At 45.8% G+C, this 72,089-nt stretch overlaps 1 protein-coding gene across 1 annotated transcript; it reads left to right on the plus strand.

Moving 5' to 3' along the window:
- Window positions 1-28,005: 28,005 nt before the first annotated feature.
- Window positions 28,006-42,094, plus strand: map1lc3b (microtubule-associated protein 1 light chain 3 beta). Its single transcript, XM_084317766.1, has 4 exons — window positions 28,006-28,252; window positions 30,922-30,977; window positions 39,022-39,128; window positions 39,384-42,094. Exons 1-4 carry the CDS (start codon window positions 28,213-28,215, stop codon window positions 39,559-39,561), a joined length of 381 nt encoding a protein of 126 aa, XP_084173892.1. The 5' UTR covers window positions 28,006-28,212; the 3' UTR covers window positions 39,562-42,094.
- Window positions 42,095-72,089: the final 29,995 nt, after the last annotated feature.

Here is a 72,089-nt window from a genome sequence, read left to right on the forward strand (position 1 = left end):
ACTACAATGTGGAGCTTACTGCCAGTGAGAAGCGGTTAAAAACGACTGCCTTGGGGACTTTGAGGGCTATACTCATTGAGGAGCAGGTGATTGTGGCAACGGTGGATGAGCTTCTTTTGTCTGAGGTGTCTCCACAACTCTCTGGCGTGGCGGAAGGTGTTGCCATCGATTGGGGGCCTAGGGAGTTGGCATTTAGGGAAAAGCAGCTACAACAAGAGCGTGAGTTTAAGGAAAAACAGCTACAACAAGAGGAGAGGAGAGATGAGAGAGAGCGGGAGCTTAAGGAAAAACAGCTACAACAAGAGGAGAGGAGAGAGGAGAGAGAGCACGATTGTGCAATGAAGGAGCTTGCATTTAAGCATGCTGCCTTGCAGGCGGGTTCTCTGCATCCAGAGTCACGTTCCGGGTTTGATGTAGGCAGGAATATTAGGATGGTGCCACCATTCTTTGAGAAAGACGTGGAAAGATATTTTCCCCTTTTTGAACGGGTGGCAACCACATTGAAGTGGCCTGATACCGCCTGGACACTGCTGCTGCAATGTGTTTTGGTTGGTAGGGCACAAGAAGCCTACACTGCTCTGTCCCTTGAACAAAGCGCTGATTATGAGCTGGTTAAAGCTTCCATATTGAGGGCTTATGAGTTGGTCCCCGAGGCCTATCGTCAGCGTTTTAGAGGTTATCGTAGGCAGGAGGGGCAGTCTTATGTTGAATTTGGAAAAGAGAAGGAGAACCTGTTTGACCGGTGGTGCACCTCACAAAAAGCAGAGTCAAGGGAGCAGCTCAGACAGTTGGTTCTCCTAGAGGAATTTAAGAGGTGTGTTCCTGATAACGTTTCCACACATCTAAATGAGCATAAGGTATCGAAGATAGCCGACGCTGCTGTCTTGGCTGATGAGTTTGTGTTAACACACAAATCTGTCTTTGTAGAGGAGGGCCGTGTGGAGTCCAGGGGTAGTAGGCGTCCTTCTCAGGGGAGCCGGTTCCCGGCACCCGTGTCTGCTGGTCGGTTTACTTCGACTCCTAGGCAAGGTGGCTCTGCTAGTGCATTCCCAGAGGGGGTTATCTGTTTTTACTGTAAGGAGCCTGGTCATATCGTTGCTGGATGCCCTGTGCTTAAGCAGAAAAATGTAAAAACGGTGGCTCTGGTAGAAATCATAGACAGGACACCTATGCCGTGCGAAGTATCAAAGGTGCAGACAGGGAGCTAGAGGGCTCCTCAACATTTAGGATGGATGGATTTGTTTCACTGGTTGGTGAATTAGGATCAAGGCAGGCTATTACAATATGGAGAGATACAGGAGCTTTCCAGTCTCTCATTCTGGATGGGATTTTGCCATTTTCGGAAGATTCTTCATTGCATTCCGGTGCCATTGTTCAGGGCTTTGGAGGAGGCTTTGTGAATACTCCTTTGCATGAGGTCTCGCTAAACTCTCCCTTAGTATCAGGCAATGTTGTCGTAGGAGTGTGTTCTCACATTCCCATAAAGGGGGTGTCCTTCATTCTAGGGAACAATTTGGCCGGTGGCAAAGTGCTGGCTACTCCAGTTGTAATTCCCGTCCCTGTAGTTTCTGAGGTTCCTGATGAGCTCGCACAGAAGCATCCAGGAGTGTTTCCTGTGTGTGCGGTAACATGCGCAATGTCAAAGGTCAAATGTGACACCCATGAGGTTGTTAACTTAGATGGTGATATGACACTTAGTGACACGTTCTTTGTTGAGTTGAAAAGTGGCCCTGATGAGGGGTTTGGTAAGGTGATTCCGTCTCATGAGCAGTTGGTACTAGAGCAAAACAAGGATGTCTCCTTGTCATCCCTCTTTGAAGAGGCGGTTTTAGAGGATGAAATGGTAGATACGTCTCAAGGATACTTTGTTAGCAATGACGTGCTCATGAGAAAGTGGACACCACCTAACCTGTCCAGTCTGGATGACTGGGGCAGTGTGTTTCAGATTGTTGTTCCAGCCGTGTATCGTCCTGATATACTGCATCTAGCACATGATCATGATCTTGCTGGTCACATGGGGGTCAGGAAGACGTATGACCGTGTGCTGAGACATTTTTGTTGGCCTGGTTTGAAGTCAGATGTGGCACAATATTGTCGCTCGTGCCATGTGTGTCAGGTGGTTGGTAAACCAAACCAGAAAATCCCTCAGGCTCCTCTGCAGCCTATCCCTGCCGTTGGGGAACCTTTTGAGCGGATCCTCATTGACTGTGTTGGTCCCCTCCCTCGAACTAAGACAGGGAACCAGTACCTTTTGACTATTATGTGTGCAGCGACCCGTTTTCCTGAAGCCATTCCTTTACGCAAGATCACAGCCCCAGCTATATCCAAAGCTCTGGTTAGGTTTTTTTCGACTTTTGGTCTACCAAAGGTCATTCAATCAGATCAAGGGTCTAACTTCATGTCCCGTCTCTTTGCTCAGGTCCTCCAGCAGTTGTCTATCCAGCATTGCCCTTCCTCTGCCTATCATCCAGAGTCCCAGGGGGCGCTGGAGAGATTTCACCAGACTATCAAAACAATGCTGCGGGCATATTGTACGGAGTTCGACAAAGACTGGGATGATGGAATTCCTTTGCTTCTGTTTGCTGCTAGGGAGGTAACCCAGGAGTCTCTTGGATTCAGCCCGGCTGAGCTGGTGTTCGGCCACACAGTGAGGGGTCCTTTGAAACTGCTGAAGGAAAAGTGGTTGGCTGACCAGACTCCTTCCTCTACTAATTTGTTGGACTATGTGTGTGACTTCAGGCTTAAGCTTAGTAGAGCATGTGAACTAGCGAAAGAGAACCTAAAGGTAGCCCAAGGAAAAATGAAGGTGTGGTATGATAGGCGGGCCCGACATAGGGTGTTCTCACCGGGAGACAAGGTGTTGGTTCTCTCGCCTATTCTTGGGTCTGCATTACAGGCTAAATACAGTGGGCCATACTCCATTGAGCGCAAAGTTGGTGAGGTCGACTACTTGATTAAAACTCCCGACCGCAGGCGCAAGAGTAGATTATGTCACGTCAATATGTTGAAGGCGTACAATGATAGGGCTCAGATTGACCAGTCAGGGGTCAAGCCTGTGGCTGTTCTAACAGTTTCTGCATCTCCTATTGTAGCCGACTGTTCTGTGTCGAAGGAGATTTCTCAGGGCCGGTTGCCAAACACCCAGATACTAGGTGACTTGGACTCACACCTGTCGTACTTACCACTTCCTGAGCGTACGGATGTGGTGCGCCTACTTAGACAGCATACACGTTTGTTTTCTGATGTCCCTAGTCGTACTAATGTACTCGAGCATGACATTGATGTTGGTAGTGCAGGGCCAATTAAGCAACATGCCTATAGGGTGAATCCGGAAAAACGAAGGATCTTGAGTAAGGAAGTAGACTATATGGTGAGACATGGCATTGCGGAGCCCAGTTCTAGTGCGTGGAGCTCCCCCTGCCTGCTTGTTGATAAGCCAGACTGCACTCATCGGTTCTGTACTGATTTCCGTAAAGTTAATGCAGTAACCAAGCCGGACTCGTACCCTCTGCCTCGGATGGACGACTGTATCGATCGGGTGGGTTCAGCAGCCTTTGTAAGTAAATTGGATTTGCTAAAGGGATACTGGCAGGTTCCGCTTACTCCGCGAGCACGTGAGATATCCGCTTTTGTCACACCAGAGAGTTTCTGCCAGTATACAGTGATGGCCTTTGGCATGCGAAATGCCCCAGCGACGTTTCAGCGGCTAGTGAACAAGGTCCTGGGCGGGGTAGCGTTCTGTGAGGCATATCTGGATGACCTGGTTATCCACAGTTCCTCTTGGTCACAACATGTGGAGCATCTGGCCGAAGTGTTCAAGCGGTTGGGTGATGCTAACTTGACAGTTAACCTTGCGAAATGTGAATTTGGACAGGCCACGGTTACCTACCTGGGTAAGGTGGTTGGACGTGGGCATGTGTGCCCCATTACAGCTAAGGTGGAGGCTATAGTGGGCTTCCCTGCTCCCATCACCAGGCGGGAGTTAAAGCGCTTCCTAGGTATGGCAGGGTACTATAGGAGTTTCTGTAGGAACTTTGCTTCTGTTGTTGCCCCTTTGACCAATCTGCTCAGTCCTAAGGTACCTTTCGTGTGGACTGAGACTTGTCAACAGTCTTTTGAGAGCATCAAGGGTATTCTGATTAGCGCTCCCGTTCTGTCAGCTCCCGATTTTCAACTGCCATTCAAGTTGGCAGTGGATGCTAGTGACCTTGGTGCTGGAGCCGTCCTCCTGCAAGAGGATGCATTAGAGGTGGAGCACCCAGTGTGCTACTTTTCTAAAAAGTTTGACAGGCATCAACTGCACTACTCTACTATAGAGAAGGAGGCGCTCGCTTTGGTTCTTGCCTTGAACCATTTTGATGTTTACGTGGGATCCTCCAGTTTACCCCTTGTTGTGTATACAGACCATAACCCTTTGGTTTTTCTTCGCAGCATGGTGAATTCGAATCATCGTTTGATGCGATGGAGTTTGTTCCTCCAGGCGTATAACTTGGATATTCGCCACATTCGTGGGAGGGACAACGTGCTAGCAGACGCCCTCTCACGATCGTAGTACCGGTGTTTGTGGTACCCGTTATCGCTGTTGTGGTAGAGGCCCTGACAACTAAGGGGTCACAGTTGTTTTTGTTTTGTTTATGGGTTGTTGTGTAGTGGTTGCCTCTTGGGCAACCAGTTTGGTGGGGGAGGTGTTATGTACTAGAGGCCTGGTCACTCCTGTGTCACCAGGGCAGGCAGGTGAGGGCTGCCAATTAGCCAATTAGTGCTGATTGGTTACCTGCTGGGGAGCTTCAAAGGCAGACCCAGAAACACACATGCACGGTCTGTGCCTAGTGAAAGAGCTGTCAGGTTCTTACAGTCCTTGTCCGTTGGGTTACCAGTACATTAGCTTATAGTTATATTAGTAGTTCCTTGGTTTAGTAGCATTTTTGAGTTAGAGCACAGGGTTTTGGTGTTGATTACACATAGGTTGCGTACCCATGAGCCAGGGTCGTAACAGTCGGTCAAACACGTATATAATCTTTGTTGGCGGCCATTGAGTTAAGGCTTAAAGGAAAAACAAGTGGAACAACATCTTTGTTCTCTCCATCCCAGTGCCCCACGGTACCGTTTGAGAACCACTGGAATAGAGGTTACATTCAGATACAAAATATACATACAACTAGTTCTGAATAACTTGGTAACATCACGTTAGCTAGCTAGAACAGGAAAAACTCTAGCGGTAATAACATAATCCATATCGAAACTGTCCTTCTGTAAACTGTAAGTTACATTGTTAATTTAGTTTGTATTTACTTTTCTAGTTTAAGTGAATTCAATTAAAGAAATTGTAACTACCCAGGACAGATTTCTGGAAATGTTTACAAATAAGGAGCTGTATTACGACAGCAAATAGGAAGAAAAATATTGCCCCTATCACTGATATTCAAGAATTATGGAGAGTTAACGGGAATCGTCCAGGGGGAACATCTAGGTTCTATGACATGCTTAGAAAGCACCAACTCCCAAATTATGAGGGGGCCAGGATAACATGGGAAAAGGATTGTGGAACGCCCATACCTAGAGCGATCTGGAAAACAACAGTACAGTCATGGTACTCTATAGCCCGAGACATGCAGACACGTTTAATTAGATTCAAGATAATGAATAGGAGTTACTGGACTCCATCGAAGATGTCAAGACTGGGTCTTAGGGGAGATGATATATGTTGAGGTGTAATAAAAATAGAGGTACATTGGTTCACATGCTATATGAATGTGAGATGGTTCAGGACTTCTGGTCAGATATTATTAAATATATCAACTACATATGGAAACGAGGTTCATTAAAGGTTGCATTATGTATATTGGGCATATTGCCGGTGGAGACTGAACTATCCTCGTATATGCTCTTGGATAAGGCTGGCCGTCATAACAGGATGTAGGATAGTATTGAGACACTGGAAATTAACAAAGAAAATCAGCTTTAGAGAGTGGAATGATGAGATTGCTATATTAGCCTTTTTTGAGCAACTTATACACAAAGTTAATAATAGTTATATGTTCAAAAAGACCTGGGGTCCATATTTGAGAAAGATATAGGTAAATAAAAGTCAGGATATCTTAGGTCCGATTTATACTCTCTGTACATTTTTTAATTATACAGTAGATAGGCCATAGATAACCGTAACATGTAACGACTGATTATATGATCAGGGTGAGGGATGTGCCAGCTAGACTGTAACTTTCTTTGTGTTTTTCTTTTTTCTTTTTTCCTTTTCTTTTGGGTTTTGTATTTTTATTTTTTATTGTTATTTATTATTATTTCATATATATATATATATATATATATATATATATATATATATATATATATATATATATATATATATATATATATATATATATATATATATATATATATATATATATATATATATATATATATATATATATATATATATATATATATATATATATATATATATATATATATATATATATATATATATATATATATATATATATTATTAAAAAAAAAATCAGGTTGGTTTTCCTATCCTTTTAGTTTTGAATCACAATGATGTGATATGGAAAACATATAAAAAGACGGTATGAATAATCCGTATAGTTTTGTTTTTGTATCTTGTATCATATGATGTGGAAAACATGTAAAAAGATTGTATGAATAATGGAAAATGCAATAAAAAATGTAACTACAATACTGTTGTAATTACATTGTAATTATTGTAATTACATTTAAAACATTGTTTGTTTTTCAACCATATCTGTTAACAATATAATTTCTTTATATATTGAAGGCTACATCCTGCTACCTTTTTCAGCTTCTCTATTTCAAGGCAATATTTACAAAAACTAAACTAAAACTAGTAATTTCCTATACAAACATGTTTCCTACTATTTGTGCATAATAATCATCTGTTCTGTGCGCACACAAGGGAACATGTATGCGCATGCGCGCGTGCACGTGGCGTAATTTAAACAGAGTACAGGCACTTCTGATATTACGACTGCACGACCAAGGTACCCATGTACATGTCAAAATACTTCCCAAAGGTCAGTGAATACCACGATCACAACACCAGAGGGAGCTCCACAAATCATGTTAAACCCAGATTCGGCTCAAACAATGGACTAAACACGTTTCGCAATTATGGCACATCAATGTGGAACGCCCTACCCAAAGCTGTAAAGGAATGTGAATCACTACCCACTTTCAAAAACACTCTCAAAAAACACCTACGGGAGACTGCAATTCTAAACTGGCCCCTGTAAATGTCCTAACACAACCCCCTCCAATGTACAGTAAAAATTACCAAGTATGGTCTTGTCAATATTCCAATGTACAGTTTTGCTTGTACAGTTGTACAGTGTCGACCACCCACCCCTCCTACCCAACCTCCCCCCCACTCCTACCCAACCTCCCCCCCCCCCACCCAACCACCTCCAATGTACAGTACCCCCCACCCCCCCCCCCCCCACCTACCCAACCTCCTCCAATGTACAGTTTCTACGTCAAATGTATATACTTTTTTTCTGGATTCTTTTCGTATCACAAACAGTACTGTATTTGCAAATATGGTATGTCATAAATGTATAGATGTAGCAGTACTGTCTATCTGTATGTCATATATGTTACGATGAATTGAAAATGGGGGACCCTGATGTAAACAAGACGAAAGTCTTTCTCTGGTCTGCATCCCCTTAACAATTGTATGTATTGAGCTGTACTATACTATACCCATTCTGCAATCTGTTAATAAAGTTTTCATTCAATCAATCAATCAAACCCCTGCGTCTTGTGTCTGACGAACTAACTAACAAGTCAGAACAAGACTAGCCTGCCCTCTAGTGGCAGTAGATAGTATAACTGTGCATTATAAAATGTACGTACCGGTATGTAAAAATTAAAACATGTGAATGGGGTATCTTATTCTCATATCTAACTCTAGTTCTCCACATATTTATTGTCTCATTTGTGTGAAATATCATATAAGATTATGCTCCAATCATGTTTATTTTTATTCAATTACTCATTCATGAAAACCTAGGAATACAGTTTTTCACAATTGCTAAAACATGAAACTGCCCTCCCTTTTCCCAAAACTCTGAACACAAAACACTGTTCTCAAGCTACGTGCACAAAACCTCACATTCTCTTTTCAAAACCAAACTATCACACCAAAACAGTTGCCCATATGCTCAAAAGCAAACGTTGACACCAAAATCCCTCTCAAAGCCTGCACAAATTTAAACATTAAGAATTATTACACACAACAACAAATCATTTAAAACACAATGTTCAGAGTGTGAGAATGTTCTTTTTACAGTTTCACAACTGCCAGGACACATTTCTTTAGAAACCGTCTTATCTGTTCTCAAAATATATGTATTGGGCATTTATAGATTTGTGTGGTTCATAGGAAATTAGGAATAGTATGTAATTACAGTTTTTTACGATTGCTTTGACGCATTTTGCACATCAGAGTTTCTGTGAGGATTGGTCCATTACCACACGCTTCCAGGTACCAATTACCTCCACACACCTGAAGGGAGTTTCGAATCAGCTCGAAGGGAGCCCTTATATACTCGGGGTTTCTGAAGGTTCATTGTCGGGTCGTTTTGCTTACCTCCGCCTGCAGCTTGTTCCTCCCGTGTTGTTCTCCATCTGTTTCTCCAGTACGCCTTGGAGTTCGCCGCTGTCGCCCCTCTCTGCTCCCGTGGACCCGCGCCCCGTATCTCACCTTGCCCCTTGGTGAGTTTTTGGAAGCGTATTTTTTGATGCTCTGTTTTTCCCCGTTTTCCCTGGACTCAAGATCTATCTGTTTTTTGTGTGTTTCGTTAACACTGAAGAGGTATCGCCTTTGTTATTTCTGGACTCAGCTTTATTACTGGACTGCCTCGTAATCCCTGCGTTCGGTTGTTGACATTCCTCTTTTTCTCTGTTCCTCTCAGAGTGGATTGACTGTAAGCTGCAGAGCCGCAGAGCCAGAGGCCGCAGCGCCACAGAGCCAACTCTGTTCTGGGTAAGCTGCAGAGCCGCAGAGCCAGAGGCCGCAGCGCCACAGAGCCAACTCTGCTCTGGGCCGAGCTGCAGAGCCGCAGAGCCTACTCTGCTCCAGGACATTCCCCCTGAATGCTTCATGTTGTTTTTTTGCTCTTTCTGTTTGAAAATAAATACGCCCTTAGTTTTTGGCTAATTCTGAACTACCTGTCTGTGTCGTGCTGTTGGGGTTGTTTACAAACCATAACATTACGACCCGACCATGTCGACCCCAGCCGACACAGACAGTGTTAGAGCAGCTTTGGCGGTCCAGATCCAGCTGACCAACGACCACACCCAGCAGTTAGGTGCGGCTGCGGCTGCTGTGCAGGACCTCCGGGCCCAGGTCCAGCCTATTCAGAATTCTCTTGACACTCTAACCACCCAGCAGACTAACCAGGGTAATCAGCAGGCTGAGATTCTGCACCAGCTACAGGCTCTCAGTGCAGCATTTAACGCCCTGCTTTTAACCCCATCTGTGGCAGGAGTCCCAGCCAGACCACCACCCGCCGCCGCGACAGACACTGCACCTCCCGACCTCGCTCCTCGGGAGCCCCATCTCTCCAACCCACGATTGTTCGACGGTAACTTCGAGGACTGTGCCACGTTCATCATGCAATGTGAGTTGGTTTTCATTCATCAACCCAGCCGATTTACGACAGAGGGAGCCCGAGTAGCTTACATGACTAACCTGCTCACAGGCCGAGCAGCACTGTGGGTTACTGCTTCCTGGTCAATGAGGGCTGATTTCTGTTTTTCATACCCAGACTTCGTGGCAGAGCTCCGAAGGGTTTTCCACCACCCAGCTCGTGGCCAGGACCCGGGAGCTCGGTTGGGCACCTTCCGGCAGGGCAGTGGCAGTGTCACCGACTACGCGCTGGAGTTCAGACTGGCCGCAACCGAGAGTGGTTGGAATGATCGGGCGCTTCATCTCACCTTTCTGAAGGGGCTCAACGACGCTGTAAGGGACCAGCTCGCGACCCGGGAGGAGCCCGATTCACTCGAGGCCCTAATCAGCCTCGCCATTCGCATCGACGGACGCCTCCAGGAGAGAAGGCATGAGAGAGCCCGACTGGGACCCCCAGACGTTCCCCAGACCCCCGTACTCGTGACTGGACTGCTGACCGTCCTGCCTCCTCCGCGACTGGTGGTCTCTTTCCCTCCCGATCTGTGACCAAGGAGGAACCCATGCAGCTGGGACGCACACACCTTAGCCCGGCCGAACGGGAGTCCAGGCTCAGGTCCGGCCTTTGTCTCTACTGCGGCCGGGATGGACACTGTATCTTCAATTGTCCTACCCGGCCAAAAGACTAGGCTTGCTGGGACCCCGGGAGATCCTGGTGAGCCGTTTTTCCTGTTCCCACACCCATGCACCTCCTAACCATCTGACGAGCGTCACCCTGGCCTGGGCGGACCAGCGGGCGACGGTGGGTGCACTCGTTGACTCGGGTGCTGATGAGAGTTTCCTGGACGTTGAGTTTGCCACCCAGGCCAACATTCCACTCGAGAACCTCGAGAGGCCCTTGGAGGTTTTCGCGTTGGATCAGCACCGCCTGGCTGACATCACTCAACGCACCTGTCCTGTCCTCCTCACCATTGCTGGTAACCACGTTGAGAGACTCCAGTTCTTTATTACCAGATCCCCTCTTGTCCCAGTAGTCCTGGGTCGGCCCTGGCTCGCGCTGCATGAGCCCCACATCGCCTGGTCCTCCGGCACCATCATGGGGTGGAGCTCCTCCTGTCATGCCCAGTGTCTTCAGGCGGCGTCCAGTCCTTTGCCCCAGAGTTCCCCTTGTGTGCCGCCCTCGGACCTCTCAACTATTCCCCCCGAGTACCACGACCTCAGGGAGGTTTTCAGCAAGTCCCGGGCTCAGGCCCTTCCTCCTCATCGGCCTTACGACTGTGCCATCGACCTCCGCTCTGGGGCTCCCCTTCCCGGCAGCCGCCTCTACAGTCTGACCGTCCCTGAGAAGGCAGCGATGGATAAGTACATCTCTGAGTCCTTGGCAGCAGGCCTCATTCGGCCCTCGTCCTCCCCGGTGGCGGTCGGCTTCTTTTTTGTTGGGAAGAAGGACGGAGATCTTCGGCCCTGCATTGACTATCGCCAACTCAACGAGATCACCATTAAGAACAAGTATCCTCTTCCTCTCATGAACTCCACCTTCGAGCCCCTCACCCAGGCTACCGTCTTCACCAAACTGGACCTCCGGAGTGCCTATCATCTGGTCCGTATCCGGGAGGGCGATGAATGGAAGACCGCCTTCAAGACTCCCAGGGGTCATTACGAGTATCTGGTGATGCCGTTCGGCCTCACCAACGCTCCGGCGGTATTCCAGGCGCTCATGAACGACGTCCTCCGTGACATGCTCGAGGAGTTTGTGGTGGTATACCTTGACGACATCCTCATCTTCTCCAAGACTCTCAAGGAACATGTCCAGCATGTCCGCCAAGTACTGGAGCGCCTCCTCCACAACCGGCTCTTCGTTAAGGCAGAGAAGTGCTGTTTCCACTCCGACTCCATCGATTACCTTGGCTTCATCGTGGAGAGCGGCCTGACCCGAGCCGACCCTCGCAAGATCCAGGCTGTGGAGGAGTGGCCGGAACCCTCCTCTCGGAAGGAGCTACAGAGCTTCCTCGGTTTCGCAAACCTTTACCGGAGGTTCATCCGGAACTACAGCCAAGTGGCGGAACCGCTTACCAGGCTGACCTCTCCCTCCCTGCCGTTTGACTGGTCTCCAGCAGCCTGCGCTGCGTTCCGTTCCCTCAAGAAGAGGTTCACCACCGCCCCGGTCTTGCTCCACCCAGACCCCAAGAAGCAGTTTATTGTGGAGGTGGACGCCTCGGATACTGGACTAGGGGCTATCTTGTCTCAGCGGTCGGCGACGGACCAGAAGGTCCATCCATGCGCCTTCTACTCTCGTCGTTTCCTTCCTGCTGAGAGGAACTATGACATTGGCAATCAGGAACTGCTGGCGGTAGTGGCTGCCTTAGAGGAGTGGCATCATTGGCTGGAGGGGGCTGAGGAACCGTTCACCATTTGGACGGACCATAAGAACTTGACGTGCATCCAAGCGCCTCAACGGCCGGCAAGCAAGGTGGGCCAGCTTCCTCAGTCGGTTCGACTTCTCGTTGACTTTTCGCCCTGGGTCCCGCAACACGAAGGCCGACTCTCTGTCCCGGTTACACTCCAAGGGGGCTCCAACCACTGAGGATCCGACTCCCATCCTCCCAGAGGTCAGGGTGGTGGGAGTGGTCACCTTGGGCATCGAGACCGTGGTCAGGCGTGCCCTACGTTTCCATCCCGCTCCCAGCAACGTACCTTTTCGTCGCCTCTTCGTCCCCGACTCAGTCCGGTACCGGGTTCTCCAATGGGGCCATACCAGCCGGTTTGCCTGCCACCCCGGCGTTCACCGCACCTTCTCCTTCCTGGCTCGTCGATTCTGGTGGCCCACCATGAGGAACGACGTCAAGGAGTTTGTTCTGGCCTGCACGGTCTGCGCCCGCAGCAAGGCCTCCCACCAGGCACCCTCCGGTCTATTACAGCCACTTCCCATTCCGAGCCGCCCTTGGTCCCATGTGGCGTTGGACTTCGTCACTGGTCTTCCACCATCCCAGGGAAACACAGTCCTTCTGACTGTGGTGGATCGTTTCAGCAAGGGGGTTCACCTCGTGGCCCTTCCCAAGCTTCCCTCAGCTTCCGAGACAGCGGACCTCCTGACAAGCCACGTGTTCCGCCTCCATGGTTTCCCCCAGGACGTCGTCTCGGACCGGGGTCCCCAGTTCACTTCCCAGGTATGGCGGGCCTTCTGCAAGGGATTGGGGGCTACTGTTAGTCTTTCGTCTGGTTACCATCCACAGACTAACGGACAAACAGAGAGAATGAACCAGAGTGTGGAGTCTGCTCTCCGTTGTGTTGCCGCCAAGAGACCTGCTTCCTGGAGCCGGTTCCTCCCCTGGGTCGAGTACGCCATCAACTCCCTGGTCAGTTCCGCCACCGGCCTCTCGCCGTTCGAGGTATCCTTGGGCTACCAACCCCCTCTTTTCTCTGCACAGGAGTCGGAAGTGGCAGTTCCCTCCGTGCAGGATCATCTCGACCGGTGTCGTCAAGTCTGGGAGATCACCAGGACTGCGCTGCTCCGGGCATCGGAGCGCGCCAGTCGGGAAGCTAACCGACGCCGGATCCCTGCGCCGACGTACCAACCTGGGCAGAGGGTATGGTTGTCCTCCAAGGATCTCCCGCTTCGATCCTCTGCCAAGAAGCTTAAACCCTGGTTCGTCTGCCCTTTTGAGATCCAGAAGGTGCTCAGTCCCACGGCGGTGAGTCTTAAGCTTCCTGCGTCCATGCGCATTCATCCTGTTTTTCATGTGTCCCGAGTGAAGCCTGTCTCTCTCAGTCCCCTGATGCCTCCTGCTCCAGATCCGCCTCCTCCCGAGATGGTGGACGGACACCCCCAGTGGAAGGTCCGCCAGCTCATGGAAGTCCGACGGCGAGGACGGGGGTTCCAGTATCTGGTGGACTGGGAGGGATACGGTCCGGAGGAACGGAGCTGGGTCTCCCGCCAGCTCATCATGGATCCCGCCCTGATCACCAACTTCCATCTGCCCCATCCGGGGAAGCCGAGGCCGGGCAGGTCGCCGGGTGGCTCCCGTGGTGGCTCCCGTGGAGGGGGGGGTACTGTGAGGATTGGTCCATTACCACACGCTTCCAGGTACCAATTACCTCCACACACCTGAAGGGAGTTTCGAATCCGCTCGAAGGGAGCCCTTATATACTCGGGGTTTCTGAAGGTTCATTGTCGGGTCGTTTTGCTCACCTCCGCCTGCAGCTTGTTCCTCCCGTGTTGTTCTCCATCTGTTTCTCCAGTACGCCTTGGAGTTCGCCGCTGTCGCCCCTCTCTGCTCCCGTGGACCCGCGCCCCGTATCTCACCTTGCCCCTTGGTGAGTTTTTGGAAGCGTATTTTTTGATGCTCTGTTTTTCCCCGTTTTCCCTGGACTCAAGATCTATCTGTTTTTTGTGTGTTTCGTTGACACTGAAGAGGTATCGCCTTTGTTATTTCTGGACTCAGCTTTATTACTGGACTGCCTCGTAATCCCTGCGTTCGGTTGTTGACATTCCTCTTTTTCTCTGTTCCTCTCCGAGTGGATTGACAGTAAGCTGCAGAGCCGCAGAGCCAGAGGCCGCAGCGCCACAGAGCCAGCTCTGCTCTGGGTAAGCTGCAGAGCCGCAGAGCCAGAGGCCGCAGCGCCACAGAGCCAACTCTGCTCTGGGCCGAACTGCAGAGCCGCAGAGCCTACTCTGCTCCAGGACATTCCCCCTGAATGCTTCATGTTGTTTTTTCGCTCTTTCTGTTTGAAAATAAATACGCCCTTAGTTTTTGGCTAACTCTGAACTACCTGTCTGTGTCGTGCTGTTGGGGTTGTTTACAAACCATAACAGTTTCAATGTGCAAAACTCCTACTGTACACACAGAATGCTATAGGCCTACTGCTAAAAATTTAATATAGCATGCAAAATAAAAATACCAGTGTCAAATCAGATAATAGTATATGCAAAAGTTGATCACAGTACCAGAACATTAGATATTTCAAACAATTACAGTAAGTTACAGTTTTTCACAATTGCTTACGTAAGTCATTGCTGCATTTTCAACAACAGTCATCATCAAATAATGCTGCCAAACTAAATCCTTCTGATCAAAAAAGAGATTGAAAGTGTTCTTTGGTCATAATGCAAAATACTATACTCCTAATCTTGGGCTCAAAATATGTAATACGTATACATATACCATGCAAAAGTGAAACAACTGAACCAAATTAGATTATATTTCATGCTCAACTTTATCATAGTGTCAAAACAGTGGATATGTTCATCGTTGAAGTTTACTGTAATAATTGGTGCATTTTCAAATACAACGGCCATTATCAAATAATGCGGTCAAACAGAAAATAAAAGAGACTATGCAATGGTAATTTCCTCATACTGTATGAAGAAAATTACTAAGAAAATACAGTTATCACAACTCAATGCAAAAATGTGTAAACACTACCGAGGATCCATTACACACAACAAATTTAAAACACAATGTGATGTTTTTCTTTACAGTAATTACATAACTCCACTATCCTTATCAATATGTCACAGTTTTTTTTATAAGCAATTTGAAATTCAGTAGCAGTATATATACATACTTCATTTGGAAACATGACCTATACATGTACGATATAGAAAGAGTAATGCATCTTGTACCGTCTTGCCCCCCACCCCCAAAGAAGAAAAGAAAAATCCTTTTGAACCTTCAGAAAACTGTGCACTTTTGCTGACTGGTTATCATTTTGCATCACATGAGCTTCAATGTGCACATTTGATCAGAGATTTTTGCAACATGTGTTTTAGCAAGACAAAATGTGTTTAGAGTTGTGAGAAAAGGGGATTGAGTTTTGCAAATTGTGACTACATGGTGAAATGTGTTTATGCGGATTTTCACGATGGCTCTCTCTTGTGCACAAAGCTCTGCTTAGGCTGGTTCCCTCGTACCTAAGCGTGTTTCTGTGCACTAAGCAAAACGTACGGTTATGTATATAACCATAGTTACATGAGTGTAGTGACGCTCAGCGTCTATTGCACATGCTTCACGTCAGTACTTGTGCACTGAATAAAAACTCTCAATGTACCTTTACATACCAACATCTGTCTGGCCACACCCCTATCCGCCACCTATATAAGCAGGGGTGTGGCCATACACTCACCTCCTTCTCAATCTTTCACCACAAGGCAAGATCAAGGGCCGCAGTGGCGTCCAGACGCTGAGCGTCACTAACCTCATGTAACTATGGTTATATACATAACCGTACGTTACATTACGTGTAGCTCTGCTCAGCATCTATTGCACCACAGGAGCTGAGCAGAGCTTACGCCCGACAAATGTACCCCACTGAGGCCCCCCACAACCATCAGAACCGGGGAGGACCCGAGCCCCCCCGACCCTCCCTATTGGAGGGAACTCTCCCTATTGGAGGACGGGAGGGAGACGAATCCAACTGCGCGAAGAGGAACTCAAGCAACTTAACGCACAGGGTGAGCAGACCGTGGGGTAGGTACCCACGACTACACACACGCACAACCCGCATGCAACCAGGGAACAAACGGAAGGAACAAACCTCGTTACCACCCCCAAAATCACGGGGTCAAGAGCAAAACTCAACCCCGTGGCAAGGCCGTAGCAGCGGAGCGCGAAGGAGGACCCAGACTCAAAAGGGACTGGATCCCCCCGGAAAAAGGGGGCCCGGAGAGGCCAATGACGCCACAGCATCGAGACCTCACCAGGCGGTCACTAGTGACACCGCCCCCCACATCGCCAGCGTATTCGGACAGGGCCCATCCAAGAGCAGGCCCTTCCCCCCAATAGCACACCGCCTGACTCACTGACCCTGGCATACTCAGGCAGTCAGTGTGATGCCCACTAGAAGTGGTATCACGTTAATATCTTTAGATTATGTGTCAAAACAGTGTGAACATATTGGTACAGGATTACCTCCATCAGAAACAAGGTAGAACAGTCATTTATATTTAATGGGAGACATTAACATAATTTGGTCAATAGGTGGCAGTATAGGACTTGTGTTTAGTGGCTTCGCCTTCCAGGGAACCGTACCTTGTTGTTTAGGGACACACGAGGCGAGCTTAGTCTCACAACCGGGAGGACCCAGAACCAATAACACCATGTCTGCGCCTTCCTTTGTCAAATGACTAACTACAACCTGTTTCATAGGTGGGTAATATACTACAAAACACACATAAAGGTTAACAAGGATACATGCAATGTCGAGGGTCCAATGAAGTGACTATTGTCGATGTTTGAGTCAAGTTTAAGAAGTTTAAGACGACAAGTAACGTGGTTTAGAAGTTGACCGTCTATTGATGGCGCCGTGTCTCGTGGTACATTGAAATATAGTGTTGAAATACAATTGCCCATTTAATCACTAACGTGTCGGAGTTAAGTATCTCCAAGGGGATTATAAAGGTTTATGTTTTGAAGTACATACTGTTTGGGTTGAACTGCTGTTTAGTAAATGTGTATATTGTGTACAAGTATTGAAGATGGTTAGAGGGAAATTACTTTAGCTCAATACCGGAGCTGTCCCACATGCTCTCTCTCTCTCTCTATCTCTATCCCGCTCGCCGTTAAATGTAAATATAAATCTATTCCCTTGAGTTGCACCATGGTCACGGTTTAGCAAATTCCTAGTAAGGTTGAGAACGACCAGATACATATATATATAAATGCACTTTCATTGCACATTTGAGTTACAGTTAGGGATGTCCGATATTATCGGCCGACCGATATTATCGGCCGATATCGGCAGTAAAATGTGATATCGGAAAATATCGGTATCGGTAAAAAAAAAAAAAAAAACAATATATATATATATATTTTTTTTTTTTTTTTTTTAACCTTTATTTACCCAGGCAAGCAAGTAAGAACCAATTCTTATTTTATTTATTGTCAAAAGTATGCATTTTGGTTTAATTCAACAACAAGAGATATGTAATGTTAATTTTTACTTTTTTAATTATCATATTTTGCACAGATAATGCTTACATTTAGAAAGCCTTTTGAATGCATCCAGTGAAATTATTAGTTACCTGAAATTATTCCGTTTTTTTGGGGGGAAACCCTGCATATATCGGTATCGGTTGATATCGGTATCGGTATCGGTATCGAAATTAAGAGTTGGACAATATCGGAATATCGGTATCGGTAAAAAAGCCAATATCGAGCATCCCTAGTTACAGTAGAACTTGAGCTGGAACACAAATATGAGTAACACTGAGGTGTTGAGGTATTTCTGTACACTAGAAAATAGTGGATATGACTGATGATAAACGAATGATGATAAAGGTAACAGTTATTGGTGATATAAGGAATTGTTTGACAGACAATGAGAATGACAGTGTTGTTAAAAGAAGACATACGATGGTCTCTTCCAACATGCCTAGACATGCCTAGACAGAGGTTAACAGGAGAATGTTTCCCTTCCCACGTGCTTATACTTAAGACACCAAATATGTATAAAGACATAAGTAATTACAATGTACAGTATATAATACTGGATAACTACATTTAAAAGGAAAATGCTATTGAAGTGAACCAGGGTATCCTAAAAGGGTAGAATGTGTGTTGCAATGATGAATATGCTTTTGAATTAATAACAAGAATGGAATTATAATTGAATGTATTAAAGTAATGTAACTAATTGAACTGAATGATGATACAATGATGATGATTGATTGATTGATTATTCTGTTGAATAGATAAACGTTGTTGAAAACACAACCGGGAGGACCCAGAACCAATAACACCATGTCTGCGCCTTCCTTTGTCAAATGACTAACTACAACCTGTTTCATAGGTTAAATATATCTCTGCTATCAGGTGCCATATCCTGGTACCTGTAACATCAGCATGGCTATAACTCGAAGCACTCAAGAGGCTACACCTACAGCGGGAGCAGGCAGCGCACCGGGGAGACGACCTCCAGAAGAGGCCGATCCCTCAATCCAGGCAACAGGAACTCACCTGAGCCTGGAGCACTGCGGACGAGACAGGCGCCAAAGGGGTCAGCTGAAACAGCACCCCGGCGGAAGGGGCATATGCTGGCATTGTTGTGCACCATGTCAAAGCCTCCACAAAAAAAAACCTGACTCTAGAGGGGCCGAGGCAGAGAAGGCTGACATGATTGGCAGACGTCATGAACGTGCAGGGGCACACTCAAACGGGTAACCCGGGAGTTGACTCCGCTCCAACACACCAGGGAGTCAACCACCCTCTTGGTTCAACATGAGGTGGTTGCTCCTATAACCCCTCAGGAAAAAACTCCAAAACACACCTGCGGGTATACACTGGCTATACCGCAGTACAGGTGTTTCAGTTTTCAAAAAGGGGTTATCCCAGGCCTACGGGACGACGAAACAACTTCGGACCGGGCCCGGCGGACCGGGACGTACACAGGGATGCCAGAGGAATTCCAAAGAATCACCTCAACAGCCCCCTCCCAGCCATGCTGAACAGGAGAAGAGAGGGGCGAAAAGAATGAAGAGAGATCAGGCCCCCTTAGCCTTAACAGTGAGGGGTAACACGCAGTAATACAACCACGAACATCTCCATAACGTCAAAACCCTGTGACACCTGGGCCGACCCGGTATTTTTCCCCCTGAAAAAAGCACAAATCCCTCAGGGTACCAGAACAGCAGATCTGCGTCCCCGGCGGACAACGGGTTAACTGACCTGGACCAGTCTCGTGCCCTAATCACGCCGACATCCCCAACTCTAGGAGGGGGGTAGGTACGCGTGTCGATCCAAAACATTATAGAGGGCGCCACCCAGACGGTCCCATTCGTACCGCGCTCAGTGGCCCACCCCAAGGCCGTGAGACCCCTCTACCTATGCTTTGATCTATTCCGTTAACATCCCCCAGATATGAACGAGAATTCGTCGAGACAAACCTAGTAAACTGGCGCTCGGAAGAGACAAACTCCATCCCAGTTGCCCCATAAAAACACTGTTTTAATGATGAGCAACCAAAGCGCGCCAGCCTCATGCGTGATTCCTATCAGAAACACCCAGGGCCAGCACTATGTACACGTCGAGACCCAAAACACATCAATGGATAGTCTAACAAGACACCAGATACCGTTCCTCCAAGCAGCCTGGGAGAACGACAAGAAGCTGCTTTTTAAATTAAAAATTTTCGACAGAAAAAAGAAAAAATAATACGGACATGGGTCCCATACGTCACGGCTGAGGGAAAACACCACCCCGTCAACCATGCTCCATAAAAGAGGGGACGGAGAGCGACGTACACCTATGACGGGGGGAAAACCATGACTCAACAGACCTTTAAGGCGAGGAGTCAGGGAAACCCTAAACAATACCCCGTCCACCTACTCCAAAAAGGAGAGGACGGGGAACCCCCAGAGAGACTTCCCACGTGAGCAATAGATTGAAAAGACATATTGCAACCACATACAACAGAGCAGAACTTCTTCTTAAGTTCTACTCACCTTGACAATCTGAGGAGGAGGCTCTGAAACTCTGAGGAGGCTCCCTCACTGGGAGGGAGGGTCTGAACTCACAGGAGGCTCTGAAACTCCCTGAGGAGGAGGCTCTGAACTCCCTGAGGAGGAGGCTCTGATACTCCCTGTAACAGAGGTCCATAACATGGAGCCTGAATAACCCACGGAAGTCTTACCAATAGAAACGCGTCCAGTGACGTACTCTATGGCGGGGGAATTTCCGCGGTCCGCACGCCCAATCTTTCATGGCGTGGGACCAGGAAACTCCCCCCCCCCCCCCACTACCCTGTAACGTGCTGATCCAGCAACGTGACAGGAAGCCCGAAGGACAGGGGTTTTTAACCCCTGACCAATCAGAAAAAGGGGAGGAAGGTTTACCAGTTCACCCCTTTATGACCCCTCACCCCTGATACGATGTAATGACAAAGTAGAGCCATGACACCAGTCATAGCATGCTACATGAAGCGTTTAACAGCTTCACATAGACCCATGTGCGAAACCTGCCATCTGAATTTTACAAAGAAAAAACACAGACCCAGAGAAAACAGCCATCTGATTTTTACAAAGAAAAAACACAGATCCAGAGAGGGCCCTTTAAGAGCCCCGGTACCAGACTTACACACGTACTTCTGTAAGCCAACACCTAAACCAGTTGTAGATCTTAACGACACACACAACCCTTCATCACAATAAAAAAGTCAAAGTACACTCTCACTACCGTAAGAGGAACGCCGTTTTTCATAACGAGAGAAGACACAAGTCCTCGATTATGTATTGGCCACAGGCCTTGCTAAGCACACATGACAGCGACCAAAACTATCTTTTCCCTAGGAAAAAATCTTTTCTCAAGCAGGAGCACAACCCCAGCAGTTTAAGCTGAGGGATTACACCGTATCCCCACAAACATAGTGACACAATATTGTAAACAAAACATGTTTGAGAGGAGGGGGGAAGCCCCAGGGAAACCGGGGGGATCACCCCTTCCACGTAGTAGAAAAGACTCACGCACATCCCAAATGTAGTCACGGGTGCTAGACTCGAATTAGATCTGTAATGTTTGTGGAAGAAACCTTACCAACCTTACCCTTGATACGACCAGGTTGAACAGGTACTGCCCTGTTAATATGTGAACACGCTACCTGTTTATTGTCATCACAGGCTGAGAGAAGGACTTACTCCTCGATCACATATGTCACTAAGCATAGCTTTGCAGGGTAAACAACCCACTTAGTTGTGAGCTCAACCACGTTACTAACGTTACATGAACACACATGTTCTCATCACAACTAAACCAGTTCATTTTTACTCACGTAAAAAACAACGCCGATTTTCTAGGTAGACAGAACCTATACCAGTGACAAGACAATTCACACACAACACGCGTCGTATCCTCAATGTATTGCAGCAACATACGTTTTGGAAAACATCGTTATTACAAAACATTTAGAAGGGAAGGAAAGAAGAAGTGTTAAGTCCAGCAGGACTCCTACCTACACCCTGAGTGCAGGCTGAGAGGACTGCAAACACTGGTTAACGGGGACAGCCGAAGTCGAACCCGGCGTCTCCTGCGTTGGTGACGAGGGCAATGCCCGCCGCGCCACCCAGCCGCTACGTTCTCCATGTTGACGAAGTCCTCGCTGGCAGGGCACCCGGCGTAGGGTCGACTAACATCCTCTGTCAAAGATGACGTCGTAGTCAGAGTGTTAAGGCTTGTTATTCTCACAGTAACGTTCAACAGTGTAGCCTTAAGCTAACAACCAACTCCCGACTGATAGCAACAAGCTAACGTTCCTAGCCTAGTGAACGCAACGAGCTAGCGCCGCAGCTAACAGCTAACTGGCTAACAGGTAGGCCACACAACTAGCACGCAAGCTAAGCAGCTATCACCTGAACTGTACACAAGAACATAATAAGCCACACTTCAGACAGGCCGCCGTCTGAGTCCCTCCTCATCCTAAGAGAGAAGAGAAAAAGAAACGTCAACACAGTTTTCAAACTGGGATTTAACAGACATACAGTGGAGTCGGCACAATAAGCCGACTTGAGCATGGAGCTTCCGATAACGAAGATCCAGACCACTTTTCCTCGTGTTTAGGGTTTAATCTTTCATTCATTTGAAAGATGGGGCCTACACGGGACAGAGAAGAATCCGCTCGTCCAGAGACCCCGGGTTTAAACCAGATCTCGGTCGCGGCCCACTAGCTTGACTATCATGGGCTTCAAACCAGGACCCTCCGTCCGTCGCCTAAGAGGCCGAACAAAGGACCCCAGTCTGGGGCCGGCCTTCGTAAAATTGTGCAGCTAACCCCCATAGCATTAGCAACACAACCGGCACTCGCATAGCAAAACATCACTCACCTCAGAGGCAGCCAGTTTCTCACAAACAGCCGACGCCTCCTGCACAGTCCAGCTGTAGAACCGGAGGTTCAATAACTATCCAGCCACAGCTTTGGAGGACTGCAGGTGGGGATTAGACCAGCGACGCGAGCCCCTAATACGAAAAAGCCGGTGGAGGTCAGAATGATCATCATCTTCCAGACACCCCAGTGACGAAAACATTATCGCCGTATTTTCTCGAAAATAGTGAGAGAGAAAATAAAGATATAACGTCAACGTATCTCTTTGCTGTTCTCCTTTCTTCAGTCTAAACAACCTAACTTGAGTGATTGGTATACAGGCACTTCCTTGAGGTGAAAGTGAAGAAGGAGGTGAGTGTATGGCCACACCCCTGCTTATATAGGTGGCGGATAGGGGTGTGGCCAGACAGATGTTGGTAAAGGTACATTGAGAGTTTTAAGTACTGACGTGAAGCATGTGCAATAGACGCTGAGCAGAGCTACACGTAATGTAACAAGTATGCCCTTCGTTCCCAAGATGCTCTGGAATTGGATGTTCCCTATATGAAAACTGAATTGGGAAAAAGGGCTTTTAAATATGCTGCTCCTTCATCCTGGAACAAGCTACAGGAGGACATAAAATTGCAAGGACTGGTCACCCTCGGAGAACTTAAAACCATCTTAAAAACCTATTAATGCAGTTCCCTCGGACAGTGCAACTGTGTTTGATAACTTGCCTGAAATTGGATCTTGCTGTGAATGTTTTATCTGTATTTTATTGTGATGTTCTTTTTTATGTTGAAACTTTCTGCTGCCTTGCTTGGCCAGATCACTCTTGAAAAAGAGATTTTAATCACAATGATGCTTATCTGGTTAAATAAAGGATTTGATTGATTGATTGATTGATGGATTGATTGAAAACTTTATTAACAGATTGCAGAATGGGTACACAATACAGTACAGCTCAATACAAACAACTGCTACGAGGATGCAGACCAGAAAAAGACTTTCATCTTGTTTACATCAGGGTCCTCCATTTTCAATTCATCAGGACATTTATGACATACAAGACATACAAATATACAGTACTGTGTAAGAAAAAAAAAAGATCATAAGACAAATATATACAGGGCGGCTGGGTGGCGCAGCAGACATTGCGCTCGTCACCAACGCAAGAGACACCGGGTTCGACTCCGGCTGTCGGCGTTGCCTCCGGCTTGGGCCGGCCGTCATACTGGCTCAATTGGCAGAGTTAGCGGGTGGAAGTCGATGGGTGGTGATCTGGACGTTGTGGACAGCGACACCTACAGGTCGGTTGGGGATGCCTGCACAGCAGAGACAGGAAATGGCGGGGGTAGTGTGAGCCTCCCACACGTTACGCCTCGCCAATGAGAGTCCGCGCTGGCAGGTGAAAAGATGTGACAGGCTGCCTCCTCGTGTATCAGAGGGGACACGTGATGCAAGGCTTCTATCCTCCCTACAACCGGCCAGTGGGGGGCATATGCGAGCAACGTTCAAGACAAGGGAGGGGAGAATTGGCACAGCGGGTAATTGGGATGGGAGAAAAAATAGAAAAAGAGGAGAAAAAGTGTGGGGGGGGGGGGGGGGGGGTGAAAACTGAACATTGGAGGGGGTTGGGGGATTTGGACATTTACCGGGGCCAGTTTCTAATTGCAGCCACCCGTAGGTGCTCTTTAAGAGCGGTTTTGAAGGAGGGTAGGGATTCACATTGTTTTATGGCTGTGGGTAGGGCGTTCCACATTATTGTGGCATAATTGCGAAACGTGTTTAGTCCCTTGTTTGAGCCGAATCTGTGTTGAACATGATTTGTGGAATTCCCTCTGGTGTTGTGGTCGTGGAAATCACTGACCTTTGGGAAGTATTTAGACATGTACATGGGTATCTTAGTGGTGTAGTGTATCTTGTAGACCAGGCCCATTGCAAGTTGCAGTACTCTGTCGTCTACTCTAAGCCATCCTAGGTTGTCAAAATGGGTAGGGGTAAGGTGGGTTTTAGGAGTAAGGCCAAGCAGTAGTCTGACCAGTTTGTTTTGCGATTTTTGGAGCCTTGTTTTTAGTGCCTTTGAGGTGCTTTGGTACCATGAGGGCTATTAGTCGTAGTACCCTTGGCAAATGGGGGCTAGTTTTATTGAATGTGTTTAGGGAACTGGTCATTTGGTTTAGGGTATTGAGTTTTGTGTTTTAGCAATCGTGAAAAACTATAGGCACCAACATCACCATTCTAGGTTCAATAGTTCAACGTTTGGAAGCGTAATTCGAAAGAAAATACGGAAATTGGCATCCATCTTTGTTTTTTGCCATACCAGAATATTCAAAACATCAATATTTAAGATTAAAAAGATATAAAAAAAGATTTGCAGTGATGAAGCTTTCCTAGGGCGCCAAATGTGCTAGGTCTGGCCCTGTGTCCAGGTACCCCACTATTATGACAAGTGGAAGACAAGCTTAATGGAGACAAGCAGCAACAAGTGATCAAAGCACTCCATCTGCTGGTTAAATATAGGAACTACAGTGTCAGGTTTCATACAACGGTGCAGAGGGGACTTTTGTTCCCTGATGGTGGACTGAAAGGCAGCCCCTGTCTTCAAGTTAAATTATAGTTAATGTCAGATGCCTACAGGGCACAAATACAATAAAGGGGCAGTCTGATGCCAAATGGCACATTGAGCCTCTCAGGCATCAGTGTCGTCTACATTGATTGATTGAAAACTTTATTATCAGATTGCAGAATGGGTACAATACAGTACAGCTCAATACAAACAACTGCTAAGAGGATGAAGGCCAGAAAAAGACTTTCGTCTTGTATACATAAGGGTCCTCCATTTTCAATTCATCAAGACATCTTAGTAGATTACTTCAAAGCAGCCTAAGCAATGGTAGATCATTAGAGTAGATTGGATTCACTTAATGCCATTGCACAACAAAATACAGTTGGTGTTTGGACTACAAACAGCAGCAAAGTATAAAGACATGGTAAATAAATTAGCCAATACTTGATAAATAGGTAATAAAGAGATCAAAAGCCCCTTTCTTTAGGTTCAATTATAGTTCATTCATTCATGTTTACTACTACTGAAAGGGATAGTTCTGATGTTTGAAACTCTAGTACTATTTCTTACTTACTAGTGATGCTGCTGATGGTAGAGTCCTTTCTCACCACAGTCCATGCTGTTTCTCACACAAGCTCCGGATAGTTAGCCACAAATGCTTTTGCATATCTTTAGATATACCTGTATCACTGTACATATGAATATTACAACTCTGTACATACATCTGATTAGCACTACACCCAGTAGTACTAATTTATATATTTTATACCCAGTTTCACCTGTACATTGTATATTACTATTGCACTTTACTGTTACATTTGCACTCAGGTTGGATGCCAAACTTCTTTTTGTTGTACTGTATTTGTGCTGACAATACATTTTAATCTAATCTAATCTAATCTAAACCAATGCAAAGTGGGTCGACCTCCTGTCTGTAAACTGACTGAGGCTCACAAAATCTACTTTGTGTGTATTGTACGGAGTACATTTCAAAGTTAAAGTGTTACATTCACAAATTATGGTATACAGTTTGCAGACAAATTGAACTGAACTGATCTACACTGGTCATCCAGTCTGAATAAACAAGATAACCAAGGCATATAAACATGGCCGTTTCAAACCTTCTACCCCCCTGCCTCTTTCTCTCTCCATTTCTGCATCTAACCCCATGTCGTGTCATCCCTGCTCTGAGCTCTCAGCTCTGAACCTCGGCAGAATCTACTCAATATTGTCACAAGGAAATATGAAATTACATACCTAGGTTCCATCCTAGAGGCAAATCTTTCCTGTGACAAAATGGCAACCAATGTAATAAAAAAAGTCAACCAACGAACAAGATTCTTGTACCGGATCTCCTCTCTGGTAAACAAGAATACCCTGAAGACTCTGGCAGGAGTAGGCCCTACTCATTCAAGGGTACTACGACTATGCTTGCACCTCATGGTACCAAAGCACCTCAAAGGCACTAAAAACAAGATTACAAGCATCACAAAACAAACTGGTCAGACTACTGCTTGATCTTACTCCTAAAACCCACCTCACCCCTGCCCATTTTGACAACCTAGGATGGCTTGATACCCATGTAGCCTACATGTCGAAGTACTTCCCAAAGGTCAGTGAATACCACGACCACAACACCAGAGAGAGTTCCACAAATCATGTTCAACCACGTTTCGCAATAGTGCCCACCTTCAAAACTGCTCTCAAAGAGCACCTACGGGAGGCTGCAATTCGAAACTGGCCCCTGTAAACATCCAATCCCACCCCCCTCCAATGTACAGTTTCTTCCCCCTCAAATGTACATACTCTCTTTTAGAAACTCTGTCTCTTAAACAGTACTGTATATTTGTATATCTTGTATGTCATAAATGTCTGGATGTAACAGTACTGTTTATCTGTATGTCATGTATGTCATAAATGTTACGATGAATTGAAAATGGGGGACCCTGATGTAAACAAGACGAAAGTCTCTGGTCTCAGTGGTCTGCATCCCCTTAACAATTGTGTGTATTGAGCCGTACTGTATTGTAGGCCTACCCATTCTGCAATCTGTTAATAATTTTCAATCAATCAATCAAACAAACCTGTGTTTGTCGGTTATGTTTAGTTGATTATGTTTTTGTATAACGCTTTGGTGTGTGTGTGTGAGAGAGTCGAGAGAGAGAGAGAGAGAGAGAGAGAGAGAGAGAGAGAGAGAGAGAGAGAGAGAGAGAGAGAGAGAGAGAGAGAGAGAGAGAGAGGGAGGGGGGTGTGTGTGTATATTTTCCCTAACGGAGTTGCACTTCCGCGTTCGGTTTGCGCAATCTGATTGGCCACTGACGTTTTTTTCAGCGCCAATCGCTTTACTCCTTAACAATCGCGCCAGCAGGCTGTTACCCTAACCCTAACCTTAACCAACTAACCCTAACCCTAACCCTAACCTTAACCCTAACCTTAACCAACTAACCCTAACCCTAACCCTAACCCTAACCAGTGTTGCAGTGGCAAATTGACAGTAGGTCAAACGCTCCACGCGCGTGCACGTGCGCGCGCATGCACAGTTTTTTTTGGCTGCTCTCGTCCTGCAGCTGGATACTATTGCCTCACAGCGCGGCCGTCAGCGCGCGGCCCAGAGAGCGCCGCTGGCTCTGCGGCTCTGCAGCTGCATGCTTCTCCGGGAGTCCGGTTGGATAATGCCATGTAAAAAGCGATTGCGCGTACTTCAGCCTCAGTGAGCGAGGTATAACGCCGTTATACCGAGTTATACCAGCACTGCACCACTGACCCTAACCTTAACCCTAACCTTAACCAACTTCGAAAGAGTCGCCAAGCTTGACCAGTTTGTTAGGAGTAACGCGATTGGCGCTGAAAGAAACGTCAGTGGCCAATCAGGTCGCGCAAACCGAACGCGGAAGTGCAACTCCGTGAGGGAAAATATACACGCGAGGGGGGGCTGCGTGACGTCAGCAGTCAGCTGACAGGTTTGTTTTGCTCGCTCTGTCGGTGGACGAGAACACACTCAACAACACAGAGACAGAAAAGGGAAGGAAGCGACATCATCAAACGACCTGCAACACAACTTCTTATTTTTATACTCTGATACAGCACAACGATTAATAAACTGTTTTATACGTTATATTTTCAATTTTTTACTGTCCGTTTTATATTCTTGCTGCCATCGTTTTCTTCCAACTGCGTTGACTTTGACGCAATAATGCCTTCAGAAAAAACGTTCAAACAAAGAAGGACATTTGGTATGTACTACTAACGTTTATATATATCCCTGCTGGTTTTTAATCGTGTAATACAGACGTGGCAGTTATATGTCTAGAACATTGGTTATATTAAGGACAGTGTAACCCATGTTTAGTGTCGTCTATATGGCAACAACAGCCTTTGTTGACAGCAGGCCAGATGGCCTCCAACACCTCTCTGGTGCATCTTGTCCCACTGTGGCCCCTGGACTGATTGATTGATTGATTGATTTTATTGTGGATTAGAGACATCATCCAAGGGATAAAAACATGATAAAATGCAAGCACGTATTTCCATCATGGTCCCTGGTATTAAAAAACAGGACCCACATCAACATAAAACAACATCATAACAACATCAACATAAAACAGCATCACACCAAGCAGATCTGTGTCGGAGCCAGTGTTGTTACTGTCTGTCTGTCCACATTTTAGACTCCAATTCAGGTCACCCCAAATAGATGGATTATTTATTATGTCTTAAATTGTGAAAATGTTAAACTTTCATTACATTGAAAAGAGTCTATTCGATTAGAATATAATTGGTGGGATACCGTATAATATGGTTATTATACTGTTCCTTCCTCCTAGGTCTACAGTGTATGTCCTCGGCTGTTTGTTTCAGTGCAGGGTGGGAGGAGAAAAACAAAGTGGTGTCGAAATGCAGGGCAGCAGGGAGTGAGAAGCTGCAGGATTGGGGGATGGGACCATAGGACGGGCCGGGCTGCGGAGGTGAAGGGGGCAAGGGGAGAGAAGTGTAGAGTTTACACAGTTATTATTACCGTCACGGTTCCGACTTGTAAACAGTAGGCCAACTCCAAGGCCTATATACGGATGATCACATCAGTTTCACTTTCTCACACAGGCCTCTATAGTCTCCTTGCCCTAGTTGGACGAGGAGGCCTCCCACGGAAGGTGATACAGCCAGGTTGTGGTTGTTTATCATCATCATCACCCCAAGCTGTCGGTTGTCACTGAAATAGACTAACAAAACAGAATGCCCTGTGGCTAAATTGATCTAAGGCATAGGCTACTCGAACAACAATTCAATTCATCTATGATGAATTGAAAATGGGGGACCCTGATGTAAACAAGATGAAAGTCTTTCTCTGGTCTGCATCCCCTTAACAATTGTGTGTATTGAGCTGTACTGTACTGTACCCATTCTGCAATCTGTCAATACAAATTTCAATCAATTCAATCAATCAATCACGTTTGCCTATTTTCAATGTCTACATGTCTGCATCGAATTTATCTATTATACGTCGGTATAATACTCTTATGAGCTAGAAGATCTGTTGAACTTTCGGTTTGCCATGTTCCTCATTGGAATCTCCACAAATACATATTTGCGCAACCTTTGCAAATGTCAACATGATTTGATGTGACAAATGTAAACGATAGCCTGCGTTGAACGGGTATTTCCTCTTGTCCCCGTGCCGTAAACTGACACAACAGAAAAGCTGTGGGAAAACACACATGATTAAAGTTCAACTGCTTGACTTATAGTGATGAGTCATGGATAGACGTTTGGGTTACAGATAGGCACACATACACACACTCACTCACTCACTCACTCACTCACTCAGTAAGGCAGCTTCCTTTTCCCCATTGCAATTAATACATTACAGCCCTGACATGATTTGGAAAGAACAAAATAATAATAATAATATAACAGTTCAATTCCAAGTGTAGCCTACTCAGTGAAGAGGACATGATCAATACAATAAACAAACGGCTCCTCAAACAACAATGAGATTTCTTGATTGCGTTAAGCCAGCATGATGATGTGGATTCTCATGTATCTTTCCTGCCATCAAACAATTCCTTTGTTGATGAAGATGTGGGAGAATCTACATTCATTGTCTGATCAAGACAATAGCAAGGATATCAAGCAATTGATCAAAGGGCTTTTGGTGGACCATAGGCCCACTATAGGATCTCACCCGTTGCCAAGGCAACATTTGTTGTGGTCTTGGTACAGATGGTCTCCAGAGGTTTGGTCTTAATATTTTATGACAAATCATTGAATAAAGAAATCTATAATCAGTTGAGTAAAATTACATAGGCACTACATCACAAATCTTACCAGGTGACAGACAAGATGAGACATATAAACACACACTGTATGTACAAGTCTTCTCCAGAGTCACATATGATATGGACCAGCTAGCCTAGCTAGCTAGCTGTTGGCCAAAAACACATTTCCCTGCGTTTTAAGCTAGGCTAGCTGTTCCGTATACGCTTCCATTAATTTGTGCTAGGAATCAGGATAGCTTGCAGCTGGATAGCTTTCTCTTTCTACTGAACGCACAGAGAGAAACTGGTATCTATCTTCTTGTCTGACTCTGGAGAAGATGGTGAGTGCATTTCCTAATAATACTGGCGTGCTCCTGTAAAGAACTGGACCTTTGTCCATTGTGTCGCGTGTGTAGAGTCGCGATGCTCCAGTGTATTAGTATTGTCTTCCATCCCCTAGTTGTTCGTCTGGTCACTGTTTCTTTGCCTCCGGCCTTCCATCTGTCCTGATGTTTCTGTCCATCTACTGTGTGCCCTTGTGTGTCTGTCTTTCTGTCAAGTCAACCTGCTAACCTGTCCATCCATCTGTCTTTCTGTCAAGTCAACCTGCTAACCTGTCCATCCATCTGTCTTTCTGTCTTGACTTACAGAGCAGAGAGTAGAAGACGTGAGACTGATCCGAGAGCAGCACCCCAACAAGATCCCAGTGAGTCACGCCTGATCTTCACATCCACAAGGGAACCACTGTTCCTCTGTTAGCACCACTGTTCCTCTGTTAGCACCACTGTTCCTCTGTTAGCACCACTGTTCCTCTGTTAGCACCACTGTTCCTCTGTTAGCACCACTCTTCCTCTGTTAGCACCACTGTTCCTCTGTTAGCACCACTGTTCCTCTGTTAGCACCACTCTTCCTCTGTTAGCACCACTCTTCCTCTGTTAGCACCACTCTTCCTCTGTTAGCATCACTGTTCCTCTGTTAGCACCACTGTTCCTCTGTTAGCACCACTGTTCCTCTGTTAGCATCACTGTTCCTCTGTTAGCACCACTGTTCCTCTGTTAGCACCACTCTTCCTCTGTTAGCATCACTGTTCCTCTGTTAGCATCACTGTTCCTCTGTTAGCACCACTGTTCTTCTGTTAGCACCACTGTTCCTCTGTTAGCACCACTGTTCCTCTGTTAGCACCACTCTTCCTCTGTTAGCACCACTCTTCCTCTGTTAGCACCACTGTTCCTCTGTTAGCACCACTGTTCCTCTGTTAGCACCACTCTTCCTCTGTTAGCACCACTCTTCCTCTGTTAGCACCACTGTTCCTCTGTTAGCACCACTGTTCCTCTGTTAGCACCACTGTTCCTCTGTTAGCACCACTCTTCCTCTGTTAGCACCACTCTTCCTCTGTTAGCACCACTGTTCCTCTGTTAGCACCACTGTTCCTCTGTTAGCACCACTGTTCCTCTGTTAGCACCACTGTTCCTCTGTTAGCATCACTGTTCCTCTGTTAGCACCTCTGTTCCTCTGTTAGCATCACTGTTCTTCTGTTAGCATCACTGTTCCTCTGTTAGCACCACTGTTCCTCTGTTAGCACCACTGTTCCTCTATTAGCATCACTGTTCCTCTGTTAGCACCTCTGTTCCTCTGTTAGCACCTCTGTTCCTCTGTTAGCACATCTGTTCCTCTGTTAGCATCACTGTTCCTCTATTAGCATCACTGTTCCTCTGTTAGCACCACTGTTCCTCTGTTAGCATCACTGTTCCTCTGTTAGCACCACTGTTCCTCTGTTAGCACCACTGTTCCTCTGTTAGCACCACTCTTCCTCTGTTAGCACCTCTGTTCCTCTGTTAGCACCACTGTTCCTCTGTTAGCACCACTGTTCCTCTGTTAGCACCACTGTTCTTCTGTTAGCACCACTGTTCCTCTGTTAGCATCACTGTTCCTCTGTTAGCACCTCTGTTCCTCTGTTAGCACCACTGTTCTTCTGTTAGCATCACTGTTCCTCTGTTAGCACCTCTGTTCCTCTGTTAGCACCACTGTTCCTCTGTTAGCACCACTGTTCCTCTGTTAGCACCACTGTTCCTCTATTAGCACCACTGTTCCTCTGTTAGCATCACTGTTCCTCTGTTAGCACCACTGTTCCTCTGTTAGCATCACTGTTCCTCTGTTAGCACCACTGTTCCTCTGTTAGCACCACTCTTCCTCTGTTAGCACCTCTGTTCCTCTGTTAGCACCACTGTTCTTCTGTTAGCACCACTGTTCCTCTGTTAGCACCACTGTTCCTCTGTTAGCACCACTGTTCCTCTGTTAGCACCACTGTTCCTCTGTTAGCACCTCTGTTCCTCTGTTAGCACCACTGTTCCTCTGTTAGCACCACTGTTCCTCTGTTAGCACCACTGTTCCTCTGTTAGCATCACTGTTCCTCTGTTAGCACCTCTGTTCCTCTGTTAGCACCACTGTTCCTCTGTTAGCACCACTGTTCCTCTGTTAGCACCACTGTTCCTCTGTTAGCACCACTGTTCCTCTGTTAGCATCACTGTTCCTCTGTTAGCATCACTGTTCTTCTGTTAGCATCACTGTTCCTCTGTTAGCACCACTGTTCCTCTGTTAGCACCTCTGTTCCTCTGTTAGCACCTCTGTTCCTCTGTTAGCACATCTGTTCCTCTGTTAGCATCACTGTTCCTCTATTAGCATCACTGTTCCTCTGTTAGCACCTCTGTTCCTCTGTTAGCACCACTGTTCCTATATTAGCATCACTGTTCCTCTGTTAGCACCACTGTTCCTCTGTTAGCACCTCTGTTCCTCTGTTAGCACCACTGTTCCTCTGTTAGCACCACTGTTCCTCTGTTAGCACCACTGTTCCTCTGTTAGCATCACTGTTCCTCTGTTAGCACCACTGTTCCTCTGTTAGCACCACTGTTCCTCTGTTAGCACCACTGTTCCTATATTAGCATCACTGTTCCTCTGTTAGCACCACTGTTCCTCTGTTAGCACCTCTGTTCCTCTGTTAGCACCTCTGTTCCTCTGTTAGCACATCTGTTCCTCTGTTAGCACCTCTGTTCCTCTGTTAGCACCTCTGTTCCTATATTAGCACCACTGTTCCTCTATTAGCATCACTGTTCCTCTATTAGCACCACTGTTCCTCTATTAGCACCACTGTTCTTCTGTTAGCATCACTGTTCCTCTATTAGCATCACTGTTCCTATATTAGCACCACTGTTCCTCTGTTAGCACCACTGTTCCTCTGTTAGCACCACTGTTCCTCTGTTAGCACCACTGTTCCTCTGTTAGCATCACTGTTCCTCTGTTAGCATCACTGTTCCTCTGTTAGCACCACTGTTCCTCTGTTAGCACCACTGTTCCTCTGTTAGCATCACTGTTCCTCTGTTAGCATCACTGTTCCTCTATTAGCATCACTGTTCCTCTATTAGCACCACTGTTCCTCTATTAGCACCACTGTTCTTCTGTTAGCATCACTGTTCCTCTGTTAGCACCACTGTTCCTCTGTTAGCACCACTGTTCCTCTGTTAGCATCACTGTTCTTCTGTTAGCATCACTGTTCCTCTGTTAGCACCACTGTTCCTCTGTTAGCACCTCTGTTCCTCTGTTAGCACCTCTGTTCCTCTGTTAGCACCTCTGTTCCTCTGTTAGCACCTCTGTTCCTCTGTTAGCACCACTGTTCCTCTATTAGCATCACTGTTCCTCTGTTAGCATCACTGTTCCTCTGTTAGCACCACTGTTCCTCTGTTAGCATCACTGTTTCTTGCCACACTGGTTGGGAGCCACTGATCCTGGTCAATTAGTTATGTAGGGTGTGAAAAACACTTATACAAGTATATACATATATCAACATCATCTCATAATCTTCAGCACTCAGTCACTGATACATAACAGGCCAAGGGATTATTGGACAGTAAATAAAGCACAACATGCTATCACTGGATATGCTGCTGGTGATTTATTACAAACGTATTTCTTAGTTGTTAGTGATATACCATGCTTTATATTTGATACGATATCAGGTAAAACTGAGAAAAGCTAAATATTGAAAAAATTATTGAGAAAATAGACTTCAATTGGACCGCACAGTATTTGTCGGTTGTTAACCGTCCTTGTGATAGACAGGTGTGGTTCCACCTGCTTTCTATTCAGGTGTCTGTTAGAAGTTAACAACCCCCCCTCCCCCTCCACAAACACACACACACACACTGAACTCCTGTTACAGCAGCCTCAGCCTGGAGATAGAATATCGCTGCCACCTTCCATCTGCTGTCCTAAACATTCTTCTCATCTTGAATTCTGTCACGCCCCCCAGTGCCTTGTCATCCGAGGCATTCTGACCAGATGTGCTTGGTCATTGTAAGCAAGTACCTTATGCTGGCTTATATTGGAGCCTGGAGGTATAGGGAGTTCTGAGAAGAACTGCTCATAGGTCAGATAAGAACAGGCCATCTGTAGAAACACACCATCTTCTTGGAATATAATGCCTGCTTCACATCACTGCATTTCACAATACCATGTCTATTTCCTGTCAACCTAAAGTAAACCCTGATAGAACAGCTTTCCCCCCATTTGTTTGTGTCTCTCTGAGAACACGAGAACACCTCTGTAGAAGTGGAGGATATTTCCCTATTGCCTCATTTACATCCACCTCTTTCCAGAATACATTGCCTAATATATTATAGTAGACAATATTAAAATTGCACAATGTAACGTTTTCATTAAAAAAAGAATCACTAAATCAAGGAGTTGGGCCGGGGTTACACTGAACAAGACACAACTCTCCAGACAGCGATGCACAAAATGATGAGATTGCCCATTGGGTCGATTTGTAGTTAGTCATAACACTCAAAATGTGTTGTCATAAACCTTTGTCAACTAATCGACCCGTTAATTTAATCGACAAATCTGTAAGATCACGTCTCCCATGGTATACGCAATCATGCAGAAGGACCTATTTTAATAGTGTGCTTAACAGAGAGGTGCTTATCATTTTAAATCTAGTACTTAACAGAGAGGTCCTTATAATTCTTCAGGAAATAGCTCATTCAGCACAGGAAAAAAGCATTAAAAAACCCTTAATTGGCTAAGAAGTGGTGCCTCACTGCACCACTGAGCACAGGGTGACAGTACTATCTTCCTGGACTTTTACTTTTACTTTTAGACCAACATAGTAAAATTGTACACTTACTGTATATTCTGGATATTTTTACTGTATATTTTATATTAGAATGTAACATAGGAAGTGTATATCCCGGACCATATTTTATTCTTAGGCTTATTTAAATTCTTATTCGTGACCTTTAGTTTTTGTCTACCTAAATGTTTACAGTGAGCGATTTGTAGTGCCAAATTTCCCTCGGGATGAATAAAGTATTTCCATTCTAAGAAAGTCTTGGTTCGACTAAGACCAAACCAACCAACTAACTAAGACAGTCTAGTCTAGGCACAGTGGTGTGGGTGGCTGGGTGGGGTTCCCTCGACACCAAGGCCCTCTACGGGAAGGGACAGAGCAGGCTGTTCCTCCTGAGGAGAGGTCATCGGTCTTTCAACGTGTATAATAGGCTGCTGCAGTCGCTTACCATCAACTCAAGAGACAACTCAACAAGCTGGTGAGGAAAGCTAGGGTGACCATATTGTGATTTCCAAAAAAGAGGACACTGCCCCCAGTCTCAAGATACTTAAATGATACTAGAAGTTTACTCAAAGATGCCTTATCATTTGAATATATTTAAAGTATGCCTCCTCTGTATGGATAGAAAATTATTAACAAAATAATATCTCTATAACCAAAGTTACTCAACATGCTTTATTATGCCTAAAGTAATCTATAAGAAGATAATTTAAAAATCAACCTATAGGAGCCAAAGCTATATATTTAGGTTATTGTATTATATGAATGTTTATATGTTTATTTTTATAACCTTACATTGAAACGGCATTAGGAATATTGATTGGATTTAGATAAAGTCATTGAACCTCTTATTTGTCATAATAGAACATTCTAGAACATTTGGGATGTCACAGTATGATGTCATAATCAAACATTCTAGAACATTTGTGATGATGTCATAACCAAACATTCTAGAACCTTTGTGATGTCACTGTATGATGTCATAACCAAACATTCTAGAACATTTGTGTATATATAGTCAACAATTCTCTCAGAGCAGCAGTGTGCATCTTGAAACAGGACTGAACAGGACGTGTCTAGTTTTGTACCAACGGATTTCTAGTTCTGCGTTCGCGTTCTGCGATCTGATTGGCCACTGACGTTTCTTGTGTGATCTGATTGGCCACTGACGTTTCTGGTCATGTGACATGTGCACCCAATCGCGTGACGCGTCCATTTCCGCCTCGAACAGCCTGCAAACTACCTAACGCCTAGTTTATCACTGGTTAAGCTTAGGCGACTCTTTCGAAGTTGGTTAAGGTTAGAGTTTGGAATCAGGGCTGGTGTTCTATCGCCCTGCTCTAAGACAAACTCTAACCTTAACCAACTTTGAAAGAGTGCCTAAGCTTAACCGGTGATAGAAACAGGCGTCACACGATTGGCGCGACCAGAAACGTCAGTGGCCAATCAGATCGCAGAACGCGAACGTGGAACTGGAAATCCGTTGGTAAAAGTAATCAGGCGAACAGGACTGAACAGATAGACTAAACAACATAGACTGAAGCCTGCATTTCTCAACCAAGGTGACAAGCCTACCGTTTTGCTGTGGAAAGAGCCGGCAAGTTGATTTACGGCTTTCCAGTGTGGAGCAATTTTCATGTGTCGGAGTCGGCGGTGATTTTGGAGACTGGGAAAATACAGTTTTCTTACCTTGTAGTAGTGACGTGAATATTTAGGAAAATAGCTTTAGGACCACTTCTGTAAAGAAAGACTTCGCTGTGGAAGAGAAATAAACCATTTGGATATCTTTGTTTTACACAGGAGCGGCTGTCGACATTATTTTTCTTTATCAACGAACGTACTACTCACGAGTAAGCAACTTTAACCAGTAGAGTGGAATGTCGGCCCTCATACAACCTTTAACAAAAGAATAGCTATTTTCAAGTCTTATAGTCAAAATAAATAACAAAAATTCAAAATATGAATTAATGTTCTAAATAATACCTCTTCTGAATATCCAGCTTTAAAAAAAGATATCTTTGTATCTTTTCAATGTAATGCAAATTATAAAACAGTAACCTCACAAAGATACGAATGAATAAAGTAACTAATAATAAATAGCTGCATACTTTAATCAATTAGGTCAACTTTGCCATCAAACTCGCCTCACACAGCTTTATTTTTTATGTTTTCATGTGTCCATGTGAGCTTTGAGATCTCCGGCACCTTTATTAGACACAGAAACACATGGTCAAGCTTTGCACGCATTGCACTCCGCCTCCCATTTGTCTCGACCGGGACGGTAAATTGGGAATTTTCTCTGCAGTTCATCTGTAATGTACATTTTCGCTTTAGAATCAGTGCTGGTCGTTTCTGTCCGCTTCCTCCTCTGTTTGTGTGTGAGCGTAGTAGAGCCGCCCACAAAGCACTGAAAGCAGTCTTCTCTGGGAATACGTCACACGCAACAGAGTACCGTAGTATTCACACCAGTCAATTTAACTACATGCTTATTTGTCCCGTGAAAAACAATGAAACCCGGACATTTTCATTAATTTATAATCTCTAGTGCAGCGGGTGAGTTTTTTTTTTTAATAAAATTTTTGGATTACAGAAAATTATCACTAAAGTGCTATCTGTTGCAGCTGCACTGTTTTCCATGAAAATACCATATTTGGATAAGTTTGACCATTTCTCAAAATCTGAAAATCATTATTTAATAAAACACAGAAAAGGATCACCAAGTTACTCTGGATAAAAAAAATACTTTACAGACAACATTGAGACAAAGCTTCCTGACACATCTCCATCCAAACTCTTGGAAGAACTCATTGAAATCTCATCTGATACCACCTGGAGAGCTCGTTTCAGAGTGTGGTGCTGAGTACCAAGTATCTCATGATGCAGCAGTTAAGGTGTTGATACCATTCAGCACCACATATCTGTGTGAAGCTGGCTTTTCATCCATGACAGCTCTGAAAACTAAATATAGGGCCAAGTTGAGCCTTGAGGATGACATGCGTGTTGCCTTGTCAAAGATCTCCCCACGTATTGACCGTATTATTAGCCAGCAGCAGCAGACCTCGCATTGAGCTAGAAATGTCCACTGAGTGAACGAGTGCTTATTTTCTGTATTTATTTATATTTTTTGAGAAATGGTAACTTGGTGATCCTTTTCTGTGAAATGGTCACACTTATCCCAATATGCTATTTTATGGAAAAGAGTGCAGCTGCAACAGATAGCACTTTAGTGATAATTTTCTGTCATTTTATTTAAAGAAATATGCTATTTGATTTACTATTTGATTACAAGCAGTGTAATGTCAACAGTACTAAGCCATTTCATTTAGATCTGAAACACCTGTTAATAATGCATTATATAGCCTGCATATACACACAAATGTGTTTCCCGGTTTCTTAAATAAACATTATTTTGAAAGCAAGCACTTTTGTCATCATTGTAGCAAAAAAGACAGGACCGGAAAAGTCTTTATCGTATGTAGGGGTGCCCTGGAATATTTGATTGAACACAGGGGTGCCTTGGCAGCAGAAATGTTGAGAACCACTGCTCTAGTGTGTGTGTGTCTGTGTGTGTGCAGTGTGTGCACTGTGCAGGTCTCCTGACTGTCCTGTATGTGTGCGTCTCCTGCAGGTGATCATTGAGAGGTATAAAGGGGAGAAGCAGCTTCCCATCCTGGATAAGACCAAGTTCCTGGTGCCAGACCACGTCAACATGAGCGAACTCATCAAGATCATCAGGTAGTTTTTAGTTCATCAATAAATGCCTCTCCTCTGACTCTTCATTCATTCATTCATTCATTCATTCATTCATTCATTCATCCATAAACTGAACAAAAGACAGTCCTATACTCTTGACTGTTATTTTTATCCTGTGCAGTAATACTGGATGAGTGTTAAACCCCCTCTCTCCTCTCCTCCTTTCCATCCCTGTCCTCTCCTCTCATCTACCCTGCTGATCGTTCCTATCTGTCGTCGTCGTCGTCCCCCCGCTAGGAGGCGTCTCCAGCTGAACTCCAACCAGGCTTTCTTCCTATTGGTCAACGGCCACAGCATGGTTTCGGTGTCAGCAGCCATCGCGGAGGTGTACGAGCGCGAGCGGGACCTAGATGGCTTCCTCTACATGGTGTACGCTTCCCAGGAGACCTTTGGAGCTACCACGACTGACCAATAAACAGCCTTCCCTCTGCCTCCACCTGGCCAGCGATTGGACAATGATACTTTTATCCCCAGCCCCCCACCACAGTCCTGATCTGAGTCTAACCCTCCCCGTTGCCCTTCTGTAACACTGTCTGCTTGCATTACACACATTCTTAGCCAAGATAATAGGGGACATGCATCAACTGACAACACACACACACACACACACACACACACACACACACACACACACCACACACACACACACCTGCTGTTGAAGGGCTTGTATAGCTTTTAGCCCTGTCCTGCTCTCTCCTACCCACCTCTGTTCCTCAATCTCTCCCTCTCCCCCATATTAGAGATAAAAACAGATTCTGATTGTGTGATGTTTGTAAAATGGGTTATCAGTGCAACGAGGTGATGGGCAGTTCATTTAGAACTTCCACCAGACATACCCCTGTAGTATGAAGTCCGCCGATCAGCAATGACTTCAAATAGAGAAATCTTTAAATTTTTTGTTTATTTAAATCGGTTGAGTTGTTAAAAAACGCAAAGCTTTATTGACGGTGCGTAACAACCAATTCACAACCCCATAACTAGTATGTAGGTCGCCGTAGCAACAGCTGCGATGCTCACAACAAGTTCAGAGAGTTGAAATTGTTGGTGAAGCACAAGAAAAAGAGAACTCCCTCAGCGGCACGTGATTGGCAAGTCATGCAGTAATGTCTCTATGAGTCTTAAATCTCTTGTCTCCGCGTCCTCGTTCGTCGAGTCCGCCTGAGTCATGGCAACACGTTGCGTCGACAGCGTCATTCGTGTTTTCAGTGTTCAGCTTTAGTGATTCACCTCCCCCTGGTCCGGGCCTGGCCTAGGCCTGCGATTTCTCAGAAGCATCGTGGAGATACAGTGACCCTAAACGCTAAGGTGTCTTTAGCGAACAGGGGCCTCGGAGAGAGAGCCACACAATATGTTATTTTTATGGGTTCATAGTTTGTTATTATTGAGCTTTTTATTGCAAGGTAAAGGTGTGCTCTGAGATTTTGACGTCACAGCCCAGAATTCAGGACGTTTCTGCCAGAAATAAATCATTATCGCTAGAGATAAATAATAGATGTATTCAGAGAGGAGCAGATCCATCAGGGGTCAAAGGTTGCTTGTTAAGTACATCTCTGGAAGTTTATGTCACATTACCCAATTCCTTTAAGGTCCTTATTATGGCTTTCTTTCTTTTTTTTCTTCTGCCTTGTTGTAGCATAAAAACATCACAATGGAAATATGTGGGAAGATTGTTTTAAAGAGGGAAAGATTTTACAAAAAGAAATTGATGATTGTAGTTTGAGAAACACCTCAGTGTACAGATTATATATATATAGGTTTTAATGACCATCATTGGCTGATGTCGGGTTTTATTTCCAGGAGCGAAATCGCCATTGACGATGATGATGATGCTATTATGATAAGGATATGATGAGGGGTGCAGGGGTTGTGCGGTTGCTGATAGACTATAAATAGGCTTTGTTCCGATGCTTAAAACATGCCCCCCCCCTCCCCCTCTCTTTGTCTTCTTCTCTTCATTGGAAGTAATCGGTAAACAAAAACACAGTTGGCTCGATCAAAGCTTGCACCAAGACCAGTGATTACCAGGACCTTCAGAAGGAGAAAAGAATGATCCCCGTATAGAGCATGCAGACAGGCAGCATCTTGGGCAGCTAGACGGGCATCACGGCACACCTGCCCATCTCATCTGTCTGTCCCTGCTTGTCTTAGGCTGTTTGTCACTTAAGCATCTCTGTCTGTCCATCCCTGCTTGTCTTAGGATGTATGTCCCTTAAGCATCTCTGTCTGTCCATCCCTGCTTGTCTTAGGCTGTATGTCCCTTAAGCATCTCTGTCTGTCCATCCCTGCTTGTCTTAGGCTGTATGTCCCTTAAGCATCTCTGTCTGTCCATCCCTGCTTGTCAATAGGCTGTATGTCCCTTAAGCATCTCTGTCTGTCCATCCCTGCTTGGCTTAGGCTGTATTTCCCTTTTAAGCATCTTAAGTGTTAAGATCACCATTGTTCCATGCGCTTATAATTGAAAAAAATATATAATAAATGATGATCTTAGTGTTAACTTAAGTGGCTTTTGAGAAAGCTCGACATGCCCAGAAGGGCCCCTGATCAGGCCTGGGCCACCTGCAGCCAGATGCTTTTAGTATATCCCGTTTGTCTGATCATTCTTTACATGTTCTATACCATGCACTCCGTCTCCCGCGCTAACCTCTAAACGGACACAGGTTTAGATGCTTTTATGTCGCAGCATTTAACCCCTCTTCATTTTATTATTTAATGTGATTTTGATTTCCTTGTAAAATATGTCTATATTCTCACCGTCTGTGAAGTTCAAAGGTGTTTCTCTGACAAGTAAATACTGTTGTGTGTTTGGAACAGAGGGGTGAGGGGCCTGTCTTTTCTGTCAGCTCCTCTGTTTCACACCCACACCAACACACAAACGAACACGGCAATATCACACAACATCCTCTTGTATTTATGTTGGTATTTTATAAACAATAAAAGGAAAAAAGAGACTGTCTTGTGTTTCTTGTACGGTGGCTGGCTGGGTTTCCCCAAACTCAGGGCTGCTTGAACTTTTTCACAGAACGAGATTACTGATCAGAATTGAGTTCCTTGCCATAAAATAGTTCCATGTTCGATTAGATTGCTTAGGTATGTTAACAATAAAAGACATACTAGGTGCTCCTGGCCTTGACCAAGACACAAGACATTGTTACTCAGCTGGTAGAGTTGTGCCCTTCCTGATGACTTGTACAGAACTTGTAAGTCGCTTTGGATAAAAGCGTCAGCTAAATGACTACATGTAAATGGTATTAGAACTACAGTTGGTCCCTGTGTGACAGTCTGTGGCTTCCCACTGCTCCTAAATAATTAGGATGGGTTAAATGCAAATGACAAATTTCTGGTATATGTAAAAATGCACTTGACAATAATGATTATATATTCTATTAACATCTATGATGACAATTGTTCTGGGCTGCTAGTATTAAACTCAAGGTCAACATTAAAGTCGCTCAAGTTGGATTGTCCTGCCTCTGTTTGATAGTCATCAGGTCCAAGCCTGTCCATTCCTCAAGCGTCTGATACCACAGGCCATTGTTTCTCAGCCTGGTCTTGGCCTGTTATCATTAACAAGCTTTCTTCCTGGCAGACCCTGATATCTTGGTACTCATAGAAACTTGCATCGCTCTACACACAGTTCCAGTTTGGGAGATGTGCGTGTAGGCTCCAGTATACTTCAGTAGGCCCATAGGCTCCAGTATACTCCAGTAGGCTCATAGGCTCCAGTATACTCCAATAGGCTCCAGTATACTCCAGTAGGCCTATGCTGGGACCGCAGACACCTCCTGTGGTGCTCCACTGACAATTTGACATGAGCCATAGCTTCAGTCTCTTGCGAGGCTATCTCTCTATCCACATCTTTATCCGCTCATCTCTGACAAATAGACCTGTTGTTAGCTCTTTACAAACATACCGTGTTCGAGCCAATCAGCAATACCACCTGAGTCACGTGACTACAGTAAGTTACCCCGGACCTGCGCGAGCTGCTGTGCCAAAAGAAGTTCAACAGGGCTCTATGGAGAAACCATGGCATTCCCCTGACTAAAAGTTGAACGAAAACGTCTGGATGTCATTTAGCCAAATCAGCATGGCTGTGAGTGTGAGTTTTTCACCTTTTACATATCTAGCTCTGGCATCGATTGATTGTTTAGATCGCGAGCATGGCTAACAAATGCAAATATATTGTAGTCTGACCAGGATTACGTTCCTTTCTGCTTCGGGACTGCGTGCAAGGCGGATGTTGAAGTCAGAGGTTCTGTGTAGGATTGTTAGTAACTGTCTAACTGCATATATAACTGTTCCCACTAGTAACTGTCTAACTGCATATATAACTGTTTCCACTAGAGGGCGCTCTAGGCGGAGCCACTCAGGAACACCACCAGGTGGCGAGTATAAATAGAGATGTCTGAAAATCGGTTGAAAATCTTGCAAGCTATGGTTATTTCAATAGTAGGCCTACATGTTGTGCTGGCGCCAATCCTGTTTACGCTCTACATGCTCCCCCTAGGCCTTCTCATAAGCTCATTTAAGGGCATCTCCTACCACTGCTACGCAGATGACATCCAAATATATTTCTCCTTCAAACCTGAACATTTAGAGAAATTAAATATCCTGCATGAGTGCCTGTCTGCCATCGAAAACTGGATGGGTAGCAATTTCCTGCAGCTAAATGCGGCAAAAACAGAGGTACTGATCGAAAACATTGCCTCGAGAGTAGCCTCGCACATGGGTTCCCTTTAATGTGAGCCCCCACTTAAGAAACCTTGGGGTCATCTTTGAACAGGCCATGAATCTGGACAAACATGTCAAAAATCTGACTCGCAATTGTTTCATTCATTTAAGAAAAATTTCAAAACTCCAGTCCATCATATCCCACAACGAACTAGAAATGGCTGTACACGCCTTTATTTCATCCAGACTCGATTACTGTAACTCACTCTTCATCTGTCTAAATAAAAAATCCATTGATCAACTTCAGTTGGTCCAAAATGCTGCTGCCAGGCTACTCACTAGGTCAAAAAAATCATGCCACATCACCCCCATCCTTGCTTCCCTGCACACTGTGCACAGTGTAGCAGAGTAGCCTATTATTGGCACTGCCCCTTTAAGACAGGCAGTCTAATTGCCATATAGGACTCAGCTGAGTTGATTGCAGAGAGTGAAGCAGAGCAAGTGGAGCAGAGCAAGAGAGAGGAGTGAAGTGAGAGCAAGGAAAATATTGAGACGAAAATGCGAGTTAAGAAGGCAAAGAACAAGTCGATTTGGAGGAAACGGTGACATACACCTCATGTATCCTGTGGCCTACAACATGGCCGATCAAAGAGAGTATCACCTGTAAAGAGAGGAGACCAGTGCTGGCAAGTTAACCCCTTCCATGAACTGTGTCTTCAAACCCCAAACATCCCGGACTTGACCACATTGCTTTGGATCACTCAAGGTCTCCATTGTCCCTGTTCTCCCAGCTTCCCCCTACCAGTCTCTAAACTCTCGTCAGCCACCACTTCAGCCTATACCCCAGCCTGCTACTCCCCACACACACACTCACTGAGCACACACAATCTGGAATGTTTGTTTTGTTTTATTTATTGCCATTCACGTCACTTGTTTCTTTGTGTTATTGAATACAGCATATCTTTTCACTAAATACCGTTTGCCTGCCTCTTATTTAAACCTTATCACAAGCTCATTATTTGTAGTGGAGGTTACTACAACTTCTATTTGTTAACGGGCTCGGAGAGGAAGCATCCAGCCTTCGGAACCGCGGCTATTCACACAGTACTCACAGCGAATCCGGAACGCAAGAAGTTACCCCCGACAGGCAAGTTTGATAGAAAATCAATGTTTCTATTATATTTGCTCATGTCGGGTGACATACACCAGAACCCGGGGCCCGTCATGACACAGAACCAGAGACGACAGTTAGTTCTGTTGACCCAGGAAGCGGCGGCTAGCATCGCTAGCACAACAGGATAACTGCTACCTACACAGACGGCTGCGGCAGCTGATGACACGATCAACGGCAACATTCCTCCACTACCACCTCTACAAAATAACCCACGAGAGGCCACAGCGAGAAGGAATGAACCGGGGTTCACAATCGTGGCACCCAGCACGTTGCGGGACCAAAACAGCGAGGCATTGCCCGATGGCCGGCGAGCTAGCTGGCGAGCTAACGTGGCTAACATCAATGGACAAAGGACCCCCAGGAAGCTAACGGGGCTAACAACAATGGACATAGGACCCCATCCCCCCCTCCCCACCGCGTGTTGCTTTTTAACAGCGGAGGAGTGCAAGAATGTGACAATGTGACCATGTGACCGCGGCAGCGCGAGAGAGCGGCAGTGCGGAAATAGGCTGTCTATTGCCATTCTCTAAGACAAACGCTAACCTTAACCAGCTCCTTAACAGCGCCTAAACTTAACCATTCTAACCTTAACCAACTCCGAAACAATGCCTAACCTTAACCTTAACCTTAACCATGCCTAACCTTAACCTTAACCATAGAACGAATATTGCCATTCTCTAAGACAAACTCTAACCTTAACCAGCTCCTTATCAGCGCCTAAACTTAACCATTCTAACCTTAACCAACTCCGAAACAATGCCTAACCTTAACCTTAACCTTAACCATGCCTAACCTTAACCGGCGAAAGAATACACGTTAAAAAAAAAAAAAAAAATTATGGGATTCGAACTTGTCACCAACGGACCGCAGGACCGCAGGACCGCCACGCTGCCAGGTGAGCTAAGCTTCGAATGAAAATCATGGCGGATTACGGCTACATAATGCCGCAAGCTCTGCCGCTCCGCTCTGCGGCTGCCGCGCCTGCCGCGGGGCGTGTCGCAGCCAATCAGGGAAAACGCGGAAGCAGAAGCAGCACTCCTCCGCTGTTAATAAGCAATAGGCCTCCCCACCTACCACCACCTAGTCAATCAGACACCACAGAACGGAACACAGACAATCAACACCTTGAACTCGACGACATAAACCAGATAACGAACACAAATGGACTCCACATATTCCACCTTAACACTAACAGCCTGAGACTTAAACTGGCTGAAATCAGACAATTGTTTATGAACGGTAAGGCAAACATATTGTGTTTCACAGAAACTAAACTAGATTCATCTGTACAGGATCCAGAGATTGAAATCGAAAACTATTCAATAGTCAGGAGGGATAGGAATCAGTATGGAGGTGGTGTCTGTGTATATTCATAAATATACCAAATTCATCAACCATACTGACCTTAACCATGACGAAATTGAAACTGTTTGGATTTAAATCTTATTCGAAAGGGCGAAATCAGTACTAGTAGGCACAATCTATAGACCGCCAGAACAGAGTGGCTTCTATGACACACTTGATGGGTGTTTAGCTGGGGTGGAGGGTGTAGAAAATATTCGTATTGGGGACTGGAACATGAAGACGTGAAGCAGCACCCGTCTTCAAGGCCTTCAGTAGGTTTTGTGATCTGCACGGTTTCAGCCAGCCCAACCCACAAGGGTATGTGATTCAACACAAACCACCATTGACCTCATTCTGATCTCTGACAAGTCCATGATCTCCAACAACGGGGTGATAGCATGCGGGTTAAGTGATCATTATATGATTTTCTGTACCCGCAAAAAGCTAAAACAAAAGGCCGGCTGTCACAAAAGTCACATCTAGGGACCTCAAAACCTCTAGAGAGGCCTTTAACCAAGAACTGGAGAGCCTGGACTGGTCAGATGGGCTCAATGGTACACTGGTTGAAGAAACATGGCTTGGATTCAAAACCAAATTCAAAACAATACTTAACAACATGGCACCCCTAAGAACCACCAGGGTTAAAAATCGTGCTGAGCCATGGATGCACACTGAAATACTGACCGCTATGAACACCAGAGACAAAAAATGCTCTGAACTTCATAAAAGTCAGACAAAGTTTACCAAAAGCTCAAACAGTGAACTCCAAGCCCACGTGGTTGAACAAAAAAATTCAAAGAAACTGACTAAGAAATGACGTAAACACCATGATCAAAACCTCAAAAAAAATTCATCAATGACAAAACGGAGGAAAACAAAAACAAACCCTGCAAACTTTGGAAATTACTCAACAACCAACTAGGCTGCAGCAAAAAACTAAAAACCAGATTTACAAACATAAACATAAAGACAGAAAACACTCTCATCACAGACAAACTGGATGTGGCCAAATACCTAAACATATTCTTTACAAACATAGCCACAACACTGCTTAATAAACTACCCTCCCACTCAGGGCATTATGGGGTAGAACACATAGTAGCATACTACAAAAACCTAGGGGTCTGCAAAGACGACTTCAAACTGGAAATGGTAACAACAGATGAGGTACTCAAAACTGAGCGCCCTCCAACCTAACAAGGCCACTGGCCATGACAACATCCCCTCCAAATTCCTCAGAGACTCAGCCATCACCCCAGTCATCACACACATAATAAACTTCTTCATAAAACAGGGACACGTCCCCAAGGACTTCAAAATTGAGAGTGACCCCCCCTGCACAAAAAGGGAAGCAAATTAGACCCAGGCAACTACCGCCCTGTTTCTATTCTTACCTCCATCTCGAAAGTCATGGAAAAAATTGTCTACGAACAGGTCGAAAAGTACCTAGCGGAAAAAAATCGAATCTACGAATTCCAATCTGGCTTCAGAACATCCCACTCCACTGACGCATGCCTTCTCTACTTGAACGACCACATCAAACAAGAGGTGGACGTGGGCAAATACTGCGGCATGGTCATGCTGGACCTACAAAAGGCCTTCGACACTGTCAATCACTCCATTCTGATTGACAAGCTAAAAGCAATGAGCTGGATGCAATCCTACCTTGAGGGGAGAGAACCAGGGCTTGACGTTGACACCTGCCCACCTGCCCAGGGCTAGTGAAAATGCTGAGTGGCTAGTGACTTTGGAAAACCACTAGCCACAGTGGCTAGTCAGCCAAAAAGTTAACGTCAAGCCCTGCATAGGTGTGTCAATGATAATGTTCACAGCGTTTGGAGCAATAATATAATTGCTAGGTTCAACACAGCCAAGGCATAGGTGTGTCAATGATAATGTTCACAGCGTTTGGAGCAACAATGTAATTGCTAGGTTCAACACAACTCTTCCACATCTACACCCTCCATCTTGTCCCAGTCAGCTGTTGCCCCAACTGGAGCTCCTTTTGCGGCTGAGTCACTGGTCGCAGGCAGTAGTAAACAATGGAGTCAACAGTCAGAAGCACAGTTGTACAGTTGGCGTGTAGCAGTATTGTTCTGAAGGGCCAGATTAACACTGAGAATCTACGTTTATTATTTTATATAACTTGTATATTATTTATATATATAAGCTATATACCTTTAAGCCTCCGTTTGAATCATAGCATTATTCGCTTTCCTCATTGGACACCGCCCTTGGCATTGACGGCGCTAAACGGTCGCGCCCCCCAGACAAGTTCAAAGACGTGTCCGGGCAAGTTGAGACATGCCCTTGGCCAGCGCATTGATTCCGGACAAGTGATTCGGTTGCGCTCTAGAAATCACTCTGAGTATATATTGTAGAAGGCGCAGCAGCCTTAGTGCGAAGTGAAACCTAAACACGTGAAGTGTGAACCTAATCTAATGTGCAGCAGTAACGAGAAGCGCGTGAACCTTAGTGAAGGGAAGTACGAACCTAACCTAGCAAGCAAGTGTGTGTGAACTTAACGTAATTAGTATCAGAACACGAGGTGAAGTGTGGAGTAACCTAACAGCAGAACGATTGGACATGTGAGCAGTGGAAACCTACCCGCGGTGTATCGTTACGGATAGCTATTAGCTCCTTAGATACGACCCTGATATTGTAGAACCATTGTTGGTGTATTATAGTGAATTGTGTAAGCGTAGTACCGTGGAGAAGAGCATAGTTAATACCATTGGTGTTTGGATTTAACTACACCTGAAGACCTGCATCGGGCTAGCTTCGAGGACGAAGCTAGCTAGCTATCATCACTGCCGTCGGGCTTTGGATTAAGAGCTATTACCCTGCTATCGAGCACTTGGATTACAAAGATTGGATCCGTACGAGACCCTTTTTCTTCAGTGACCAGCAGGAGTATCCGACTATTCTTCAATTCCTCTGGAGCTTACCACTCCGTGGGGGAAATCACCAGTCTCCAGCTATACCCCTCGCTTGCCCTGTATCGCCATCTCACTCCATGCAGCGTTCCGCTCGAGTATTATTAACCTAGGAATGATTCATTCCCACTGACTTTGATACTCTGACATTCTACTATCATTCGCCATAAAAGAGCAACGTACTAATTTTCAGTTGTATATTTGATATTGCTATTAAAATACTGTAAACGTTATCTCTTTGTCCCCGTGCCGTCTATTGAGTGTCTGCCATATTTAACTGTACTGTCTGGCAAGTAATAATAATATTTAGTAGTGGTTTAATCTAAACAATCTTTAATACAGTAAGGGTTTTGTAACCCCTCAGTTACAAGTATGATTACAATGATACTGTCCCCAGCAGGGGTTAGTGAAGAAGAAATGACCTATATTTATAACTTTTTGGGTGGGGGCGCGAGTGCAGGGATTTTTGGCTAGTGAAAATGCTGAGTGGCTAGTGATTTTGGAAAACCACTAGCCACAGTGGCTAGTGAGCCAAAAGGTTTACGTCAAGCCCTGGAGAGAACAGATGGTGGAGGTAAACGGTACCCTACCCCCCCCCCCCCTCACAGTGAGCTGTGGTGTTCCACAAGGAAGCATACTAGGACCGCTACTGTTCCTAATTTATGCAAATGACATGTCGTCAGTTTGTGACTGCAACTTGTTCTTGTTCGCCGACGACTCAGCCCTGCTGGTCTCTGACAAGAACAAGTTACAGGTTGAAAAAACCCTCAGCTCAGAACTCGGCAGAATCTGCACCTGGCTCGCTGATAACAAACTATCATTACACATGGGTAAACTGAGTCCATTCTCTTCAGATCAAATAACAAACTCAGCAAGGCCGATGGCTTCTCAGTTACAGTGGGTGACAATATTGTCACAAGGAAAGACAAAATTACATACGGCTGCTGTCGGGACAAAACCTCATAACTCCATTTTTTAATTTTTTTTTTTTTATATAAATCAACTCCGTAGATTATCCTCCATATGTGTGTGTGGGTTTTACAAAGTTTAAACAATGGGAAAGCATTAAACCGATCATCTGTCTAAACCTCCTAACTCTATTCACCCTCAAATCTGTGTTCGTTTTTTTCATCTGCTGAAAAGTTGGGTTTTTGGAGTTATGAGGTTTTGTCCCGACAGCAGCGATACCTAGGTTCCATCCTAGAGGCAAATCTTTCCTGTGACAAAAGTCAACCAACGAACTCGATTCTTGTACCGGATCTCCTCTCTGGTAATAATAATAATAATAAATAATAATAATAATAATAATAATAATAATAATAATAATAATAATAATAATAATAATAATAATAATAATAATAATAATAATAATAATAATAATAATAATAATAATAATAATAATAATAATAATAATAATAATAATAATAATAATAATAATAATAATAATAATAATAATAATAATAATAATAATAATAATAATAATAATACATCTATCTTATATAGCGCTTTTCCAGGTGCTCAAAGACGCTTTACATGGCAGGAGAGACAAACTATGGCAAAACAAAAAAAAACAGAACAAAAACAGAACAAAAATAATACATGACAAAACAAAATAAAACCGACAGAATTAGAGGTCAAAAGCAAGATTGAAAAGGTGAGTTTTGAGGGCTGATTTAGAAGATGTCAGGGTGTTTGCATCACGGATATGGCTGGGGAGGGCATTCCAGAGGGAGGGGGCAGCAGCAGCAAAGGCCCTGTCGCCCCAGGTCCGGAGCTTGGTCGTGGGAGGTGTTAGGAGGTTGGCATCTGCAGACCTAAGGCGACGGGTGGGCGTGTGACGGTGGAGGAGGTCGGACAGGTAGGGAGGGGCAAGGTTGTTGAGGGCTTTAAATGTGATGAGTAGTATTTTAAAATGTATCCTGTATTTGATTGGAAGCCAGTGGAGGTCGTGGAGGACAGGGGTGATGTGATCAGAGCGACGGGTGGAGGTGAGCATGCGGGCAGCAGAGTTTTGGACATATTGGAGTTTATTGAGAATAGAGTTTGGTGAGCCGTAGAGGATGCTGTTGCAGTAATCTAGCCTTGATGATATGAATGCATGAACCAGTGTTTCAGCAGCGGAGAGTGATAGGGAGGGGCGGAGACGAGCAATGTTCCGGAGGTGATAGAAGGCCGATTTGGTTATGTGGTTCACATGGGGGAGGAAAGAAAGGGTGGAGTCCAGGATGATGCCAAGGTTACGGACGTGAGTGGAGGGGGTGACAATGGAACCATCAATATTTAGGGTGAAATCCTGGGTGTGGCTGGTGAGGGATTTTGGACCGATAATGATGATTTCTGATTTATTGCAGTTTAATTTGAGAAAGTTATTTTGCATCCATGTTTTGATGTCTGTGAGGCAGGTGGTGAGGGTGGAGAGAGTGGCTGGAGTGATAGTCTTGGTGGAGAGGTAGAGCTGAGTGTCGTCTGCATGGTAAACAAGAATACCCTGAAGACTCTGGCAGGAGCACTCATTCAAGGGTACTACGACTATGCTTGCACCTCATGGTACCAAAGCACCTCAAAGGCGCTAAAAACAAGATTACAAACATCACAAAACAAACTGGTCAGACTACTACTTGACCTTACTCCTAGAACCCACCTCACCCCTGCCCACTTTGACTACCTAGGATGGCTTAGAGTAGACGACAGAGTACAGCAACTTGCAATGGGCCTGGTCTACAAGATACTCTACACGACTAAGGTACCCATGTACATGTCAAAATACTTCCCAAAGGTCAGTGAATATACAGTACCACGACCACAACACCAGAGGGAGCTCCACAAATCATGTTAAACCCAGATTCGGCTCAAACAAGGGACTAAACACGTTTCGCAATTATGCCACATCAATATGGAACGCCCTACCCACAGCTGTAAAGGAATGTGAATCACTACCCACTTTCAAAACCACTCTCAAAGAGCACCTACGGGAGACTGCAATTCAAAACTGGCCCCTGTAAATGTCCTAACCCAACCCCCTCCAATGTACAGTACATGTCCTAACCCAAGAATACACGAGACCCTCTTCTTGGTACCAAGTAAGGTTTCGTCGATATTCCAATGTACAGTTTTGCTTGTACAGTTGTAATTTCCCCCGCCCCACCCACCCAACCACCTCCAATGTACAGTCCCCACCCCACCTACCCAACCTCCTCCAATGTACCGTTTATACGTCAAATGTATATACTCTCTTTTATAGACTCTTTTTGTATCACAAACAGCACTGTATTTGTAAATCTGGTATGTCATAAATGTATAGATGTAGCAGTACCGTCTGTACGTCATGTATGTCATACATGTTATGATGAATTGAAAATGGGGGACCCTGATGTAAACAAGACGAAAGTCTTTCTCTGGTCTGCACCCCCTTAACAATTGTGTGTATTGAGCTGTACTGTATTGTACCCATTCTGCAATCTGTTAATAAAGTTTTCAATCAATCAATCAATCAATCAATCAATCAATCAATCAATCAATCAATCAGCTAACCGGTATTGACAGTAAGCTTTATTTAGCTTATTTGCTTTGTTGACAGGTTTAACCGGCGCCCAAAGCACAATTATAACATTTTAATATTTGATTATATTGGGCTGACCACCGCTCCCAGTAAACTTCAGAATCAACTTCAAGGTCCTGGTGTTCGCATATACAGAGCCCTCCATGGGCAAGCCCCCCCCCTTACATTAATAAGCTCATCCATCCACTTTCTTCCAGTCGGTCACTGCGGTCATCCCATCAGGAGCTCCTGGTGGTGCCCAGGACCAGACTCAAAACAAAAGGGGACCAAGCTTTTGCGGTGACTGCCCAAGTGCCGGACCCCCTCCAAACCACCCCTTGCCTGTCACTTAATAATCTTGCACCCCCACTTTCAACTATAACTAGGCGGCCATGCATATATTATCTTTCAAATGCCCGAGTTCAATTTGGATTTAGTATCACCAGGCGTGCATAAGAACAGATAATGATATCTACTGTAATTTACTGTATTTTCACCACAGTGCAACCATTTTGAAACTAATTTCAGATCTAATTGTTGCTACATGCTAACAATAGGGAGGAGAAACTAACTGCGTTTCAATATTTGTCAAAAACGTTACCTTTTGTGGCTTATTATCCCGAATAATAACAGTTATTGAAATAATTCATTCAGAACGCTGAACTTTGAACCCCCACAGAATCTGACAGGAAGTGTAGTTCGGAATAATTCCAACGCTGATCCACAGCTATGCATGCCCTCGACACAATTCCCATGATTAAAAATTTCCAAAATGGTCGCCGTCTTGCAATAGACTTCAGCAAATCGAGAAGTTAAAACTATCTAATGGCACTTTTAACCTATTGCTAAACTAACGTATTGATGATAATATACATTCTACATGCTTTTGTGACATGTTAGTGATGTTAATACTTGAAAACGTTTGATAAAAAAATCGCAAAAAATATGCAACACTCTGAAAAATATTGATTTATGACCAGATGCCGTTTTGGGACCGGATCCGGTCCCGTCGGGTGGAACAGGTTTCTTTCTGTTTATGTCTTTTTTGTTTTTTAATGTTTTAATTCGTGAATTTTCACTGATGTTTTAAAATGCTGTGAAGCACTCTGTGCACTCGTGCTGAGAAGGGCGCTGTAAAAATAAAGTTTTACTCGCTTACTTTACATGCACCATAGACATTCATGTTATGAGGGGGCGTGCTGCCTGTGGCAAGATGGCCACCATGTGGCAACACCGGTCTTCATTGGCCAGAAGTGTGGGTGAGTCATCGAGCCTTTATACTGTCTATGTCTATGCTCTAGTCTACACTACTACCCCTAACCCCCCCCCCCACACACACACACTTCTCTTGCACACACACTCATGTCTGTCCTATGTGCTTATGTTGTTGAATGTCTTTGTCAGTCTCTTTTTCTTTCTCTCTGTAAATCAACTTTCCCAATCAGTGGTCAGAATGTGGTGAGGGAATTCTGCCTGACCTTGAAAGAGACAGAGCAGTGGACTTTAAATGTTTTTTTTCTTAATTTATTTCTCACTAATGCTGTATTTGTATTCTGTTGTATTATTTTTCCTTGTGGAGACAGTGTCATTAAATGGGCGGCTAATGGGGATCCTAATAAAACAAACTAACTAACTTGCAGCCTTCAAGGCTAAACAGGAACGTTGTCTGTGCGGTGGCTGGTCTACCGAGCCACTTCAACTCATTCAGAACGCAGCCGCCCACCTGATCTCCAACCTACCAAAGTCAGCCCATGTTATGTTCTTAGGGACCTCCACTAGCTCCCCATCGCCGCACAAATCCACTTCAAGGTCCTCGACCTGACATATCACGCAGCGAAGGGAACGGCTCCCGCCTACCTCCGGTCAATGGTCTCTAACTACACACCCTCAAGCCCCCCCCCCCCCAACTGACTCTACATCCTCTGGCCGCCTCAGACCCACTCTGGGGGGGGGGGGGGGGGGGGGGGGGGGTCATCAAAGAGAAGCCGCCTATTCTTGGTCCTTGCTCCACAATGGTGGAACAAACTCATCACAGACAAGCTGGATGTGGCCAATTTGTTAAACGTCTTCTTTACAAACATAGCCCCAACACTGGTTAATAAACTACCCCTCCCACTCTGGACACACACATCCTAGCCTTCTACAAAAACCTAGGGGTTCGCAAAGACTATTTAAAACTCGAAATGGTAACAACTGATGAGGTGTTCAAAAAACTGAGCGCCCTCCAACCTAACAAGGCCACTGGCCATGACCCCTCCAAATTCCTCAGAGACTCAGCAGCCGCCATCACCCCAATCATTACCCACATAATAAACCTCTCCATAAAACAGGGACACGTCCCCAAAGATTTTTTAATTGCAAGAGTGACCCCCCTGCACAAAAAAGGCAGCAAATTAGACCCAGGCAACTACCTCCCTGTTTCTATTCTTACCTCCATCTCGAAAGTTATGGAATTCTTTTTATACAAACAGGTAGAAAAGTACAGTGCGAAAAAAAAAGCGAATCTACGAATTCCAATCTGGCTTCAGAACATCCCACTCAGTCATGCTGGACCTACACAAGGCCTTCGACACTGTCAATCACTCCATTCTGATTGATAAGCTAAAAGCAATTGGTTTTGATAGTTCATCAGTGAGCTGGATGCAATCCTACCTGGAGGGGAGAGAACAGATGGTGGAGGTGAACGGAACACTGTCCCCCCCCCCTCCCAGTGAGCTGTTCCGCAAGGAAGCATACTAGGACCTTTACTGTTCCTAATTTATGCAAATGACATTATTTTTGGATCAAATAGCAAACTCAGCAAGGCCAACGGCTTCTCTGATGGGTGACAATATTGTCACAAGGAAAGATGAAATTACCTACCTCGGTTCCATCCTAGAGGCAAATCTCTCCTGTGACAAAATGTCAACCAATGTTATGTAATAAAAAAAGTCAACCAACGAACAAGATTCTTGTACTGGATCTCCTCTCTGGTAAACAAGAAATCCATTGAAGATTCTAACAGGAGCATTCATTCAAGGTTACTACGACTATGCTTGCACCTCATGGTACCAAAGCACCTCAAAAGCCCTAAAAACAAGGCTCCAAACATCACAAAACAAACTGGTCAGACTACTGCTTGGCCTTACTCCTAAAACCCACCTTACCCCTACCCATTTTGACAACCTAGGAATCGGATGACTTAGAGTAGACAACAGAGTACAGCGACAGAGTACAGCAACTTGCAATGGGCCTGGTCTACAAGATACACTACACCACTAATGCCTCTTTTCCACTGCATGGTACTAGGGCTGGACGGTATGGTCTAAAATGTATATCACGGTATAATTTGAAGCATAGACGGTAACGGTATATATCACAGTATATTAACTTATCTTAAAATGTCTATATAAATGCTTCTGAAGGGGTAAAACACTGGTATGGCAGCTATTACTGTACTTGTGTATTACTAGGACATATTTCACATAGTACAGAGGTGTTTTAAGAACATTTATTGTGCAAAACTGCAATAGAAAAATACAAAACCTTTTCTCAAGTGTCTGCGGGCAGGTAACGCGTATCTTGGATCCAGTGCTTTGACCATGTCTTTAAAGCCCTTTCAATCGACAGTTTGAAAAGGAACCATGTCCTTACACACCATGTCCAAACAGCCATTACTGTTTTCCCTGTACATCAATGACCTGCCGGACATATGCCCTGACTTCAATGTACAGATGTATGCTGACGACGCAGTAATTTTTGTACATGGTAAAAAAAACTGACCTGATCTCATGTAACCTCTCAAATGCAATGAACAAGGTCCAACACTGGTTGCAAAACTCATGCCTACTGCTAAATACTGCTAAATACAAAAAAACTGTATGCATGATGTTCAGCAAACGACCAGTCAGAATCACTAGATCTAATGTGTTTCTGGGGGGGGAGGAACTGGAATTGGTTTCCCATTTCAAAGTACCTCGGCATCATCTTGGACTCGAACCTATCCTAAACATGTCAAAAAAGTGAAACGCACAATTAATTTTAATTTAGTTAATTTTAGACAAATCCAGCCTTTTTTAACAGTTGATGCTGCAAAAACGTATCTTCATTGCATGGTATTCTCACATATTGAATACTGCTTCACAAACTGGTCATTTGCTGGTGTCACTGTCATGAAACACATCGAACAGCTTTATCATAGAGCCATTAAGGTATTTGCAAGGAAACCATTGGCATACCACCATTGCAATATTTTGAAACAATATAGCTTTTTGAGCTTTGAAAATTTCAAAGTCTTAAAAAGCTCTTGTTTCATCTACAAATGCCTACATGGACTAGCTCCCCCTCCTGTACAGGAATTCATCTACAAAAAAAGAAACACTGGACTCTGCACCAGGTCAGACACCAGAGGTGACTGCATGGTCCAAAGTAGACTGACCACGTTTGGCCAAAACGTCCTGTCTGTAACTGAGGGGTACAATTCCCTGACTGTATTGAGAGTATGGTATTATTAAACCACTACTTAGTTATGTACTTTAATTACTGGCCATACAGTACACGGTATATCTGGTGAACACCCACACAAGAATACTACAATGACACCTAAAGTTATATTTGGAGGGATTTATTATTATTAGCAACGATAGGTTACAGAATGAGAATTATTGAATTGCGCTTATATGGCGAAGAACACTTAAGTAGGTCAAGAGCGTAAGTCCATGAGCATACTAAGATGGGTATAACTGACGCCACCTGTAGCATAAGAATTACATAAGGTACACTCGTAGTCAGCTGGAGATACTAAGGGGTTTCCCTCCGGTTGTAAGCCAGCAGGGGAGAGGAATGTTCGGGAGCAAAAGTCTGGATCAACGAGGAATCAATAAGCTCCAGCTACGGGAGGCGGTACATATACTCCCCTCGATCGGCAGACAAAGCAGCAGCTATAATCCAAGTATGTGCGACCGCATGGATGAAAGCCAGCCAGCCTCTTCCTAGAGACGGGCTCGAGTGATGCTCCTCACGGGTAGATCCCACACAGCAGTGGGGTAGACGGTTCTCTGCTCCAGCAGCCACAGTACCAAAAGCAATATAATCCAGCCGGAAAAGGCTCTGCATTCGCCGGTGTAGATTCTCCTGTGCACTATACTTCACATTAACTATGTTGAACTTGACGTTATTTCACTAAGCTCTGACACTTTTACTATCCTATTCGCACATATTATAAGTGCTCTATTTAGACGCAAAGTTGCTCACTTCACTTGGTCGTTGACTCGTGGTGAAGGCTTTAACGTTGGGATAAGACGATACGTTACTTTGAACGAATGATGAACTGAATGAACTGATACTGAACGAAGTGCTGCTGTTTCCACCTGCGCCGTATTTATACGTAAGGTGAATAATCTAGTGCCAACCTCAGTTCTGTCTCGTATTACTGCGCAAACCTGGACATGTTGAGACAAGCCTTGGCGGTGGCTTTGAACTCGCCATTGGGGGTATGGTCGTTTGGCGCCTAGGGGTCGCTGTCCAATAGGAGAACGAATATTATGGTCTGGCTTGTACCTAGGTAAAGGGATATTCCGTGTATATGTACAAAGAATATACAAGGGATATCAGACGATATACAAATATTATACAATATATCTCAAGTAATAAATATATATATTCGGTTTAATCTGACCCTTTGTAACAGCCGCCTCCTAATTAGTCCGCACCTAATTAGATAAGCAGAGACAGATTAACCGTCTTGTCCACTACTCAATGTCCGTTGTGAGGAGTAGGGCAATTCACAAAGTCAGTGGGTCATGGTCGTCATCAAGGGAGTCAGGGAGCCTTGGCAACTCTATCAGCCTCGCCACGGGTCGGGTGTATGTCCGTCCCTGGACAAGAACTTCTGCCGCTCTGACCTTTCCGTCGGCACCAGTGATCACTTTGCTTACGCGGCCGGCCGGCCACGCAGCTCGGGGTAGTGACCGGTCTATGATCATGACGATTGTGTCCACTTTTAAGTTGTCCCTGTCCTTGACCCGCTTCTGACGGGCTGGACGGGATGGAGGGGGGCTTAGGAGGAAGCGGGCCTGAGACTGGTTGATCTGTGCTTGGCTGTGCCTCCACATCCTCCCCATCAAGGAGTCGCTTGGGGTGCTGGGTTCGAGGTCAGCTACGTCTGGAGCGCAGCTGAGGGGGGTGGAGTTCGGAACTCCCTCTTGTGCCCACGGTTCTCTCACAGGCCTCTCGCCTAATGTCAATAGCCTCTCAACGGGCTGTACGAGAGAGTGGCCGGTGTCGCTCACCTTTGTGTGCAGGCAGCGTGTAGACGTGGGTTTACTGTCAAGTCCGTAGAGGGGGCCCTGGAGCGTCCACCCCAGTCGGGTCTGAACCGCGACTGGGCATCCTTTGGGTCCGATGTGGGCCGCCTCAATTGGGAGAATGAGGTCCGCGTGGTCGGAGCCGATGAGCAGGGTCGGTGTGGCGCCGTCGATAAGCGGTATAGGTAGTCTGCGTAGGTGCACGTACTTCGCCATCAGCTGTGGGATGGGGTAGGTGTACTGTGACAGGCCTATGTCGTGGCTGGTGAAGACGTTGGTAATACTATACTGCTTCTCGGGCTGGTCCACCGCTGCTATCTTGAAGGAGACATTTTCACCCTTTATGGTCTTCTGGTCTCTTCTGATGGTACGTATTGTCATTGTTCCTTTGGCACCCCGCAGGCCCAACTGGGCTGCGGCGGAAGCGAGGAGGAGAGTCTTTTCAGACCCATCGTCTAGGACGGCGTAAGTGTCCAGGACCTTGTCCTCGTAGCTCAGGAGCACTCTGACCACTTTGATGAGCACTCGGGGGGTCCCGCTATGCTGGTCTATATGGAGCACTCCTGTTGGTCGGTTGCCTTGGATCTTCTGGAGTGGTGCCGACTCGCGGTCGTCCGAGTAGCACCGTGACTCCCAGTGTCTGCTGTAGCAGTCGGTACACCAGGGGGCGGTCTGGTGGATCTTCGGTACTGGTGCCACCGCCTCGGCCTGGTACATTACCGTGACGGGCCCACTTTGTTGTCCTGGCGGACGCCTGTTGATGTCATGCAGGACCTCCAAGTGGGCGCCGCCGCACCTGCTGCACTTCTTCTTCAAACGGCACTCAGCTGCCATATGGCTGCGCGCGCAGCGGAAGCAGCGGCGGTGGTCTTTGATCCACTGACTCACCTCGTCCGTGGTCAGCTTCTTGAAAGTGTCACATTGATACAGCCGATGTTCCCCTTCACAGTACTGGCATTCAATCTTCCACTCCTCTTTCGTCGAGGGGGTGTTGTGGTTCTTGTGCTGCGGTACTGATTCGGCTTGGTGCATAACGGTCACCGACTGGCGGTTATCATTTGATCCCCGAGGTCCTGGTCTTGGGCTTGGTCCACTCCACACGAACGTGTCCAGTCGTAGGCTGCTGACCTCCCTGGCGAGGAAATCAGATAGGTCTAGGAGGGATGCCTCTGGGCCGTTGGGGTCGCGGTGGTCTCTCTGCCGCCGAAAGCGCTCTTGGCGGGCTGGAGGGAGCTTCTCTAATATTCGTTCTACATTAGAGTTAGCATACAGTTCATATATCCCTTTCTCCTTTTGGGACCCCAGCATCCCTACCAGGGATTGTACCTTGATAGAGAGGTCATCCAATGCTCTATTGTCTCTGGCTGGGGGGAGGCGGTCGATATCTCTTATTTCCTGTATCACGTAGTCCCATATGCGTCCATAACGCTGGTCGAGGGCTACTAGAGCCGCGGTGTATGGGGTACTTGAGTTGGAATATGCCAGCGCTGTATTATGCGCTCTGGGCACCTTCAGGTGCTTGAGGAGGATAGCATATTTGTACGTCTCATCAGGGACGTCGGACATCATAGTCTCCAAGCACATCCGTAATTCCGTGTACTGTGCTCTGTCCTCGCACGTAAAGTCTGGGAACGTCGGTGTGCCAAGGTACGATGCCATGGATGGCTGGCACATCGGTGAGCGTTGGGGAAGAGGCCTCCTGGGCGAGTCTCCCTGTACGTGTTGTCGTGGGTTGGTACTTGGTGGGTACCAGGGGCCGGGTACCCAGGTGCTGTTCCTCGGTGCTGACTGTACATCAAACTCACCCGTGAGTTGGGTCGGGGGTTTGTAGTGCAGTGGCTCGGGGCTGACGTCGGGGCTGTACTGGGCCTCCTGGTCCAGAGTACGTTGCTGCTGGTCGGGGCTGTACTGGGCCTCCTCTTCCTCTTCCTCTTCCTCTGCTAGGTCCTGGAGTCTTCTAGTCAGTCTCTCGGCGACGTAGGCCGGTTCTTCCCGGTTGCTGGGTCTCGTATGGACCGGTCGGGGAGGGGGTTCGGAGACGTGGACAGGATCCTCCTGTTGGCGGGGTCCCGGGTCGCTTGGTCGGGTAGGGGAATGTGTCCTAGACCCTTGTCGTGATGATCTCCGGGAGCTCCGTGCGGAGAGAGGGGGTGTCGCCATGGCAATCAATTGTTCCATCATCTGCGCCTGCAGCCGGTCGCGCTCTGCCTCGCGCTGGGCATGGGCGGCGTCGCGCACTGCTTCGCGCTGGGCATTGGCGGCGTCGCGCTGTGCATTGGCGCTGGCATGGGCGGCGTCGCGCTGTGCATTGGCGCTGGCATAGGCGGCGTCGCGCTGTGCATTGGCGGCGGCGCGCTGTGCATCGGCGCGGCCTCTTTCAATGTTCTCTTCCGTCTGAAGGCGTCTGGTCTCCAGTCTTATGCGGTCGTCTTCACTCCTTTGTTGCGCCTGGAAGCGCTCTCGCTCGATTGCAGCGTGTTCGCGCTCGCTCGTCTGTTGAGCCTGGAGGCCATGGTAGAATGTTCGCGCTCACTTAGTTGTTGCGCTTGAAGTCGATCGCGTTCGGTGGAGGCTGCCAGGGTGGCGATGAATGCCTGCGCCAGCATCTTGTCCGCTTCGCTGGGGGAAGACACCGACGGAGGTGATCGGCTTCTGGCAGTGCTCGTTGGAGATCTGTTCTCTGGGCGCGCCTCGAGGTCCGTCTCCTGGGCGCGCTTCTCTTCTGGTAGTGGGTCGGGTTCTGTCCCTGGAGCGCTTTCTTTATCCTGGAGCTCTCCGGGGACCGTCCCGTTGACGTTGTCTGGGGGTATAGTCATGTCATGTCCCCCCTGGTCCCCCCCGTGGGCTTGGTCAGTTTCGTTAGAACCCACTGGGGTCTCTACTGGCAGGGTCGTCTGGTCGGTAGGATTTGACATGCTTTGACTATCCGCTTTATTTATTTTATCCGCATTTGACGTCTTTATAAAGCTAGGTATTAGACTGACAGCGTATGCCTCTAGATAGGGAGGTGGCTGACGTCTGCGCTGCGGGCGTTCTAGCTCGGGGGAGCTGCTTGGGGAGTGTTCACCGCTGGCCATGGTTAATATCAATATTATATTTAGATATTACACTGATTACCCTCCGGCTCGAAGGACCAATTGTAACTGAGGGGTACAATTCCCTGACTGTATTGAGAGTATGGTATTATTAAACCACTACTTAGTTATGTACTTTAATTACTGGCCATACAGTACACGGTATATCTGGTGAACACCCACACAAGAATACTACAATGACACCTAAAGTTATATTTGGAGGGATTTATTATTATTAGCAACGATAGGTTACAGAATGAGAATTATTGAATTGCGCTTATATGGCGAAGAACACTTAAGTAGGTCAAGAGCGTAAGTCCATGAGCATACTAAGATGGGTATAACTGACGCCACCTGTAGCATAAGAATTACATAAGGTACACTCATAGTCAGCTGGAGATACTAAGGGGTTTCCCTCCGGTTGTAAGCCAGCAGGGGAGAGGAATGTTCGGGAGCAAAAGTCTGGATCAACGAGGAATCAATAAGCTCCAGCTACGGGAGGCGGTACATATACTCCCCTCGATCGGCAGACAAAGCAGCAGCTATAATCCAAGTATGCGCAACCGCATGGATGAAAGCCAGCCAGCCTCTTCCTAGAGACGGGCTCGAGTGATGCTCCTCACGGGTAGATCCCACACAGCAGTGAGGTAGACGGTTCTCTGCTCCAGCAGCCACAGTACCAAAAGCAATATAATCCAGCCGGAAAAGGCTCTGCATTCGCCGGTGTAGATTATCCTGTGCACTATACTTCACATTAACTATGTTGAACTTGACGTTATTTCACTAAGCTCTGACACTTTTACTATCCTATTCGCACATATTATAAGTGCTCTATTTAGACGCAAAGTTGCTCACTTCACTTGGTCGTTGACTCGTGGTGAAGGCTTTAACGTTGAGATAAGACGATACGTTACTTTGAACGAATGATGAACTGAATGAACTGATACTGAACGAAGTTCTGTCTCGTATTACTGCGCAAACCTGGACATGTTGAGACAAGCCTTGGCGGTGGCTTTGAACTCGCCATTGGGGGTATGGTCGTTGGCGCCTAGGGGTCGCTGTCCAATAGGAGAACGAATATTATGGTCTGGCTTGTACCTAGGTAAAGGGATATTCCGTGTATATGTACAAAGAATATACAAGGGATATCAGACGATATACAAATATTATACAATATATCTCAAGTAATAAATATATATATTCGGTTTAATCTGACCCTTTGTAACACTGTCCATAAAAGGCAGTCAAACATGGAACAGTCTCCCCATTTCCATAAGGGAAAGCCCCACCCTTGCTTCTTTTAGAGGGCAACAAAAAAAATTGCTGAAGTCCAACCAGTCATGTGAACACATGTGACATGCTGTTATGTATTTGTACATTTTTTTACTGTTTTTATGTGTCCTGTTTTTATGTATTTGTACATTTCTTACTGTTTCTATGAGTCCTGTTTTTATGTTTGGGGACAACGGATGGAAATTAGCCTCATGCTAAATCCGGCAATTTTTACACTCCACAGTGTTCATTAATTTTGCATTGTCCCGTCCAAATAAACGAATTAAATAAATAAAACAGTGACAGCATTTGTTATGTCGGTCCACCGCTGGCTTTTTTTGTCGTTGTTAACACATTCAGTGCCATAAACTGTCCCCATCTCTGCCGCTTCAAGGCCAGCTTAAAATGGTCATTTTCGTGGTGTTTCACGATGTTTGCAGAGCTGTGTGTTCTGTATTATAGCTGTGGAGACAATGGTGTGGCTCATTTGACAGAAATTACTTGTAGTCCAACATGGAAAAAAAGTTTGTTTCTACACACTGTAGTTTGTAGTTTATTACACGCTAAACATTGCGCATTTCCAAGATAATCCAGTCTTTTTCCATAGATCGCGGGATAAAACGTGTTATGTGCAATAAGACCAAACCGTTCTGGTTGATCCCCTGAAACCCCTAATACTCCCAAATCAAACGTATATACCATGTACACATGTACCTTCACAAAATCATCAAGGGGGGGGGTCATTTTAACTCAAAACCGTGATCGTGTTTGTCGAGCATGTTTTACGTCCGGTAAAACACAAAACTGTGTTTCAGGTTAGGTAAAATAGACATAGAATATACCTTACCTTAGCCAGAAGGTATTCCAAAAAGAATAATTCCAAGTGATCGCATCGCCATCGCGATTACCAGTCTACGTTTCGATGGGAAAATACGCTTCGGCAACGGAATTTCGAGGCGATCGATGTGAATCTCTGTTCAAGCAGGAGGAGGAGCCCTTACCAAAAAATAAATAAAAAAAAGGAAAACGTGTGGCAAGCCATTCCAGTTCAAAGGTAGGCGATACTGCCACCTGGTGATATTCGATCTGCATTGCAATTCCAACATATACAAACGAGCCAGGGACGGCTAGAATGATCCGGATGATGATTTAGAACGGGGATCAGAGGAGAAAGATCAAAGGATCAAAACCCGACTATACTCGGGTATGGCGCCCAACCGCTGGCGAGATAACCCGACTATACTCGGGCATGGCGCTGAATGTGTTAAAACGTAAATAATAAAAAATTATTAAATGATTCTGTTACAGCTGCTGAGCTATATACTATAGCGGTTCCCAAACTTTTTTGGCCGTGCACCCCCTGTCACCTCCCGACCTAGCTTGCGCACCCCCCAATGGGTTTCTGTTAGAAAAAATTGGTGCTGGTCTCCGTGCACAGATTTAACTTTTTATTTTATCTCTTCCCACGGCGACTATGGATAGGGAATTTCTTTATTTAATTAAAATGTTCACGACAATACTCTGCCAGCATGTTTAATATCCATAATACTAAAGGTTTGACTAAGATTTGTATGACATTTTATTGTAAAAAAAATATATATATATATATATATTTTTTTTACCACCATTAGCCTTTTCATGTCACGCACCACCTAGAGGGCGCTCGCGCACCACAAGGGGTGCGCGCACCACAGTTTGGGAACCACAGGTAATGTCCATCAATATCTTCCTTTTGAATGAAATAGGTTCAAGAATCGAATCAGGGTTGTTAGCAGAGAGAGAGAGGGATGGGGGAGAGAGTGAGAGAGAGAGGGAGGGAGGGAGGGGGCTGCTAGAGTGGAGCTAACGTTAGCTTGCTGAGGCTACATCAACAGGCTGCTATGAGTGGAGCTAACGTTAGCTTTCTGAGGCTACATCAACAGTTAACATTACTTAAGGTTTTAGCGCGACGTGGGCATTCCAGAATGGTGAGGATGCAAAGCATGTTAGACGATTGGACCCATCGCAGAGTTTACATTACACATAGAAACTGCGCGAGAGAAGTTGTCACACAGCTCAAGTTTCTTTAATAGTTGTCATACAGAAGTACAGAATACTTTTATACAAAATGCTTCTTACTGTTACGCTCCAGAGACTGTGCAAGACAAGATAAGTATGAAATAAAATAACATAGTATAGCATGTAAATTAGAAGTAAAAAATGAGGTCACAGTGTTCAGTATAGACATATGTACAATGTTCGATGCAGAATAGACGTAACTGAGTTACCATATAATATACAATATACTATGCAGTGTACTAATATACAATACTATATAGTGCAAAGCAGAAATGGGATGAGGTACAATTTAGGTACAATTTACAGTAGGTGTACGTAGAGCTGCCGCGATTACCGCATTACCGCGGTATCGCTGTTACATCACGGCCACCGCAGAGTAGGCTGAATACCGCGTCACAGCTGTTTTTTATAATAATAATAATAATAATAATAATTTACCCTCCTCTCGTTGGGCTTGCGGCTCTGCAGATATACCCTACTCGTCTATCGAGGTTCCAAGCGACCCTATTGGGTACCAGAAAAGTCACGTGAAACATTGCAGACCACTGATTGGTCAGAAGAGAGACGCGTCACACGTTTTTACGTCCTGAATGTCAGCTCTCACAACACGGCTAATAACGTTAGCTTTAACTTTCCGCCGGAGTGGACTATCATCGCTCTTCAGGAGTACTAAACGAGACATAATGATTTTACTGTCTGCAACGAATGTTATAATAAAAGCCCTTCGTTCTATACACTTGTCTGATTGAAAACTTTATTAACAGACCGCAGAATGGGACAACTCGGCACGCTCTGAGCAAAGAAAGGAACTGAGATATGAATAGAGTATTGCTTGCTATGGTCCGGTAAATACGCTGATGTTATTGAACGCATAACTATATAATGTCAATGCCACAAAACGAATGCCTTTATTATAAAGTAGTAACTTTATAGTAATAATAATAAGAAAGGGTCGGGGGGGTGCCCGCGACACCGAGTGAACTGCGCATCCGTGTTTCACTTTCAATAACTAATGCGTGCTTGCCGAATCCCAAACAATATTCATGCTGCAAAGTCATCCTCTAAAGATAGACATTTAGACTAGAGGCAGGCTATATGCTATAAAGAGTAGACTACTACTAAAAAAAAAAAATGCATTCAAACTTTTTTTTAAATTTTTTGTGTGCGTGCGGTAAAAACCGCGGCGGTAGGAAATATTTTGCAAATTTGTGCGATAAGGAAATAATCAATACCGCGGCAGCTCTAGGTGTACGAGTTGTAGTGCAAATCCTTTATCAATAAATATAAAGTGTGTTTGTGTGATCTAAAGTGTGGAGAGTTGGTGCTGCAGTGTGTTGTTTGTTTAGGTGAGTGTGGGTGTGTGTGCTGTGTGCATTTGATGGTTGTTGCATAGTGTTTATTGTTCGTTGAGCAGCCTGATGGCCTGGGGATAGAAATTTCTTCGGAGTCTTTCTGTGCTCGCCTTAAGACTCCGGTATCGCTTGCCTGACCGCAGCAGTTCAAAGAGGCAGTTGTTCGGGTGGCTGGAGTCCTTGATGATTCTCTTAGCCTTCCCCCTGCACCGCTTGTTGTAAATGTTCTGGAGGGTGGGAAGCCCCCCTCCAATTGTGCGTTCGGCTGAACGTGTCACTCTTTGTAGTCTGCTACGGTCTTGTGCAGTGCTATTCCCAAACCAGGAGGTGATGTTGCCAGTCAGGATGCTCTCTATTGTACATGAGTAGAAGTTCCTAAGGATCTTCTGACTGACTTGGAACTTCCTTAGGCGCCTGAGGAAGTAGAGGCGTTGTCGTGCCTTCTTCACAACACTGTCAATGTGTGTGGTCCATGTCAAGTCCTCGGATATGTGGGCTCCAAGGTACTTGAAACTGTTCACTCTCTCAACCGGTGCCCCGTCGATGCTGAGGGGGCTGTAGTCCTTGACCCCCGACCTCCTGAAGTCCACAATCATCTCTTTTGTTTTGCTGACGTTCAGGGAGAGGCAGTTCTCCTGACACCACTGTGACAGATTCTCTACCTCTTCCAGGTAGGCCCTCTCGTCGTTGGCAGAGATCAGGCCCACCACTACTGTGTCATCAGCAAATTTGATGATTGTGTTGTTGTTCCGCTGTGCCACGCAGTCATGTGTGTACAGGGAGTAGAGGAGGGGGCTCAGAACACAGCCCTGGGGGGCCCCTATGTTGAGCGTGATGGATGAGGAGGTGCAGTTGCCTGCTCTTACCACCTGGGGTCTGCCCGTCAGGAAGTCCAAGACCCACTGGCAGAGGTCATAGTTCAAGCCCAGGTCCCTGAGCTTGGCTATGAGTTTGGAGGGGACTATGGTATTGAATGCTGAGCTGTAGTCGATGAACAGCATTCTCACATAGTTCCCCTGCCTCTTGTCCAGGTGTGATGCTGCTGTGTGCAGCACATGGGCTATGGCGTCCTCCGTGGACCTGTTGGGGCGATATGCAAATTGCAGGGGGTCCAGGTTGATGGGGAGGGAGGAACAGATGTAGCCCTTCACTAGCTTCTCAAAGCACTTCATGGCTATGGAGGTGAGGGCTACAGGGCGGTAGTCGTTGAGGCAAGCGGGCGTAGATTTTTTGGGTACAGGGATGATGGTGGACTTCTTCAGACAGGTGGGGATGACAGCCTGTTCCAAGGACAGGTTAAAGATGTCAGTGAATACCGGGGCCAGTTGGTCGGCACAGACTTTTAGGACGCGGCCGGGGATGCCGTCCGGTCCTGTTGCCTTCCTGATATTCACTTTTTTAAAGGTCCGCCTCACCTCATGCTCTGTTACCCTGAACACTGAGTCTCCATCAGCAGACCCCCCCCCCCCCCCCCCCCCATTGCCGTGGTTTGTAGGCTGGTGTTGTTATTCACAGCCTCAAACCTCGCATAGAAGGAATTGAGATCATTTGCTAAGGAGACTGTTCAGTTTGAGGGAGGTGCCTTTGTAATCTGTCATTGTTCTGAGGCCCTGCCACATACCTCTAGAGTCAGCCTGTTCAAACTGAAGTTCAACTTTATCCCTGTAACGCCGTTTTGCCTCTATTACTGCTCTCCTGACGTTGTATCTTGCCGTCTTGTGTTCTTCCATGTTGCCTGTCACCAGCCCGGTGTTGTAGGCTGAGGTGCGCACTTTCAGAGCCTCACGGACGGATTTATCTACCCAGGGCTTTTGATTTGGGTATATTCTAATTGTGGTAGAGGGGATTGTTTCTTCTACCAGAGCTGTCAAACGCAGTGCGGAAGAGCTAGTTTGCTTCTAGAATTTAAGGTCCGCTCTGCTCCATGTCTATTATGAAATGACAATTGCGCGTTGACACGCCCACTACACAAAGCCTCTGTGCTCCTAAATAATTTTTCCAGTTTGCACATATCTTTTTTTAGGGGCAAATGCAAGTGAAATAGTCGCACTGTAGAGCCCTGGCTGTGGTTACGTCATTGCTATTTTAGAGCTGCTCTACCGGTCACAAGGTATAAAATCCATACCGTAGCGCAAATTCCTACTGGTGTACTTTATGTACCGTTTATACTGTCCACCCCTACATGGTACCTACTCAACTCGACTCTACTCTACTCTGCCTTTTTGGTTTTCCATTGCCAAAATTTGCGCATGGTACCTGGTACCGGGTACTTTTTTAGTACCTGCTTTGTCGAGGTTCCAAGCGGGTAGAAGTGATACCAGAAAGTGATGTGAAACACTGCACACCACTGATTGGTCAGAAGAGAGAATCGTCACTACGTTATCATTGCGCTACACAGGGGACGTCCTGCACAAAACACAAACCTGCCATCTTTAAATAGCCTTGCGACTACTAAACATTAGCATTCATTATTTGTTTGCAGCAAGAACAAAGTGCAATAAACAAAAAAGGATACTGTTAAGTGAAGCATTGATATGTTTGCATGTAACTGCACTATAACTGTTCCACAGCAAGAGGGCGCTATAGGCGTAATGAGACGCAGCTATTGGGGCTGACGTCATGTAATAGATATAAGGGAATTTTCCCTCCCCTTCTAGCTCTCTGTCTCTCTAGCTCTCACAGAGAGCAGGTCAAGTGGTGAAATGAACAATGTGAAATAAACCACGCCAGTTAAGGCTAAAGATGACCATGTCGTCATGACCAGTTATTGCTGCATATGTGACTCTGTCAACAGATACATTCACTGTGTATTCTGCCTCATTTATTGATGAAACAAAACCAACATCAACACAATTTACCACCAAGAACAAAGAGTTTAGTCTCACAAAAAGATAGCTAATTGGCGGCTGGGTAGCACAGCGGACATTGCACTCGTCACCAACGCAAGAGACACCGGGTTCGACTCCGGCTGTCGGCGTTGCCTCCGGCTTGTGCCAGTCATCATACTAACTCAATTGGCAGAGTTAGCGGGTGGAAGTCGATGGGTGGTAATCTGGATGTTGTGGACAGCGACTCCTACAGGTCGGTTGGGGACGCCTGCACAGCAGAGACAGGAAATGGTGGGGGTAGTGTGAGCCTCCCACACGTTACACCTCGCCAATGAGAGTCCGCGCTGGCAGGTGAAAAGATGTGACAGGCTGCCTCCTCGTGTATCAGAGGGGACACATGATGCAAGGCTTCTATCCTCCCTACAACTGGCCAGTGGGGGGCATATGCGAGCAACGTTCAAGACAGGGGAGGGGAGAATTGGCACAGTGGAATTGGGATGGGAGAAAAATTGTGAGGATTCGCCTGTTCCCTGAGCTTTTCCCTGTCTACTCTCCTTCACCAGCCCCCACCCTTGCGAGAATTTTCCCTGCCTCCTACTCTTCACCAGCCCCCACCCTTGTGAGAACTTTTGCCTGCCTCCTACTCTTCACCAGCCCCCACCCTTGGACATTCTGTTCCTCTACCTTCACGCACCTGTTGGGAGTTTGCAATCACCTCGGGAGAGTACATAGGTTGCAGACTCCCCTCCAGTCCTTGCCGGGTCGTTCTGTGTTCTGGACTCTGTGTTCGTTCTGTATCTGTGTTCACTCTGTGTTCATGGAGTTCTGTACGTTACCATCCTGTACGTTACCATCACTGGCCGCGTCTCCGGCGTGAGACGACGTGCCAGCCATCACCACCTGTCGCCGTTTGCCTGGAGTGGGACACCGTCTTCGCTCTCTAATTCTCTACGGGAGGTTTTCCAGTGTTCCCACTCCAGACGTCAAGCCGGCGCGTCATCGCTCCCTATTTTCCACGGGAGGATGGCGTCTCTTCGCCCCGGTCCCCTGGGACCCCTGTGTTCTGCGCTGCCCGTCTGCAGCATCCGAGGAGGATCTCCGTGCCAAGCCTGGAGTGATGTTCCCACTCCAGACGTCAAGCCGGCGCGCATCGCTCCCTATTTCCACGGGAGGATGCGCCTCTTTGCCCCGGCGTCCGCCGTCGGGCCCCTGTCCCCGTGCCAGGCCTCCGCCGTCGGGCCCCTGTTCCCGTGCCAGGCCTCCGCCGTCGGAACCCTGTCCTCATCCCTGTAAGCAGCTCTGGCCCTCGCCCTGTCCAAGGCCTTAACCCTGTTCTCTGTCCCTGTCTCCAGCCCGCCTCTCCGGGCCACTGTCCTTGTCCCCCTCTCCAGTGCCCTGGTCCTGGCCCTGACACTTAGCCCTGGTCCTTAGCCCTGGCCCTTAGCCTTAGTCCCTTAGCCTGTTCGTCTCTTAAAGGCACAGTGCCGCATTTTCCATATTTCTTTGACTCTAGTGTTTTTGTGTTCTCCCTTAAAGGGACTGTGCCGCTTTTTGTTATGTAATAAATAAATGCCCTGTTTTGGCTTACTCTCATACCTGTTTTGTGTTGTGCGATTGGGGTCGGTTACAAACCATAACAAAAATAGAAAAAGAGGAGAAAAAGTGGATAAAAAAAAAAAAGATAATTTTGTTTCCAAGACCACAACACCAGAGGGAGTTCCACAAATCATGTTCAACCCAGATTCGGCTCAAACAAGGGATTAAACACGTTTCACAATTATGCCACAATAATGTGGAATGCCCCACCCACAGCCGTAAAATAATGTGAATCCCTACCCTCCTTCAAAACCACTCTCAAAGAGCACCTATGGGTGGCTGCAATTAGAAACTGGCCCCGTTAAATGTCCAAATCCCCCCACCCACCCAACCCCCTCCAATGTACAGTTTCTTCCCCTTCGGATGTATATATTTTTCTTATGATCTTTTTTCTTTTTCTTTTCACACAGTAGGCTACTGTATATTTGTATGTCTTGTATGTCATAAATGTCCTGATGAATTGAAAACGGAGGACCCTGGTGTAAACATGACAACAATTTTTTTCTGGTCTGCATCCTCGTAGCAGTTGTTTGTATTGAGCCGTACTGTATTGTACCCATTCTGCAATCTGTTAATAAAGTTTTCAATCAATCAATCAAGTATCTCACCTTGCGCGAGAGAGAAGGTGCTGGAAAATAATGCGTTGGTGCCCTCTTGAGGCAGAGGGATGCAACATGCATCAAATACTGTTATAAATAATGTTAATGTTTCAGGCAAGTGAACATGATCTTTGGGCAAGAAGAACATGACCTCTTGAAACCTTAGTGTTAAATCCACTGATATTATAAATGTGTATGCTTATAGGTTCCGGACACCTTA

This window comes from Notolepis coatsorum (assembly GCF_963971535.1).
Source record: "Notolepis coatsorum genome assembly, chromosome: 6".
Lineage (NCBI taxonomy): Eukaryota > Metazoa > Chordata > Actinopteri > Aulopiformes > Paralepididae > Notolepis > Notolepis coatsorum.

Bases quoted from the DNA above. Each gene is read 5' to 3' on its own strand.
- map1lc3b (XM_084317766.1), top strand. From the start codon at position 28,213: ATGCCTTCAGAAAAAACGTTCAAACAAAGAAGGACATTTG. The intron at 28,253-30,921 runs GTATGTACTACT...CTTGACTTACAG, and splicing joins CAAACAAAGAAGGACATTTG to AGCAGAGAGTAGAAGACGTG. The intron at 30,978-39,021 runs GTGAGTCACGCC...CGTCTCCTGCAG, and splicing joins AGCACCCCAACAAGATCCCA to GTGATCATTGAGAGGTATAA.